General features: G+C 57.9%; 4 protein-coding genes across 20 annotated transcripts; 3 read left to right on the top strand and 1 right to left on the bottom strand.

Annotated features, from left to right (window-relative positions):
• The first annotated feature begins 6,650 nt into the window (after positions 1 to 6,650).
• DDR1 (discoidin domain receptor tyrosine kinase 1) lies at positions 6,651 to 23,430 on the top strand. Of its 14 annotated transcripts, XR_013960461.1 has the most exons (19): positions 8,611 to 8,698; positions 12,924 to 13,053; positions 13,144 to 13,246; positions 13,447 to 13,675; positions 15,335 to 15,482; positions 15,677 to 15,785; positions 16,191 to 16,377; positions 16,480 to 16,726; positions 17,169 to 17,264; positions 17,378 to 17,529; positions 18,349 to 18,514; positions 19,176 to 19,286; positions 19,589 to 19,664; positions 20,273 to 20,517; positions 20,685 to 20,812; positions 21,024 to 21,242; positions 21,630 to 21,864; positions 22,253 to 22,402; positions 22,550 to 23,430. XR_013960461.1 is itself a non-coding variant. In XM_080665825.1 (18 exons), exons 2-18 carry the CDS (start codon positions 12,966 to 12,968, stop codon positions 22,688 to 22,690), a joined length of 2,754 nt encoding a protein of 917 aa, XP_080521951.1. In that variant the 5' UTR covers positions 6,651 to 6,788; positions 12,924 to 12,965; the 3' UTR covers positions 22,691 to 23,430. The 14 variants fall into 14 exon arrangements, 13 of the variants coding, with proteins under 13 accessions (XP_080521951.1, XP_080521950.1, XP_080521948.1 ...); XM_080665825.1 differs by lacking the exons at positions 8,611 to 8,698; positions 19,589 to 19,664 and adding an exon at positions 6,651 to 6,788; XM_080665822.1 differs by lacking the exons at positions 8,611 to 8,698; positions 19,589 to 19,664 and adding an exon at positions 7,704 to 7,724.
• A 6,148-nt stretch (positions 23,431 to 29,578) lies between these two features.
• GTF2H4 (general transcription factor IIH subunit 4) lies at positions 29,579 to 34,881 on the top strand. Of its 2 annotated transcripts, none has more exons than XM_080666917.1 (14): positions 29,579 to 29,796; positions 30,382 to 30,524; positions 30,759 to 30,863; positions 31,192 to 31,323; positions 31,571 to 31,667; positions 31,751 to 31,839; positions 32,037 to 32,148; positions 32,267 to 32,335; positions 32,539 to 32,622; positions 32,853 to 32,985; positions 33,181 to 33,311; positions 33,916 to 33,963; positions 34,104 to 34,182; positions 34,524 to 34,881. In XM_080666917.1, the coding sequence occupies exons 2-14, from the start codon at positions 30,385 to 30,387 to the stop codon at positions 34,694 to 34,696; spliced, it is 1,392 nt and encodes a 463-aa protein (XP_080523043.1). In that variant the 5' UTR covers positions 29,579 to 29,796; positions 30,382 to 30,384; the 3' UTR covers positions 34,697 to 34,881. The 2 variants fall into 2 exon arrangements, with proteins under 2 accessions (XP_080523043.1, XP_080523044.1); XM_080666918.1 differs by having other exon boundaries at positions 29,584 to 29,796; positions 31,192 to 31,319.
• Positions 34,882 to 34,969: 88 nt separating this feature from the next.
• VARS2 (valyl-tRNA synthetase 2, mitochondrial) lies at positions 34,970 to 45,225 on the top strand. Of its 3 annotated transcripts, none has more exons than XM_080666915.1 (30): positions 34,970 to 35,081; positions 35,456 to 35,671; positions 35,797 to 35,878; positions 35,997 to 36,097; positions 36,352 to 36,473; positions 36,577 to 36,643; positions 36,731 to 36,828; positions 37,599 to 37,680; positions 37,838 to 37,957; positions 38,360 to 38,471; positions 38,997 to 39,085; positions 39,500 to 39,590; positions 39,793 to 39,920; positions 40,021 to 40,124; positions 40,309 to 40,390; positions 40,575 to 40,651; positions 40,738 to 40,813; positions 41,021 to 41,126; positions 41,215 to 41,285; positions 41,395 to 41,520; positions 41,694 to 41,798; positions 41,910 to 41,978; positions 42,101 to 42,179; positions 42,284 to 42,411; positions 42,517 to 42,669; positions 43,375 to 43,581; positions 44,175 to 44,286; positions 44,391 to 44,566; positions 44,695 to 44,826; positions 44,923 to 45,225. In XM_080666915.1, the coding sequence occupies exons 2-30, from the start codon at positions 35,477 to 35,479 to the stop codon at positions 45,016 to 45,018; spliced, it is 3,186 nt and encodes a 1,061-aa protein (XP_080523041.1). In that variant the 5' UTR covers positions 34,970 to 35,081; positions 35,456 to 35,476; the 3' UTR covers positions 45,019 to 45,225. The 3 variants fall into 3 exon arrangements, with proteins under 3 accessions (XP_080523041.1, XP_080523040.1, XP_080523042.1); XM_080666914.1 differs by having other exon boundaries at positions 40,738 to 40,816; XM_080666916.1 differs by lacking the exon at positions 34,970 to 35,081 and adding an exon at positions 35,092 to 35,274.
• A 3,489-nt stretch (positions 45,226 to 48,714) lies between these two features.
• On the bottom strand, positions 48,715 to 51,283 carry SFTA2 (surfactant associated 2). Its single transcript, XM_080664032.1, has 3 exons — positions 49,294 to 51,283; positions 48,996 to 49,084; positions 48,715 to 48,882 (listed from the first exon to the last, which is right to left on the bottom strand). Exons 1-3 carry the CDS (start codon positions 49,352 to 49,354, stop codon positions 48,799 to 48,801), a joined length of 234 nt encoding a protein of 77 aa, XP_080520158.1. The 5' UTR covers positions 49,355 to 51,283; the 3' UTR covers positions 48,715 to 48,798.
• Between the last annotated feature and the right edge of the window lie 15,104 nt (positions 51,284 to 66,387).

The raw sequence follows: 66,387 nt of genomic DNA, 5'->3' as shown, positions 1-66,387 counted from the left end.
AGTCTCCAGAAATTAGATAAGAAAATGTTTGCAGGGTAACCCACCAGGCTGTGGTATTTTGCACAGCAATCTAAATGACTGAGGTGGTGGCTAGTAACTTCTCCATGCAGAATGCTCCTTAAACACAGAGCCGTTCTTCACAGCTCCTTAGACGGGCTCCACAGGCACCCACTACCAACACACACTTTGCTGTTTCTTTTCCTTCCCCCTCTCATTCCTACCAGCCCTTCACTTGTGCTTCCTGGGCTCTCTGACCAAATAAGCTACTTTTATAAATTCCTTGTGCCAAGGTATATTATTGGAGAAACCTAAACTAACACACAATAATTTTCATGGCTATTCACTTCCATTAATGAACATTTAACTGTCTTCCTTTTCTTTCTCTTCTTCTTCCCCTTCCTTCCTTCCTTCCTTTTTAAACAAGGTAATGGAAACTTTGTACACATCTTTGCACACCTGTACAAATACACCTGTTAGGGTTACTGAAGGAGGAATGCACGAGGCCAAGGGGGGTAAAGAATTATAAATTACTAGAGGTCTGGTGCATGAATTCATGCACATTGAAAAGAAATTAATTAGAAGAAATATTTTAGAGGCCCAGGAGGGACTGCAGAACATTGGCTCCAGGGTGTGTCCAGCCCATCTCGCCCAGTACCAATAGGCCAGACCCCAGCAGCAAACTAACCTACTGGTCAGAGCATCTGCCCCTGGTGATCAGTGTGTATTATAGTGACTGGTTGAATGGTCAAAAGGTCAGACGGGCATTTAGCATATTAGGTTTATATATATATAAATTATTACATCTGCTAGCAGAAGGGCTGAGACCAAAATGGCATCAGCGGGGCAAAATAGGGGTGGTGGGATATATATGTCCCTTGTAAGGGTCAGTCAGAATAACTGGCGGGACCAGGTGCAGGTGGGGCCAGGTGTGGGGGTCACTGGAAACTGGGTGAGGTGGTTTACTGGAAGCCAAAGACTGTTAATCATGAAACCTACAAAGAGAACAACAGAGAAATCGCAGGGAGGGGCGAGAGCCCCCAGCAGGGCATAATGGAATTCAAAGAATGTGCCTTACAATACCCATCTGTAGGATCAATTCCTAGGGGTAAGAACTGTTGGTAAAATTATTATGCACATTTGCCAAAACCGGTTTGGCTCAGTGGATAGAGTGTCGGCCTGCGGACTGAAGGGTCCCGGGTTCGATTCCGGTCAAGGGCATGTACCTTGGTTGCGGGCACATCCCCAGTAGGAGGTGTGCAGGAGGCAGCTGATCGATGTTTCTCTCTCATCGATGTTTCTAGCTCTCTATCACTCTCCCTTCCTCTCTGTAAAAAATCAATAAAATATATTAAAAAAAATTATTATGCACATTTAATATTTTCATAAACACTGCCATTTTCTTCAAAATTGTGTATACTTATTTGGGAAAAATTCTACACGTCCCCAGGTGCCTGTCTTGTGCCCTCCTGACTTTGTGAACATCCCCTCCCCTTCTGCCACCACACACACACACACACACACACACACACACACACAGCAGCCCAGAGCCCCAGGCTAGCTCCTTGCACTGGTCTCGAGGTTGGGAGACTTTGATCTCTAACAGGATTCAATCACACACAGGTTGTGGTGGAGACTCCGGAAGGCCCAGGCTTAATTTAGCTGGGACCTTTTTGGAAGAAATTTAACTCTTATGGACTTAAGTTATTATTATTTTAACATATATTTTTATTGATTTCAGAGAGGAAGGAAGAGGGACAGAGAGATAGAAACATCAATAATGAGAGAGAATCATTGATCGGCTGCCTCCCGCATCACTCCCCCCTCCCCCCTCCAGGGAATCAAGCTCACAACCAGGGCATGTGCCCTGACCGGAATCCAACCATGACCTCCTGGTTCATAGGTCCACGCTCAACCCCTGAGCCATGCCGGCCGGGCTCAAATTATTTTTATTACTTAATGTGTGCAAACCATGTGCAACCACAGCTAACTATGAACTCCTGTGCTTCATAACTTAAGCAGTTAGAAAGCCAAAACGGAGTAACAATAAATCAAACAAAAGTACGACAGTAATTTAAACGAACAGTAATTTTGTAACTGGAACGAGGACCTGGCCCTGAGCGGGTCTGCCAGGGCCGCGGCAGAGTATGGGTTCTTGACTTCATGCAGGAAGAGTTCACAACAATGTCCAGGTGATTTTGAGAGGACGTTTAATAAGCTGAAGACAGTGAAACAGAACAAGAAAGGGCCTAGGATAGCAGCAGCAGGAGAGCCCAGGCTGGGCTGCCCTAGCTCTCCGGGAGTCAGAGAAAAGGGGGCTTTGGAGACAGGTTCAGGGATTAGCCTGGGAGGAGCTGCCGCTGCCCATTGCTCCCTGGTTGCAAGTCCCATGGGGTCCCTTGGAGCTTAGGAGACGCACGCCTGTGGGGAAGAAGAGGGGAAAGGAAAGGTATGGTGCACTCTACAGAGGGAGAGCACCGGCTGGGACTTTTGTTTTGAGAGGTTTTCAAAGATGGAGTTTAAGGGAGGTCTTAGGGGAGCATCTCAATAGAATATTCATCAGCTTTATGCTGATGCGCCAACAGGAGATTTAGTCCCTTAACTTCATCCATCCTCCCGTGTGGTTGGCAAATGGAATGAATTGGATTTCTGCTAACTGCCTCCCTGAGTGGGGAGATTTAAGCTATTTACCCTCTGGTTGGGGAGGAGAAATGCAAACCATTTACTTTGAAGTGTCCTTGGTTTAGGAAAGATAGGCTTTTGTGATTTACTAGATGGCTGCGAACTGCTTGGCTGGTTAACTGTCTCTGCTCCCAGGCCGATGTCCTGGCTGCCTGGCTGCCTCACTGGATGTGATGAAGAGCCGTTTTTCTGAAATGCCATTGCTGCTGGGACATGACACACTAAAGTACTGCCTGCTGCAGGCTCTTCTGAAACTGACAGCATTCCACTGGGTGCCTGCTGATGACTTAGCTCCCCCCACCATTTGTCTCTTCAAATTACTAAGAAATCTTTGTCCGTACATGTCTGCTGGACTTCATCTGGTACAAATGCAACCCAGTCCGTTAAGAAGTGCTAACTTGACCTTGAGAAGGTGACAGAACCGAATGCAGGCCCTCCCGTGCAGCCAAGGTCAGTTACATATGAGCCAGAGCATGCTTATGATGCTTTTTAAAAATTACCAATGAAATGAAATAATTTTCACAGGGCACTCATGGGTCCTAAGGAGTCCAGCGACCTCAGTTTGAGAAACACTATCGTAGCACTGACCTTGACTTCCAGGGTGACCTTGAGCTGATCTTTTGCCATTGTTGGGTCTCTGTACATGCCTCGTACACAAACAAGAATGATTTGGGCCACTGCTATTCCTGGGAGATGAGGAAAGTTAGAGGACCTTCAAGGACTATAAAGGAAGGGATAGGATTTATTACAGACCCCTCGAGTTGGAAAAATAATTGTTAGGCACAACCCCCTCCTGGCGATTGTCCTATTCGGCTTCCAGTAAACCGCCTCACCCAGTTTCCGATGATCCCCTACATCTGGCCCCCACCTGCACCTGGTCCCACCGGTTACTCTTACAAGGGACATAAATACCGCACTCCCCCTACTCTGCCCTGCTGATGTCAACTTGGTCTTGGCCCTTCTGCTGGCAGATGTAACAATACATTTATATTCTTTACGCCTTTTGGCTTCACACGTTCCTCCTTTGGTGACCCTAACAATAATGACGGCTGAGGCTCTCCAGTCTAGTTTCGGCTTTGGAGTCAAAAGGACTCAGGTTTGAATTCTAGATCTGCATGTTGCTGTGTGTGTCTGTGGGCAAGTGACTTGACTTCTCTACCCTTAGTTTCTGCCCCTGTAAAGTGGGCATTTTTTAAAATGCCACTTTACAGAGCCAAACAGGAAAGTGCCAAGGGCAGAGCCTGGCAGCTAGCAAGGCCAGTGATCATCACAGGAAGTGGCCAGGGGCTGCTGAGAATGCCACAGGCACTTGGCCCACGACAATAGAAGAGAAAGTGAAGGTTCTAAAGTGCTGTTTATAAACCACATGTCAGGCGTTTCACTCTGAGGAGCCCTGCAGCTGCCCTGAGGTCCCACAGCAGCTCAGCTGTGCCCTCCCTCAGCCTCCCAGCAGCTCTGCCCCACAGCCTGACCTCCTTCCCTCCAGCGGTGTAGGTCACCTGTGCAGCGAGCGCCCCCAGTCTCTCCTGTTCATTGCAGGGACCTTGAGGCCAACAAAAGACGGAGGGGCGGGGGTGGGGAGGGAGAGGAGGGATGACCTGAGAGGCTCAGGTGAGCACCCAGCCCCACAGCGGCCCCCCCCCCCCCCCCCCCCCGCCCCAGCTCCGGAAGAGTAAGGTGGAGCATCCAGGCCAAGTGCTGCGTGGGAAGCAGCAATTTGCCACAGATCCAGGCAAGGTACAGCCTCTCTGGACGTGGTTCCCCTCTTCCGAAGAGCCTTGCCCGCCCACCTCAGAGGCTCCAACGAGGCGATTAGATGATCAGAGAAAACACCCGGAAAATGCCTGGCATTTCCACAGGGCACTCCGGGTCCTAAGGAGTCCAGGGACCTCTGTTTGAGAAACACTATCTTAGCACTGACCTTGACTTCCAGGGTCAAGAGGAGCTCACCACTTCCTCCTGGCATTCGGGATGGGGGTGGGGCTGGGGCAGCACTAGGCGTGTGGAGGGACTGAGTTGGGTAAGCCTCCCTCCCCGGCAGCCTTGTTCTGCACTGTGCACCCAGCACTTGGCCCACAGAAACCGCTTTAAAAATAACACAAACCTAATCACGCGATTTCCGGCTCAAACCGCCAGGCTCTTCCTCCCACCTGCAGAATAAGCTCACCTTGCCTCTCGGTTTCCTCACCTGGACAGACCCTGTCTCCCAGTCACACACCCTGTCCACCCTCATCTCTGCACTCTCCAGCCTTCCTCTCCTCTCAGGAGGACGGCGTTGCAGCCCCGAGGACAGCACGGGTCACGCTGCATTCTGTGATCATGGATGTATTCACACACACCTGTGCACACACACACACAAATGATGACTGAAAATAATGCCAATTAGTGTTCCATCACCAGAAAGAATTTATTCAGGAAATGAACCGGCTGCCACTCAGTGATGCCGACATGGCAGCCACAGGCGCCTGCGTGCCAAGATGGAGGGCTGTTTACAAAGGGAAAGGAAGCTAAGGGGGGAATTAGAAGCAGAGAGCTTTATTGCTAACACAGAGTTCTTCCCAAGGGCTCTCCTGCAGGGTCTCACGATTACTTAGGGGGGAGCACTTCCATGAGTCCTTGCTCTTCCCAGAGGCCCTCCAGACTGCTGAAAGCTCCAGTGAGTCTTTATCTACTCACACACACACACATAACACACATACATACTAGTATATACATACAGGCATGCATACACACATACACACGTACCTGCCTGGCTCCCCCTCTGGACCGTAAATCCCGGAGGACGGGGAGTGCATGCTTCACAGCTCTTTGCTGTCAGACCCCTGCGAGGCTGACAACCCTCACTAACCAAGGAATGAAGTGGGAGATGGAACTCAGACCCAAGTGACACATGAGAGACCACAGCGGGAGGCCCTCACACTGGTGGGGTTTGGGTTGTGCTGCCATCAGAGGGCCTGCCCCTTGCAGCTGCCTCGCACAAGTCCATAGCAGCAGGCTCCTGGGGCAGGGCCAGCATTCCCTCTCCATCCTGAGGGCCAGGGGTCTGGGATGCAGATGTGAGTGGCAAGCTCACTGCTGGCCTCTCAGACAGGGCCATGCTCACTCAGTCCCCCCGCGCTCCCCCCCCCCCCCCCCGTGGTGCTGTGAGAGCATGGGTGCTTCCTCCTCCCTCCCTGCCCCTCCAAGTCCAATCAGCCACCTTTGGCTTTGGGGACCTGGTTTCTAAACCAAGAATTGGACAACATTGTCTGACAAGGACATTTGTACTTTAGAGGGGACAGGCCAGACCATGTTTAAAATTGGGGTTATTCTTGAAAACTAAGGGTGACTTATGGACACTGTACAACTGGGGGCAAACCAGCTAGGAAACTGGTACTCTTGCCCAGCAGTATGGTCCAGTGGTTGAGCGCCGACCTTTGAACCAGGAGGTCACTGAGCGATTCCGAGTCAAGACACATGCCTGGGTTGCCGGCTCTGCATCCCCAGTGTGGGACCTGCAGGAGGCAGCTGATTCATGATTCTCATCATTGATGTTTCTGTCTCTCCCCCTTCTCTCTTCTTCTCTGAAATCAATAAAAATATGTTTGAAAAGGGAAAAAAGAAACTGCAACTCTGGTTCTCCCCAGGGTGCAAAAACTGAGAGAAGAATGTGAATTGTGGGGGACTCAGGAGACCTCCAAAGGACTCGCCAATCAATTCCAGCCTCCCTTCTCCCACCTCCTGGCGGTCAGTCCCTCCCGCCTGGACCCGCCCCCTCAGCAGGACCCAGCGCCCGCCGCGACGCAGCTCAGCTCGGCGAGCCCGTGAGCTTTCTCCCGACCAGCCTCTCCCCATCTCCCTTTGTTTGGGGGCTCTTTGTCTGTGGTCTCCCTTTGGTTCAGTTTCTCAGTGCTGGCCTCTCCCTCCCTTTCTCCAGGGCCAGGCTGCTCCCTCCCCCTCTGCGGGGGCCGCCGGCTGGGTTGCCATGGTCACGTTGAAGCCGAGGCAGCTGGCTGGGGCAGCTGCTCCCGCCCCGAAGGGCGGACAAAGCCCGGCAGCATTGGTAGCTTCAGACCTGGGACCCCAAAGGCCTGAGATTGGGGGGACTGGGACCCAGGACTGAACTGGAGGTGAGAGGAAGCCAGAGCTGGACTGGGGGGCTGGAATGGGACTGAGCGGGGCCCTCCCCTCGAGGGAGGGACCAGCGGTCCAGGCTGGAGACTGGAGGCTGGAGGCTGGAGGCGGGGTGGAGGGAGCTCGCCTGCCTAGGGGAGGAGGGGAGGATGGAGACTGTGGGCTAGGGGCTGGGCGCCCCCAGGGGAGTCTGCGGCCTCTGGGTCCTGAGCCCAGAACCAGGTGCGATGCCGGTGTTCGCGTCTCCCCTGGCCTGTCCCCAGCGCCCGCCCCTTCCAGCCTCTGACTCTCCTCGTCGCTCCACATCCCTGAGTTTCAGCCCCTGTGCCGCAGTCTCCCTTCTCTTCCCCCAGCTTTTGGTCTCACTCCAGCCCTTCCTTCTCTCTTTGTCTTTGTTCCCTGTCCCCTCGGTCTGACGCTCGCTCGGGCCTGACTTCCTGCCCTCTCCCGCCCCACACAGGGCGCCCACTCCGTCCACGCGTCCTCCCCAGACCGCAGGCTCCCCGCCTTCCCTGCGTGTGCGTGCCCTCTCTCCACCCTTTGCTCTCAGGCCCCAGCGCCCCTCACCCCTGGCTTCCGTGTATCTTCTGCCTGTCCGTCTCCACCACCAGGACCGCCTCTCTTCATGCTCCGGGCTATCCACGCGGAGCTGGCCCCCTCCCCCTCCCTCCTCGCTGCACCCTCCGCCTCCTCCACTCCGGAGCCTCGGTTTCCCACTTGTACCCAATGGTGTCAGGGCCTGACTCACGCCCAGGGCCTCGTCTGCCCTCACCCCGCCCCCACCAGCCACTCTCCCTCGCCCCTGCCCACCCAGCTTGCTTGTCCCAGGAAGAGGACTGCAGCCGTGGGGCCAGCTGCTCCTCCCTGCACCGGACCTGCTGGGCCTCCCCTCCGCGCCCGGGGTCTGCGGTCCTGAAGCGACTGTTTCCTCGGTGCTTCTCCCCACGTTCTCCCAGCTGTTTCCCCTCCTCTCCCGGGCAGCCAGGGGCCCTTGGTTTGAAGGAAAGGGAGGGCCTGGTGGGGGAGGGGAGAGACCTTTGGGGGACAAAGGGCCTCTGGAGTGGGGGTGCGGCAGGAGACGTGGGGTGGGGTCCGGATAGGTAGTGGAAGCTCAGTCTTGGCCCCGCTCTGGGGCCCCGGGATGACTGGGGTTTCCCTCGCGGCCCCTGGGAATCTGGGCTCCGAGCCCCGCATTCCAGCCGGCTCCAGCCCGCTTCTGCTGTCACTTGACTCCGCGGGGCCCCAGCCCTGCGTCCCGCCGCTCCTCTAGCCTGGGCTGGGGCGAGGTGGGCATCACCAGTTAGGAATTTCTCCGGGGGGAGGGGGGAGAGGGCAAGGGTCTCAGGATTTTATGGTTAACTCTGCTCTCCGCAGCGGACCCCCATGTCTGGCCCCGCCATGCCACCTGGCCCGGGTTAGCGCGGCCGGGGTGTGGAATGTCCCACCAGAGTGTGAGGGGCCGCGCCTCTCCTGAGGCGTGGGGCGCCGCTCGCCCGCTGGGCGAGTCTTCCCCGGCCCCGCCTGGAAGCAGAGGCTGAGCGCCGCCAGGTGAGGTTCTTGGGACACCCTGGCCCCTCCCGGCCTGACTCCACCCTCGGCCCGCCTCTCCCGGCCCAGATTCCCCCGAGACCGTCTCCCGAGGGGTAGGTGCTGGGCACTCCGGGTTTGGGTCGGAGCGGACCATGGGGAGAGGCCAGTCTCTCGGCCCCTGGCTGTGGGCTAGTGAGTCCCTTAGCAGGTGGGGCGCTGCGGGTTTGCGTGGCCTGGGGGCTGGAGCGCGTGCCCCTCTGCGCCTCCCCCCCCCCCCCCCCCCCCGCAAGGGCCAGCCTCTTCCTAGTAGTGCTTTTGTGTAGTTGTCGGGTTGGGATTTCTGTTTCCTGGGCTGGCGTCGGGGATGGCACGTCGGGTGAGTGAGGCGCCTGGGGTGGGAGTCGGCAAGGCGGAGACCTAACCGCTGGCGACAGAGTGGGGTGGGCGGGAGCACCCGCTGTCCACCTCGCCCACAGCTCGCTGTCCCTGCGTGTGTGCCAAGCTCCTTGGGGCTGGTTTCTCTCTGCCTCTGCCCCCCTCGTCCAGGCCTGTCCTTGCCAGCGGCCAGACCCTCCAGCCCCGCCGGCCCAGAGCTGGTGGGCGAGGCCTGCCCCGGGAGAACCCCAGGGCTGGAGTCTGGACCCGAGTCAGGGAGGAACTAGAGGGGCCAGGAGAGAGGGGCCGGCGCCAGGCTTGGGGCAGTGGAGGTTGGTGCAGCGTGGGGAGGCACAGAAGGTGGTGCGAAGAGTGGCTCTGGGGCTGGTGGTCAGGTGAGCCTGCTTCCTTCTCCCAGCAGACGCCTGCTGCTGCCCGGCCGGCCTGTGGGAACCTGCTCCCGCCTCGCCTGGAGCTGCCCCTCGCCACCTCCCTCTCCGGGAACTGAGCCCGGAAAGGGGAGCAGGGAGGCGCCGGGTGCGCGGGAGGCCCTGAGCGGGGCCTCGGCTCGGCGGTTCTCTCCGGTGGGGAACCTGGGGGTACGGTGTGTGAAGGGCGACGCGGACGGCGAGCGGAGGTGGGCGGTGACGCTGGGGACCGCGGGGGCTCGCGGGAGGCGGCGGGCGCGGCGCGGCGCGGCGCGGCGCGGCGCGGCGCCTGGTCGAGCGGAGGCCCTGGCTTCGGGCCCCGCAGGCCCCCGACAGCTGCTCCGAGCCGCCGCTCCGGAGCCCCGCCGGCGCCTCCACTCAGCCAGGCGCCGCCCCTCCCCTCGCCCGGCCGCCGCTCCCGAGGCCCCGCTCCGCCAGCCGCCGGGCCGGGCAGCGTGAGGAGAGGTAGGGGCGGCGGGGACCTGGCGGGGGCGGCGGCCGGGCGAGGGGCGGGGGCCACGTGCGGAGCTGCACTTGCTGACCCGGCCCCGCGGTCTGCCATGCCCGCCTCTGGGCTGGCGGTGGGCGCGGGAGCCCGGCCTCGGGCAAGGGCTCCGGCTGCGGCTGGGACCCTCACCCAGCAGGCAGGCAGGCCCCCGGGAGGTGGGCGCCCTCCTGCCTGGCCAGTCCCTGGGCCTCCGCCGGCCAGCTCCCAGTCGGGCGCCCTGGCCTCAGCCCTGCCAAGGGACTGGCGTCCTGACCTGCCCGAGGCAGCCGCCACCCCCGCTGGGCCGGCAGTTGGTTCTGCCCGGAGAGAAAGCACCAGCCTCAGCGCCCGCCCCGCCCCGCCCGCAGGTCCCCCGAAAGCTGCACACGCCTGCCCGAATCTCCGCCCAGCCCAGTCGGGCCGGCTGGGCAGAGCTCTCCCTCCGGCTGGGCAGAGCTCTCCCTCTGCCGCCGGCTGTCCGGGTTCCCACGCCCGGGACTCCCCCCTCCCTGGCCCGGTGGGGTAGGTGGTGGCCTGCGCCCCATTTCTCTGGGGATCCTGCCCAGGGCCTGGGTGTGTGTCTAGCGCTGCCCTATGAGGACGGGCGCGCATGTGGGCAGGGGCCTGGGCCTGGGCCCATTTCATGCCCACAGGTGTCTGAAGCTAGCTCTTCCTAGTGATGGGCTTGCGCTGCAAAGAAGGCCGAGGTGTGGATGTGGTTGTGTGAGCGGCTGTGTTTGCCCTGCTGGGAGTCTGTGCAACTAGTGTATTAGTATGTGCAACCAGTGTACTAGTATGTGGATGTCACGTGTCCGTCATTGAGTCTGACGGTTGCTGTGCGGCACAGAGGTGTGTGTTGAGCTAATCCAACCTTGACACAGCAGGCTCCAGGTGCGGTGTCTGTGTGTGTCTGTGTGTCAGTGTGTGTGTCTGTGTGAGTGTGTGAGAGTCTGTGTGTGTCTGTGTGAGAGTGTGTGTGTGTCTGTGTGAGAGTGTGTGTGTGAGTCTGAGAGTGTGTGTGTGTCTGTGTGAGAGTGTGTGTGTGAGTCTGAGAGTGTGTGTGTGTCTGTGTGAGAGTGTGTGTGTGTCTGTGTGAGAGTGTGTGTCTGTGAGAGTGTGTCTGTGAGAGTGTCTGTGAGAGTGTGTGTCTGTGTGAGAATGTCTGTGTGTGTGTGTTTGTGTGTGTGAGTGTGTGTGTGAGAGTGTGCGTGTCTGTGTGAGAGTGTGAGAGTGTGTGTGTCTGTGTGAGTGTCTGTGTGTGAGTGTGTGTTTGTGTGTGTGAGTGTGTCTGTGTGAGAGTGAGTGTGTCTGTGTGAGAATGTCTGTACACACACAACGGTGTGGGTGATGTCTGGCATGGAGGGGGGGAGGGTGCCCAGCTTCCAGGTTGTCATTGGCTGTGATGGGCAGGGCGGGTGGGGTTGGCTAGGTTTGTGGGTCTGCCTCCCTGGGTCTGGCCCAGTGGAGAGAATGGGGGATGGGAGGCGGAGAAGGATGGCCCTGGCACCTGTGTTTCTTGTGCCTGCCCTATTTACCTCTTGCTTTGTGTTTCTCGCCTGCCTCCCTGCCCCCTGCCTCCCATCCCCTGCCAGTCTGTGTCTCTGCCCGGCTCCTCTTGCCCATCTGGCTCTGATGACTCATCTGGGGTTGGCAGGAAGGTTACTCAGGGAACAAGGGCCTGCTGTTCTGACAGTGGGGGGGAGGGGGTTGTGGTGGAGAGCGGCACCCAGGGTTCCAGGCCCCTATGGGTGGCTCCTGGACCCCTGGAGACTAGGTATGATGCCTCTGGTTCTAGCTCTGACTGGATGCAGGGTGCCCCTTGTAACTCAGCCCTCAGCTGCTGCTTCAGGGCTGTGGGGTCTCAGCTGCCTCTTACATTCCTGCCTAGAGCATTGTGGGAGCAGCTGGAGGAGGACAAAAGGATGGGGGTGTGTGCCCCACTCCTACACCCTGGGGTGACCTCAGCCTGGGCCCTTCCCCCTTCAGAAAGTGGGGACTGGGGGCACAGGTGGTGTGGGCTCAGGAGGGAAGGCACAGCAGGAAGAGCTGCGGTGTGAAGGGTGGTCCTGGGGGTCCCTCAGGGTTCCAGGGCTGGGGAGTTCAGTGCAGACCTGGGAGAGGACAGGCCAGGCTGCTCTTCCTGCATGGACTGGAGAGAGTCCCACCTGCCTGGGCTGGAGGGGTAGTCCCACCTGCCTGGGCTGGAGGGGTAGTCCCACCTGCCTGGGCTGGAGGGGTAGTCCAACCTGCATGGGCTGGAGAGAATCCCACTTGCCTGGGCTGGAGTGGTAGTCCCACCTGCCTGGGCTGGAGGTAGTCCCACCTGCCTGGGCTGGAGGGGTAGTCCCACCTGCCTGGGCTGGAAGAGTCCCACCTGCCTGGGCTGGAGGTAGTCCCACCTGCCTGGGCTGGAGGGGAGTCCCACCTGCCTGGGCTGGAGGGGGAGTCCCACCTGCCTGGGCTGGAGGGGGAGTCCCACCTGCCTGGGCTGGAGGGGGAGTCCCACCTGCCTGGGCTGGAGGGGGAGTCCCACCTGCCTGGGCTGGAGGTAGTCCCACCTGCCTGGGCTGGAAGAGTCCCACCTGCCTGGGCTGGAGGTAGTCCCACCTGCCTGGGCTGGAGGGGAGTCCCACCTGCCTGGGCTGGAGGGGGAGTCCCACCTGCCTGGGCTGGAGGGGGAGTCCCACCTACCTGGGCTGGAGGGGGAGTCCCACCTGCCTGGGCTGGAGGGGTAGTCCTACCTGCATGGGCTGGAGAGAGTTTCACCTGCATGGGCTGGAGAGAGTCCTACCTGCATGGGCTGGAAGAGTCCCACCTGCCTGGGCTGGAGGGGGAGTCCCAGGGTTCATTAGGAGGCAGCATTGGAATGGGTTCCATTGGGACGAGCTGCCTGGACCCCAGTGGGGAAGAGCAGGGTTCTCAGACGTTCCTGGCACAGATCCCTGGAGGGCCCAGGGTGAGGCCGGAGGCCTGCACTTCTCCCACGTTTCCCAATGTTGCCGAGGCCTGGTCCCAGGATCACACTGGAACTCGTAGGCTACAGGGGGCTGTGAGATTGGAAGGGGCGGGGGTCCCCCACTTGTCTAAAAAATTTGGGCTCCTAGGTGGGGAGGGGACCAGAGATTAGCCCAGTGTCTGGTTCACAGGAAGCATTCTAAAAATATAGTGGATGCTGTCAAACAACCCCGGTGTCCTCTTACTGCCATTATCCCCAAAGCTGCCCATTCTGCCTCTTTGTCTGCTGTTGCTGGCTGCAACCCTGTCTCCTTGGTTGCCCTTTAACTTACCCTCCCCCATTTTGTTCCCTGCAGAGATGCTGCCCCCACCCCCTTAGGCCCAAGGGATCAGGAGCTATGGGACCGGGGGCCCTCTCATCTCTGCTGCTGCTGCTGTTCTCTGTGGCAACTGGAGGTGCCGACATGACAGGACATTTCAACCCTGGTGAGGAGGCTGGCTCTTTGGTCCCTGAGGGTGGGACTTGGGAGACAGAGAATCAGAGGCAGGGACCCTCACCTGCCTGTCCTCACCCAGCCAAGTGCCGCTATGCCCTGGGCATGCAGGACCGGACCATCCCGGATGGGGACATCTCTGCCTCTAGCTCCTGGTCAGACTCCACGGCTGCTCGCCACAGCAGGTACCTGGCATACCGGACAGGGCGGCCCTGGAGGTTAGCTCCTGGGGTCTCTATTTGCCCCTCCAACCCCTCTGCACAAGCCAAGAGGCTTCTGAGAGGGCCAGTGCCAATGAAACCCCACAGTCCTGGGGGCTTTAAATACTAGAGCCAAAGGCAGACCCAGGGCCAGACATTCCCTGTGACCTCCTGCCCCCTCCCAGGCTGGAGAGCAGCGATGGGGACGGGGCCTGGTGCCCAGCAGGGCCGGTCTTTCCCAAGGAGGAGGAGTACCTGCAGGTGGATCTTCGGCGGCTGCACCTGGTGGCTCTGGTGGGCACCCAGGGGCGGCACGCTGGAGGCCTGGGCAAGGAGTTCTCCCCTAGCTACCGGCTGCGCTACTCCCGGGACGGCCACCGCTGGATGGACTGGAGGGACCGTTGGGGTCAGGAGGTGAGGCTGGCAGGGTGACAGCCAGGAGGGTGGCTCTCTTCTCTCCTCCACTGCACTTTAAATGCCACCTGTCCACTGACCATCCTCCGGTCCACACCCTCTCCAACCCAAATCTCTTACCCGAGCTCCATCAAGCACTGTTCAACCTGGACGTCTAAGGGGGTCTCGAACTTACCATCAGCTTCCCAAGCTGAGCTTGAGTCCCACACCCACCCCAGCCCATCCCCCACCCTCTCCCCGTGTTCTCCAGCTCAGGAAATGGCACCACCATGTGCCCAGCGGCTCAGGCCAAGAGCTAAGATGATACCCTGACTCTGTTCTCTCACTTCCTGCTTCCAACGCATCAGCAAGAACAGTCTGTGCTGCCTCCTGCTGTTTCCTGCCTCCACCACTCCCCACCACCCTCTTCCACCTGCCCTGGGCGAGCCCCACCATCCCCACCCCATCCCGCTCAGGTGTGGGCCTGAGGGATCTCCTAACTGTTCTCCCTGCTCCTGCCCGTCCTGCCTGAGTCAGATCTCGCCTTCGAGGTGACATCAGTGTCCTTCAGACGAGGCGGTCAGGCCTGCACAGGCATGCCTCTCCTCGACCTTAAGGGACCCTCAAGACTGGCGACCAGGGGACCACCGGGCAGCGGCAGCTCATCCTGGGCTAACCCCTGACCCTGTCCCCAAGGCCTCCTTTTCTCTGACTTCATTCATTCATTCATTCATTTAATCAATCCTTGCCCAAGGAGTGAGGATATTTTTTCCATCTATTTTTAGTGAGAGTGGAAGGGGAGAGAGTGAGATATGCTGTGAGAGACACATTGACTGGTTGCCTCCTACACGAAGTCCACCTGGCCCTGGGGTGGGGATCAAACCCGCAACCAAGGCATGCACCCTTGACCAGGAATCGAACCTGTGGCTCTCTGCTGCCCAGGCGGAATCTCTCACCACTGAGCACTGGCCAGGGCTTCTCTGACTTCTTAGTGAGCCAGCAGCCCAGCCCTGCTCCCTTCCCCACCTCGCCCCTCCCTGTTGCACCTTCTGTCCTAGGCTCTCCTGTGTCTCACTGTTTCCAGCTTTAATAAACTCAAAACAAAAAAAAATTAAAAAGGAGATGCATGTCTGATGGGGCACAGTGGCTGCAGGCTGCGGTTGGCTCCCACTCGCCAGAAACAACACTTGGCCCCCCGGCCCTGGCTGCAGCCATTACCCATCCTTGCCTGCTGGCCACCCTGGTTTTCTGGCCATTTGTGAACCAGCTAGGGCTCATCCTACACCTTCAGCATTTTCACTGGCTCTTCTCTGCCTGGAAAGCTCCTCCTGCCCCATGTCCACCCCCTTGTCCAAGGCTCGCCCTCCCCCCCCCCTCTCTCCCCCAGATGTTACCTCAGCCAGCCTTTTCTGGCCACCGGCCCCCCTCACCACCACCACTGCTCCGGCCCCTCTGCTGCCTCATTCTTCACAGCTGTCTCCCTGTGGGCTCTGTCCTGCAGGGGAGGGACTGGCGCTCACCATCGAGGGTTTTTGCTGGCCCATGGTGGGCCCTGGGGCCCATGGTGGGCGCTGGGCACCTGCAGAGTGAGCAGAGGGGCTGGGGGGCTAGGGCGGGGAGCAGGTGATGGGATGGCAGATCTGCCTTTCCCACCCATCCACCCTGTTCCCCGGCCTGCAGGTGATCTTGGGAAATGAGGACCCAGGAGGAGTGGTGCTGAAGGACCTTGGGCCCCCCATGGTGGCCCGATTGGTTCGCTTCTACCCCCGTGCTGACCGGGTCATGAGCGTCTGTCTGCGGGTGGAGCTCTACGGCTGCCTCTGGAAAGGTGAGTTGTTCAGGGGCTCTTTCCCACCCCCCCCCCCCCCCCGCAACTGGTTCCCTATCCTGGGGGTAGGGTGGGGGCTAGGGGGAGGGGCATCCAGGGCCTCTCCCTTGGGGAGCTGCATTCTGAGTGAAGAGGGGACTGGCCAGCATGGCCTCCTCCAAGCCTGCCCTCATGCCCCCTCCCACCCTGCCCAGATGGACTGCTGTCTTACACGGCCCCTGTGGGGCAGACGATGAACTTGGCTGAGGCCGTGCACCTCAATGATTCCACCTACGATGGACACACCACGCGCACCATTGGCGGGTGAAGAAGCAGGCCCTGCAGGACGGGCCTGGGGAGGGAGGGAGGTAAAGTGGGTGGGGGTGGGGGTGGTAAGTAGTCATGCAGTGAAATAGAAGAATGGGGAGGGGGATGGGTTAGGTGGGCAAAAGGGACAGGACCAGGATTGAAGGTCAGCAAGGTGACCAGTAGCTCATGTGACACTGTGCGAATTAGAAAAAGGCACCCCTTTGCTAACACCTCTTTCGGGAATTGTCACAATAAACACATACATTGTAGGGTGCTTTTCGCAGCACATGGCTCTGAAGACCTGTCCTAGTCCTGGTGGTGGGAGAGAGCGGGTGAGGCTGGGGTCAGGGGCTGGGGTTGCCAAACACCTGGCTAGGACACTTTCTTCTCTTCCAACCTGGTCCCCGGCCCTGCTCCCAGGCTGCAGTATGGAGGGCTGGGCCAGCTGGCGGATGGTGTGCTGGGGCTGGATGACTTTCGGGAGAGCCAGGAGCTGCGGGTCTGGCCGGGCTATGATTATGTGGGATGGAGCAACCATAGCTTCCCCAGCGGCTATGTGGAAATGGAGTTTGAGTTTGACCGGCTCAGGGCCTTCCAGGCCATGCAAGTGAGTGTGTCCAGCTCTGAGGGAGGGCGCTAGGGCCAGGCGGTGCCCCTGGGAGCTCGCGAGTCCCCGGCCTTGGCTCCACATCTCTTTCACTTCCCCCAGGCTCACTGCAACAACATGCACACCCTGGGAGCCCGCCTGCCTGGCGGGGTGGAGTGTCGCTTCAAGCGAGGCCCAGCCATGGCCTGGGAGGGGGAGCCTGTGCGGCACGTCCTGGGGGGCAGCCTGGGGGACCCCAGAGCCCGGGCTGTGTCGGTGCCCCTGGGCGGCCGCGTGGCCCGCTTTTTGCAGTGTCGCTTCCTCTTTGCTGGGCCTTGGCTACTCTTCAGTGAGATCTCCTTCATCTCTGGTAAGCCCTGATGTCGGCCTAATCCCCCATACCCACCCCTGGTACCCATCCAGGACACTTCCCAAGCAGGGGGTCTCGCCAGTGATTGCAGCCCCTCCCACCTGTCTCTGTCCGTTGGGGTGAAACCCCAGGACTGATGTTGAGCCAGTGTGACGCTGGCTGCTAAACACTGAAACACTCTGCTGGCTGGGAATTAGCCTCATCTCCGAGCCCCTGGTGCTCCCCGGAGCCCTGCATCTTCCCACAGCCCAGCAGCTAAAAGTTTAACGTCCAGCACAGCCAGGCCTCCAGGCCCGGGCCCCATCCCTCCTCCCGTTCTGATTGGTTGGAACTTGTGTCGAGTGTCAGCCCTGTTCCCACTGGCCTCCTCCCTGGTTCTGCAGTCCCTGCCCTGCCCTGGGCTGCCCTGTCTGCCTCCCTTTCTTGTCTTCCTTCTCCCCAGATGTTGTGAATGAGTCCTCCCTGGGTCTGGGGGGCACCTTCCCACCAGCCCCCTGGTGGCCACCTGGCCCACCTCCCACCAACTTCAGCGGCTTGGGTGAGCAGCCTGGGCCTCCTCGGGGTGGGTCCTGTGCACCGGTCCCCCAGCTTGGGTGGGGAGACCCCTGCCGTTCTGATCCTCCGCCCCCCTTCTCCCCCCCCCCCCGCCAGAGCTGGAGCCCCGGGGCCAGCAGCCCGTGGCCAAGGCAGAGGGCAGCCCGACGGCCATCCTTATCGGCTGCCTGGTGGCCATCATCCTGCTGCTGCTGCTCATCATCGCCCTTATGCTCTGGCGGCTGCACTGGCGTCGGCTCCTCAGCAAGGTGGGCGGGGCCCCAGCTCCTCAGCTAGGTGGGTGGGGCCCCGGCTCAGCTAGGTGGGCGGGGCCCCGGCTCCTCAGCTAGGTGGGCGGGGCTCTGGCTCCTCAGCTAGGTGGGCGGGGCTCTGGCTCCTCAGCTAGGTGGGCGGGGCCCCGGCTCAGCTAGGTGGGCGGGGCCCCGGCTCCTCAGCTAGGTGGGCGGGGCTCTGGCTCCTCAGCTAGGTGGGCGGGGCCCCGGCTCAGCTAGGTGGGCGGGGCTCCGGGCCTGGGCCCCGCATCTGCCAGTCAGGGTCCCTGAGGGACACTTCCGCAGTATAACTAGAATAGAGAGGGGTCGGTAAAGAGACACTTACAGAAGTGTGGGTGGGGTGCATGGAAATCAAGGAGTGGTGGGGCCTGCGGGCCAGTCGCCACAGTGTCCTGGCTGCTTGCTGAGAGGAGGGCAAGCCGGAGGGCAGCGACCTGCGCCCGCCCCAGGGAAGGCTGGGAGGAAAAGCTGTGACCACGCTGTCCAGGGCCTCCGGACTCCTGGGCACAGCGGTGGGAAAGGGTGGAGCTGCAGGGGCCCCGGGAGAAGTGTGCAAACCCCACACCCATATCTTCTGGGGAGAGTCAGTGGCGGCTCACGTTAAAGTTGATAATGGTGGACTGGTCAGACTTGCGGGGGACCCATCTGCGGACTCAAATGCTCTCGAGCTGGGTTCGTCGCCTGCGGATGGAGTTCATTGCAGCCACGCCGGACAGTGTGAGGACGGGAGGAGGGAGCGTGGGTGCAGCGCACAGCGGAGCAGCAGCGCAGTTCACACCTCGCCTTCTCGCCAAGGCCGAGCGGAGGGTCTTAGAAGAGGAGCTGACGGTGCATCTCTCTGTCCCTGGCGACACCATCCTCATCAACAACCGCCCGAGCCCTCGAGAGCCACCCCCTTACCAGGAGCCCCGGCCTCGTGGGAACCCAGCCCATCCTGCCCCCAGTGTCCCCAGCGGCTCTGGTAAGATCTCCTGGTTCCGGGTCTGCCTCCGTCCTCTCCGCCTGTTTTCTTATTGTGCTCCTTTCCCATTCCCTTGCTTTTATGTCGCCCTCAGTTTCAACTCCTTTTCTTATTTCGGTGTCTCTGGTCACAACCCACTTTAGCAGGCCAGGTCCCTACCTTATGCTCTCACTCAGGAGCTTCCCACATGCCTGCCACCCACGGCCCCAGCGGTCTCCTGTCCCTGTGTCCATATGCCTCCCCTCTTCTCTGCTGTGCCCTCTCATTGTCTCTTCTTGCCCCTCCTTTCTCCTAGACTCACCCCGTTCCTTCCACCCGTCCATTATCCGTCATCCACCCCTCTACCTGTATGCATACATCATTCATCCATTCATCATGTACCTATCATTCTCTCCATCCATCCAACCATTTGTGCATCACCCACCCACCCGTCCAGTCATCCATCCATGCATTCATCCAACCATCCATCTCTTTGTCCATCCATGCAGCCAGCTCTCTGTTCATCCATTCATTATCCTCCCAGCTAGCCAGCACACTCCGCATCTTGGTTTTATCCTCTCTCTCTTAGTGCATTGGTCTTGCCCTATTCCGGGTCTCCTTGTCTGTCTAGCCTTGAGTCTCACTCCTACCCCGTGTCCCCCACCCCTCCTTCTCCCGACAGCGTTGCTGCTCTCCAATCCGGCCTACCGCCTCCTTCTGGCCACTTACGCCCGTCCCCCTCGAGGCCCGGGCCCCCCCACACCCGCCTGGGCCAAACCCACCAACACCCAGGGTAAGCCCCTCTGCCCTGGATTATGCCAGGCTCCCCGCGCCTTTACGGGGACAGGGAAAGGTCCTCACACCTCGCACTGCCCTCGCCTCACTGGCCTCTGCTCCCAAGTTCCCATGGCAGCCTCTCTTGTGCCCTAACTCTCCTCTGCTCGCTCCTCAGGCCTCCCCTGGAGCTGAGGAGTGGGAAGCCCCTGGCCCTCAGCTCTCCACTCCTCCCCACCTCATCTCTTCAGCTCTCCAGAGCAGAGAGGAGGCTGTGGGACGCCAGGCTCTCCTGTGACTCCTCTGTTCTCCCCTCTCCAGAGCTTCGAGGAGGAGGGCCTCTCTCCCTGGGTGCTGGCCCTGTCCCCCCATGTGTCCTCTCTCCGCAGTCCCCGAGGTGAAGGCTCGCCCCTCCTTCTGTCTGCCCTCCTCTCCTGGTGTCACCTTCTCATTGTTGCCCCTCCTCCAGGGCTGAGGGGTGGCTCTGCCCCCCTCCTGTCTGTGGACCCTGTTGTGCGGGCCTGAGGGACATCCCTCCCCTCTGTGTGCCCCTGTCTCTGCTTGTCTTTGAGCTCGGTGTGTGGGTCAGGGGGGTGGGGTGATGGGAGCAGGGAGGAGCCAAGGCTGAAGGTGGCTGGGGGTCGGGGGAAGCTGGGAACAGTTAAGTGAGAGTGAGGAGCGGGTGGTGGGGAAAGGTTGGAAAGTGGAGGGTGATCAGATGGCTGGCACCATCCTCTTGTGAGGGTGTGGAGAGGAGTCCCTCTTCCAGGGGGGCTCACGGAGCTCTGGGCTGTGCTGCGACTCCGGGAGAACACGACACACGCCATCGCCGGTGCCTTGAAAGCTCTGGCCCACTAGCTCTCATCCCCGCCAGCACCAGCAGCTTCTCTGTTTGAGGACGTTGAGGGAGGGCAGACCGAGTCACTAACCCAATAGGACTGGGGAGGCTGGGGTGTGGGGCGTGGCTCCTGATGCCTCGCTGGTCTTCTCTCCTTTACCCTCCAGCTTGCAGTGGGGACTACATGGAGCCTGAGAAGCCAGGTGCCCCGCTTCTGCCCCCACCTCCTCAGAACAGCGTCCCCCACTATGCCGAGGCTGACATCGTCACTCTGCAGGGCGTCACGGGGGGCAACACCTATGCCGTGCCCGCGCTGCCCCCCGGGGGGACTGGGGACGGGCCCCCCAGAGTGGATTTCCCTCGGTCACGGCTCTGCTTCAAGGAGAAGCTTGGCGAGGGCCAGTTTGGGGAGGTAAGGAGGACCCTGCCAGCCATCAGGAATGCCTGACTGTCCGGGGCCTGGCACCGTGCGCACAGAGCACCCTGGAGCAGGAACCTGTCATCTGTGACTGTTGTCCCAGTGGCCTCTGTGACCTTGATGACCCTTTGACCATCTGACACGTGACCCTGTTTCTGCAGGTGCACCTGTGTGAGGTGGAGCGCCCTCAGGAGCTGGTCAATCTCGATTTCCCCCTTAGTGTGCGCAAGGGGCACCCCCTGCTGGTAGCTGTCAAGATCCTGCGGCCGGATGCCACCAAGAATGCCAGGTGAGCACCAGGATGGCAGCTGGGAGTGGAGGCGAGGACACATAGAGCGATCTAGAGAGAAGTATGGTAGAGACAGCAGAGGGGTGTCTGGGGAAGGTGCCCACGTCCCCTGTGGGTCAGCGTGTGTCACGGGGCAGGCTGGCCCGTGGAGCAGGGGCTGCGCATGTGCAGGTCAGCCAACATGCCCTCTCCGCCTTCCCCACCGCTCCAGAAACGACTTTCTGAAGGAGGTGAAGATCATGGCAAGGCTGAAGGACCCAAACATCATCCGGCTGCTGGGTGTGTGCGTGCAGGATGACCCTCTCTGCATGATCACTGACTACATGGAGAATGGCGACCTGAACCAGTTCCTTAGTGCGCACCAGCTGGAGGACAAGGCGGCCACGGGGGGCCCTGAGGGTGGGGAGCCCACCCGGGGGCCCACTATCAGGTCAGCAGCTGCCCAGGCAGTCCCCGCCCTGAGAGCGCCAGCCTGTGGGCGGGCAGAGAGCTCGGGGTGGGAGGAGCACAGGCTAAAGAGGGCCCGGGACAAGGACCACGAGGGGCAGGGAGGCTGGGCCTGCCTGCCTTGAGGGCCGAAGGGACTTGGACCTGTCGGAGTGCCCTATGCCCGCTTCACCCTCACTGCCCGAGCCTAGGTCGCAGAGCATAAGAAAAGCAGCGGCTCCCTGGGGTCGGATGACCAAAGAAGGGTTGGGTGGGCACTTACCATACCTCTGCCTGGTACTTCCATCTTGGCATTGCAGCTGCCCTGGGGATCTGTGAGGGGGGAGCGCTGTGGCTACCCAGTGACCCTCTGTCCGTGCTCCCCTCTTAGCTACCCGATGCTGTTGCACGTGGCAACCCAGATCGCCTCGGGCATGCGCTACCTGGCCACACTCAACTTTGTGCACCGGGACCTGGCCACAAGGAACTGCCTGGTTGGGGAAAATTTCACCATCAAAATCGCCGACTTCGGCATGAGCAGGAACCTCTACGCTGGGGACTACTACCGGGTGCAGGGCCGGGCGGTGCTGCCCATCCGTTGGATGGCCTGGGAGTGCATCCTCATGGTGAGAAGCCTGCAAGGGGCGGGCGGGGTGCTCCGCTGCCACCCGGAGCTCATCTATAAAGTGAGGGTGTGGCTCAGGGACTGGAGCAAGCACGGAGGAGGGAGGTAGGGCATGATGGGGAGGGCCCAGGAGACAAGAGTGGGCCTGACAGATGGAGTCGGCAGAGAGCAAGAGAGACCAAGTGACAGGGGGCAGGGGGCTAGAGCTAGAAGAAGGTGAGTTGGGAGTTAGTCGAGACCAGAAAATGGGGGCAGGAGGGTAGAAAAAGGAAGCACAGAGGGAAAGGACAAGCCAGAGAAGCAAGGACGAGAGGGGCAGGCCCCGTGGCCAAGGTGGGGGCGGGGGGAGAGGGAGGTCTGCTGCCTGATGCCTTATCCACACGCACCAGGGCAAGTTCACCACGGCCAGCGATGTGTGGGCCTTCGGGGTGACCCTGTGGGAGGTGTTGATGCTCTGCCGGGCCCAGCCCTTCGGGCAGCTGACAGATGAGCAGGTCATCGAGAATGCAGGGGAGTTCTTCCGGGACCAGGGCCGCCAGGTGAGAGCGGCACCCGGACGGGGGGGGGGGGTGGGGGGGGGGTGGGGGGGGTGGGGGGGGGTGGGGTGCGCGGGAGGCGGGGCCTGCTGTCAGGGGAACTAATGAACATCTGCCCCTCGCCTTCCTCCACCTGCTCCCACAATGTAGGTGTACCTGTCCCGGCCACCTGCCTGCCCCCTGGGCCTGTATGAGCTGATGCTTCAGTGCTGGAGCCGGGAGCCGGAGCAGCGACCACCCTTTTCCCAGCTGCACCGGTTCCTGGCAGAAGATGCACTCAACACAGCGTGAACCCTGCTGCCCAGCCACCCCCTCAGGGCTCAGGGGAGCCAGGCACCAACCAGAGGAGCCAATGGCCCCGCCCCCGCCCTTGACCTCTGAGAGGCAGTGTGACCACAGGGCGAGCCTGCGGGGAGCTGACCCCTCGCTGCTCCCCTCCTAGCAGCCCCCCCGCCCACCCAGCGGGCCTGTGGCCAGACCCTCTCAGGCCTCTTCTGGCTGTCCCTTGGGGAGGCCTGGGGCAGACACAGGGCAGACACTGTACTTGGCCCCTGGAGCCCCTGGGCCCCTGGACAACACTGGTTCTTGGAGGGAAGGTGTGGCCCCCCCAGCCTTCTCTCTCCATCACACACTGGACCCCACTGGCTGAGGAATTGGGAAGTGAGGAGGACGCAAAAGGAATTGTCCTCAGCTTGGCTTCTTCCCGACCCATCCTCAGAAACACTGGACCTGGGTGACCCCTGCCTGGCCCCAGTCACGCCCACCTCCTCCTGCCTGTTAGAGCTAGCACTCCTCGAAGCTGGATGTTTCTCTGGAATAAATATTGGAATTAGGGGACAGGGGGAAACGCCCGTGGCCCTGGGGTCAGGCATCTCTGTTGTAGCTGCCACATTGGTTTTTCTATGATCACTTGGGGTTTGTACATTTTTGGCGGAAGAGACACAGATTTTTACACTAATATATGGATCAAGCTCAGTGTAATTTTAATCCCCTGCACTAGGCAGGTACCAATAAAGGTTGAGTTTTCCACAGCTGTGAGCAGGTTTCTTGGGGTTTTGGTAAAATCTCCTATTGCCGTTCCGTTTTCTTTCTTCCTCCTCCTTGTCCTCCTCCCGATTCCCTCCCTGCTGTGCTCCGCCCAGCACAGTGCTTGTGTCCATAAGCCAGGCCCTTGCTGCGGGACCAGGAGTGTCTGAGCCTCAGCAAGAGCTCTGCTGGAGGCTGCGTCTGGACTTGTTTGACCCGCGGCTCGCAGCCGGGTAGGCTCTGGTCCCCCCACAGAACTACGCGGTAAAACCCACTTACAGTGGGTGTGTATACATAGGGTGATACAGAGTTTGTAAAAATGTTAAAGATTATGCTATGCCCGTGTTTTTTAAATATATTTAATAACATCTAGCAGCAGTCGTAATAAGTACTAACATGTTCAAACAATAACCGGTACCTGACATTTCTGTGACTGGAGGGATGTGAAAACAGCTGTGGTGTCTGTTAGTGACAGTCATATGCTGGGGTTTTGCTCACACTCACACTTGGAAGAAATGCTACATTTCAGCTAGAGGTTAATAAAAATAGACCTGTCCTTTTTTCTAGCCCATATTCTAGCACCACCCCCCCCCCACCCCCCAGCCCAAGGGTCTGAAAGTCCCAGCTGGAGAACACTTGGATTAGGCTGGTCAAGTGTGCAAGTCACCCAGTGGGAGTCTTGCTGGAGCCAGAAATAAGAGCCTAAATAGTTTCAGGCTTGGAAGGATGATCAATCACCACCAAGAGAACATTTAAGAGAAAGTTCAAATTTGGTTGGAAAGGGGAAAATCAGTTGCAAGTACTAGCAAGGCAGACCCACCTTGATGGCAGTTCTTGTGAATGAAGACCCCGGGGACATGGTCGCTGTTCACACAGTGAGCCAGCCGGGCGAGGACAGCAGTAGAGACCACGTCAGCTTCGGTTGGACTCATGGGCCCTCGGGGTCCAGGACGCGGCAGAGGAGCCTGCTGAGCCGCAGGTCCGCGCATGCGAGGCAGCGATGGCAGGGCCAGGGCTTAGGAGCCAGAGCCCAGGTGGTGAGGGATGGAGGCCATGCAGCGAGCAAGGGGGTGGGTGGGGGGGGCGGGCAGCCTCTGCGCTCAGAACCTGAAGCTGTAGACCAGCCATTTTCTACTTTTTCATCTCGTGGCACACAAACTAATTGCTAAAATTCGGTGGCACACTAAAGAAATTATATTTTTTGCTAATCTGACCAAAATAGGTGTAATTTTGACTCACACTGGACGGCTATTGTGTTGGATGTCATGTTATTTATTATTTTTGAGAGAGAGAGAGAGAGAGACTGATTGTGGTTCCACTTATCTGCATTCATTGGTTGGTTCTTGCATGTGCCCTGACCCGGGGTTGAATCTGCAACCTCCACGTAACGGACGAAGCTCTAAGCAGCGAGCTACCAGGCCAGGGCCTGATGTTGCCACTCTGTAATCTAAGGGAAAGAGGCCAGTGCCCCTGACTAAGTAGTCAGGTGTCCCATGTCTTAACAATTCTCGCGGCACACGGAGGAAACCGCTGCCCAGACACAACCACAGGAGTTCAGGTGCATGTGTGTCCTCACCCCTTGTTCCCTGACTCAATGGCAGTGGCATCCACTCAGCGCCCAAGCCAGAAATCTGGGCTCACTTACTCTCCCTCACAAACCCAGCCGATCACAAAGCTCTGTTGACATTGCTTCCCAAATTCCCCTTCAACCCGTCCTTCCTCTCCGTCACCCGGCACACACTAAGTCCCTCCTGCCTGGACGCGGACAGAGTCTCACGGGATCCGTGCCTGCTCCTCTCAGGGTTGTTTTCCCCACTGCAGCCAGACTGAACTTGAAAACACATGAATCTGCTCCTTTGTTTCAAACCCTTTAATGCTTCCCATGGACTTTAGAATAAGAACAAAAATCTTCCTGGCCAATGTTGCCCCCCCACCCACCCAGGCTGGGCCCTTCCCCACCCTCTCCCTTGAGCACCGGCCTCTCAGCTCCCCCTGGGCCTCGCACCCTCCTATTGCGTGGCCTTTGTAGCACGCTGTCCCCCACCTGGGACACAGCTCCCCTCTGTCTGCCTGGTAGCGTCTGCTTGTCCCTCAGCAGGTGCCCTGACCTGCCAGAGGTCACGTTCCCTCTTGATGCACAAAGCTACACCACGCTCTTCTTTGTAGCACTTACTACAGGTGTGATTTTAAATGTGTGGTTTTTAAAAAGAATGTATTCATCTCCTATGTGCCATGTACCATATTTTTTACATATTATATCTGATTTAACACTCCCAACAGATGAACTAGCTAAAACTACTGCATTTCACAGGGAAGAAAACGCTGCCAGGTGAAGCCACTTGCCCAAGGTGGCACAGCTGCAAAGGGGGACACAGCTGCAGAGAGCGGTGCTGCTGAGAAGCAGCCTGTGGGCTCCTGGATCTCTGCTCGTTCTTCAGGACACTGCCTGAGGCGACACCGCTCACTCTACATCACAGTGATATGGGATTTCTGGACTGGAACACATGGTGTTCCCCTGGGCAGGATGGCTTCCCCGGATTCTTTGTCCGTCAGAGTCAAAGAATGAATCCACAGACAGAAGGTGGTATAACAAAGGTGGAAATTTATTGAAGAACAAGCACAGACTCCCACGTGGGGAGGGGGAAAGTGTCCCACCGAGTTCCTTTTTCCCCGGTTTATAAAGGGTGCAGTTTTTGTGCCTTGATATCCCCTCTGATTGGCCACTATTCCCCTTTGATTTGGTCACTATAGCAACTCCTGAGCTCAAAGGTTAAACCTCACATGGGACATGTGAGGCCCTCCTTTATTTTGTAAATATAGACCTTTGGCTAGTCCCAGTTCCCTTGTCTTATGGAAATGTAACTTCTGCTGGCTCCCTGCTCCCTTGTCTTATAGAAATGTACTCTTTTGCAGCTCTGTAGCCCTGTGTTTCTTCCACAGGACCCCTTAATTTAAAAAATTCCCTGCACCTGCCTTCTTCACCCCCCCAAATTCCTATTTCAACAGTAAGTTTGGAGCACAGGCTGGATAGCCCTAAATCAGGGAGCTTTCTACAAATCAGCTCCTAGGAGCCCAGGCTGATTTCTTCCTGAAGGCCAGTTCCAGGAACTCAGCCTGCTCAGTTCCTGCCAGGAACATGTGCCCTCGCCCACTGCATCCCTTCGAGCAGGAAACTCCGAGAGAACTGCGATGAGGAGATGGTTATAACACTGGTCAATAGGTAACCACTGCTGAGTACTTGAAACGGGCAAGTGTGACTGAGAACTAAATTTTAAATGTTTTAATTTGAATGGAAACAGCTACAGGTGGCTAGCAGCTCTGTAGCCTCAGAGCTTTCCTTACATGTGACCTGGTCTGCCCAGCTCCACCTTCTCTCTCAAATTAACATGAAGCACATGCCCTAGTTGAGTTTTACTCACACGTGACAGCTTTTACAAAGATGGCATAGGGTGGGCGTGCCATTTTGTAATCTGCTTTTCTCTCCCTCGTGACGGGTTGTGCGGAGCTCCAGGTCACCACTGTGCCTCCTCTCCTAAGTGCTGCCCAGTGTTCTTCATGCTGCAAAGACCCAATCTTACCAGCCAACTCCCAGTGATGGACGCTCGGGCTGTTCCCATTGTTTTCATAACACGACAAACACACTTCCAGAAATATCTTTGCATGTATAACTCTGTACCCAGGTGGTAGAATTTTAGTATGAAACATTCTTAAAGGGGAAGTTGCTAAATTGCCCTTAAAAAAGCATGCCTATATCAACCTTCAATGAAAGTGTATGAGTATGCTCATGCGCTCATGTACCAAGGCTAAACTAACATCGAGGTGGACAATTCTTAATTCTTTTAAATCGGATGTTATTGTTTCTTTGGTTTACTTTTTTTTCTGAATTACAAGTGAAGTTGAGAGGTTTGCCCTTGTATTTCTTCTGTTTCTGCCTGTTATTTCTCTTGTCAATCTTTCCGCTATGTTGTTTCTTTTTCTTATTGCTTTAGAAGAGCTCTTTATTTTTTTGTCCATTTTATCAAATACTTCTTCCCAGACTGTAATTTGTCTTTTAACTTTACTTGGCATTTGCATAAAGAAGCTTTGTTAATTTTGTGGCCTTCTTTGAGGACTTTAAACATTAATTGCTAAAGAAGAAACAACAAAGCAGACATGATGAAGTTACACAGTCAGCCCCTGGTCCTGGGCAAATGCCCTTCAGGTCCCTGCTCCAGTACTTTCCAGCTGCCTGGTCGTGGGCGAATACCAGGTGTACTGGTTAATAATGCGGATTTTTTCCAATAGCTGGAGTTACACATATGTTGATATATATGCGATTTGATATGTATGCTATTTTGTTGTATTGACAGCAAGCTTCAAAACTTCATATGTCAAATTTGCTGAAGGTGTTAACATCATAGATATTTTTACACTTAAGAATGTTGAATTTCGTGTCAAAAAAAGAACATTTGCGGGAAGTTTTAATTCATTATTTTGAAGAAAAAGTTATCTAATACTTTGGGAAGCATATGGTGAACATGCTCCATCTCAAGATACTTGTGAACGCAGTTTAAATGCTTTAAAAGTGATGATTTCGATGTGAAAGACAAAGAATGTCCAGGTCAACTGAAAAAGTTTGAAGACCAACAATTACAAGCATTATTGGATGAAGATGCGTGTCAAACTCAAAAACAACTTGCAGAAAAATTAAACGTTGCTCAGCAAACAATTTCCGATCATTTACAAGCAATGGGAAAAATTTTAAAGAAAGGAAAATGGGTGCCACATCAACTGAACGAAAGACAAATGGAAAACCGAAAAGTCATCAGTAAAATGTTGCTTCAATGGCACGAAAGAAAGTCTTTTTTTGCATCGAATTGTGACTGGCGATGAAAAGTGGATTTATTTTGAGAATCCCAAACGCACAAAATCATGGGTTGATCCAGGTCAACCATCAATATCGACTGCAAGGCCAAATTGCTTCGGAAAGAAGACAATGCTCTGCGTTTGGTGGGATCAGGAAGGAGTGGTGTATTATGAGCGTCTAAAACCAGGTGAAATCATTAATATTAATCATTACCGACAACAAATAATCAATTTGAACCACACTTTGATTGTGAAATGACCAGAATGTGCCAGAAGACATGGCAAAATAATTTTGCTTCATGATGATGCACCATCGCACACTTCAAAACCAGTAAAGTCACATTAAAAGATCTTGCCTGGGAAGTATTAACCCACCGGCTGTATTCACCAGACCTTGCTCCTTCAGATTACCACTTGCTCTGATCAATGGCACATGCACTTTCTGAGCAGCACTTCAAAACGTACGAAGAAGTGGAAAATTGGGTCTCTGAATGGTTTGCCTCAAAACAAGAAAAATTCTATTGGGACGGTATCCACAAATTATCTGAAAGATGGGGAAATGTGTAGCTAGCGATGGACATTACTTTGAATAAAGCACTTTTGATGTTTCTCTTGAAATTATCGTGTTCTCTTCGATTACAAAATCCGCATTATTAACCGGTACACCTAGTAGATCTCACTAGTCTATAAAACGGGAATAATAAAACTGGCCTTATACGAATTTAGGGAAGTGTGTAGTTTTCATCTTGGCTGAAGACGGTCCGTTCCCTTTTCCTGAAGTAGGTTCATAAATCAAATCAGAGGGAGCAATTGAGTTAAACACTGTATTTACTAGAATCTTCTAACTTCACAGGGGCAGGGCGGGGCGGGGGGGTGGGGGAGCGGGAAGCATGGTGGATGTGGCAATTAAGATCTATTACTTAACGTGCCCAGTAAGCGCACTGGATCGTGTTAACAACTCCTAACGCGCGCAAACGCTCTGGAGAACGCAGTATCCCAATTTTACCGGGAGCAACTGAGTCCACGGAACCCAGATTCCTGGATTTTTAAAACTAAGTACCTCACCACCAAGCTGTCTGCGCGCCTCCGCCAGGAAGTCCTCGGGTCGCCTCCCCTACCGGTGGGTTAGACCTGCCCGAGGGGCGGCGAGAGTGGAGAGCGACGCGGAACTAAGTGTCCCTGGCTCGGGTGTCCCGGGCTCTCTTTCCTTGCTGTTTCCCCGCGGTGCCTTTTGGGAGTTGTAGTCAGACGCGCTTCAGCCAGTTTGTTGGGTGGACAAGGGCAAAACTCCAAATCCCAGTACGCCCCGCGGCGGGCGGGTGCAGCGCCTGTTCTTATCGTCCCTACTTTTCCACTCTTTCCCTTCTCTTCTGAATCCTCCACACGGAACCCCTGTCTGTGAAATCCTTCGTCGCTCTCCTTACCCTTTTCTCTAATTTTTAACCGTCCTTCCCCCTATTTCCTGAAGCCAATGCGAGACATTGACTCCGACTAAGCGACGTGCACTAGTTGAGGTCGACAGAGCGGTAAGGGGGCCGGGAGAGGGGATGGCGGAGTGTAGGAGCGTTGAGTGAGAGGGAGGAGTGGGAGAAAAGTGGGAAGTTAGATCGGACGTTGTGGATCAGGTTGAATGGGGTGAAGTAGTCTTGGGGAGGGGGAGGAAAAGGAAAGAGGTAGAATTAGATTTGGGAGACATGGAGGGGAGAGATAGCTTATTGCCATGCCCAGCAAGAGTCGTGGGGCCAAGAAGTAGATGGGAAGGTCTGACAAATGTGGAGCTTATGGCTGCTCTGACCAGGAGAGGTCACTGCTTAGTAAAGACGAGACAAATTACCGAAATACAAAATAATTTTGAAAATATGGGACAATTAACAGTTCTGTTGCTTGGAAATTGAGAGAAGACTGGAGTTGAGGCCAGAAGTGAGGTGAGGAGGCAGGAGAGGAAGAAGTCAGTCAGGTTTGGGAGAAACAAGAGATGAATGACATGGAAAGGGAAATCGGAGAAAAGATGGGTAACGGTGGGGGCCAGTGGATCTGGGACCTGAATGAGAACGGTGAGGGTGACATGGGCACGCACTGTGGGTTGCGTTTCTAACACTTGCATCTCTCAGGTGATGGAGAGCACCCCCTCGAGGGGTGGACTGAACCGAGCACACCTGCAATGCAGGAATCTGCAGGAGTTCCTCGGGGGCCTGAGCCCTGGGGTGTTGGACCGACTGTACGGGCACCCTGCCACCTGTTTAGCTGTCTTCAGGTGAGGAGGTCCTTCATGACAGGGACCATGGTGGGAGATGTAATGGGCCTGCAGACTGGGGTAAGTCATCATGGATAGAAGCTTAATTCTAAGGGGCTTGGAGATTAAAGTGTATCAGGTCAAAACAGATGGTGTTTGTGGGACAGCAAGACTGGTCAGGTTGTGGGGGTGAGAGGCTGAGATGCAGGTGGAGAGCAGTTGCTGATATTAACATTTTGTCTCTGCCCCTTGCAGGGAGCTCCCGTCTTTGGCTAAGAACTGGGTGATGCGGATGCTCTTTCTGGAGCAGCCTTTGCCACAAGCTGCTGTGGCCCTGTGGGTGAAGAAGGAATTCAGCAAGTGAGTTTGCTGCATTTTCAACAGCTAGATTTCCCAAACTGCTGTTCCTTGGAACATTTTCAGGAAATATTAATGGGTACAGCACAAAACTTGTAACTAAATAAATTTGGGAAACTCAGCATGCAGTATTTCCTCTGGGAGAGTTGTGATGTCTATAGCGAGGCTCTGGTAAGTGCTGCAGTACAGAAATTTGCCTTAAGAAGTCTCTGATTTCACCCAGAAACAGTGCTCCAAGGATCACCAGTTCAGAAAAGGTAGGAATGGAGGCCATCCTGGGCCTCCTTTTTTTGTTCTCCATACACCCCCTCACTCTCTGTTTCTGTGTCAGAGCTCAGGAGGAAAGTACAGGGCTACTGAGCGGCCTCCGGATCTGGCACACACAGCTGCTTCCTGGTGGTCTCCAGGGCCTCATCCTGAACCCCGTCTTCCGCCAGAACCTCCGCACTGCCCTTCTGGGTGGGTATGTCCTTCCTGATCTTCCTGAGCCGGGCCAGGGACTCAGATGGTGGAGGCAGAGCTCCTGAGGGCCTCTGGCCCTGAGGGCGCCTCCTTTGGGAGTCCCTTTAGGAATAAGTCGGACCGGATGTGGCTGCACAGCGTGGGGAAGATCTCCCACTCATGGCCCATGGGGACGAGGGTGGAAGGAGGGCAGAGGGTGGGCATGGAACACAGGCAGGGCTCCTTACTCTCGGCCTATCCGGGCATAGGGGCAAGGCCTGGTCTGATGACACAAGTCAGCTGGGACCAGACAAGCATGCCCGAGATGTCCCCTCACTGGATAAGTACGCCGAGGAGCGATGGGAGGTGAGGCCTCGGGACTCTGTGTGTCTCTGCTTGTGCTCCTACTTCCTGCGGGCCCTAGAGGCATCTGCTCTCGCATCCCCCAGGTGGTCCTGCACTTCATGGTGGGCTCCCCCAGTGCAGCTGTCAGCCAGGACTTGGCTCAGCTCCTCAGCCAGGCGGGCCTTATGAAGAGGTGAGGAAGCCAAAGCACAACTGCCCGCTGCGCCTGCCTTTCCTCTGAACTGAGTGTCTGGGGGTTAGGAGTGGAGGGGCTTGACTGAAAGAGTGAGCAGAGTGCGGCCAGAGATAAACCAGAAGACGTGAGAGGACCAGTGGGGATTGTGGCCCTTCTCTGCACGCCTCTCCCATTGTCCCTCTCCCCGTCCCCAGTGCTGAGCCTGGAGAGCCGCCCTGCATCACCTCTGCTGGCTTTCAGTTCCTGTTGCTGGACACCCCCGCCCAGCTCTGGTACTTCATGCTGCAGTACCTGCAGACGGCCCAGGTGAGGGGCGGCTCTTCCCAAGGCCCCCTCCGAGGCTGCTGCCAACAGACTGCTCCCTGACCCTCCTCTCCGTGTCTCCCTCCTGCTCCTCTCTTTGTCTCTGCCCACCCCTCCTTAGAGTCGGGGCATGGACCTGGTGGAGATCCTCTCCTTCCTCTTCCAGCTCAGCTTCTCTACTCTGGGCAAGGTACGCAGGGGCTGGAGCTGGGGGTCTGGGTGGGCGAACTGAAGGGGGAGATGGGAAGGGGAAGTGCGGCTGTGCGGCAGTAGAGTGGAAGATGAGAAGGAACAGAGCACAGCCAGAGGTGGGAAAAGAGAGCGAGTGGGCGGGCGTGGCAGGGGGAGAATGGGAGGTGTTTCGGACCCCAGCTGGCTACCTCTCTTCCCCAGGATTACTCTGTGGAAGGTATGAGTGATTCTCTGTTGAACTTCCTGCAGCATCTGCGTGAATTTGGGCTTGTTTTCCAGAGGAAGGTATGAGCACCCAAATACACGGCTTCTAGGGAAGAGGTGGGTCCATATTGCTGTGGCCTTTAGAAAGGAGTGGGCCTTCGGGAGGCAGCAGGAAGCAGTTGCCAGGACAATACTTGGGTCCCTTGTGAGAGAAGTTGGGGTGGGGCTCTGTGCACTGGGAGGGCTCAGGTGTCTCAGGAAGGAAGGCATGACAGCTGAGGGCCCTTTGCCTTGCCCTCCACCCTTCCCAGAGGAAGTCCCGGCGGTACTACCCCACACGCCTGGCCATCAATCTCTCATCGGGTGTTTCTGGGGCTGGGGGCACTGCACATCAGCCAGGCTTCATTGTCATGGAAACCAATTACCGGTTGTACGCCTACACAGGTGAGGCGACAGGGGCCCTGGGAGAGCAGGTTGGGATGGGAGTGGAGAGGGAAGGAGGCCGGAGGAAGTGTCAGTTTTTTTCAGTTTACCTGACAGTGTACAGTTTTCCGACACTTCCAATTACACATGAGGGCAGGGGGGAGGGAGACTGGGTGTAGGGCAGCCTCCTCATCCTCTCTTCCCATCCCCGGTCAGAGTCGGAGCTGCAGATCGCCCTCATTGCCCTCTTCTCTGAGATGCTCTATCGCTTCCCCAACATGGTGGTGGCGCAGGTCACCCGGGAGAGCGTGCAGCAGGCCATCGCCAGCGGCATTACAGCCCAGCAGGTAGCCCCCCTTGGGGGTGTGGCGGGAAGACGGGGTGCACTGGGCTGTGTGGACTCCTTAGAGAAGGCCAGCACCAGGTCTGTTGCAGCAGGTGGTGTGACTTGCTGCTTGAGCATAGAGCAGGCACGTGAGGAGAAGGTGAGGCTCTAGGCGTGGGAGAGACTGGAGGGATGAGGGCTAGCTCTGGATTTGTGTCTTGGCACCACTACTTCCTAGCTGCATGAACAGGCAAGGTGCTTCGTTTCTGAGCCTCAGTTTCCTTATGTGGGAAATGGGAACCATGAGTTTTCACCTCACTGGGTTGAGGGGAGGAGTCAGTGAGAGAGCAGCAGTAAAACATTGAGCTCAGAGCCTGCCACACATTAAGTGCTGCTATTTTAAAGAAAAACAAAATAAGACTGCAAACGGCAGATGGGATGGCAGACATGACCAGTGGGAACAGCAACTTGGGACAACAGCTGAGCAGGGCATGGGCTGCTGACAGCCATGTGGCCAAGAGTTTGTAAGCAGTAAGTTGGCGTTCCTTTGACATTAGGTGATGGCCTAGGTAGTACTCCTGCCCTCTTATTCAAGCCCTTGATTTCATTCTTCTCTGTTGTTTTAGATCATCCATTTCCTAAGGACAAGGGCCCACCCAGTGATGCTTAAACAGGTACAGACAGGTACCAAGCTGCTGGAGGCTGACAGCCCTGGCACTGGTGATGAAGCGCTGGAAAATCTGGGGGATGCATGGCGGGCTGGGTCCTCTGGAGCAGTGTTCTGGAATCTTACAGCCATCCCCTGGCCCTGCAGACACCTGTGCTGCCGCCCACCATCACAGACCAGATTCGGCTGTGGGAGCTGGAAAGGGACAGACTCCGCTTCACCGAGGGTGAGTGGCTTTGTGGGTTGATTCTTAGCCATTGGCCAGAGGAAGGACAATTCCGTCTTGATGAGCTGAAAAAGCTATCGATGCATTTTATTTTTTTGTCTTGCTGACAAGACACTTTATTTTCAGGTGAGTCTCAAATCTGTGCAATTTGGATTTAGTTAGAAGAGGGAAATTGGGAGGGGTAACCTCTCTGGTTTGGGAAGCGTTATGGGTGTTCTTATTGCACTGTGTTGCCCTCCTGAATATGGTTGGATGAGCCATGGAAGAGACGTGGAGGGCGAGATGGAAATGGTGGGTGGCCTGTGGCCGAGGGGCTCACGGCCTCGCCTCCTCTCCCGCAGGCGTCCTGTATAACCAGTTCCTGTCGCAAGTGGACTTTGAGCTGCTGCTGGCCCATGCGCGGGAGCTGGGCGTGCTGGTGTTCGAGAACGCGGCCAAGCGGCTCATGGTGGTGACGCCTGCGGGGCACGGCGACGTCAAGCGCTTTTGGAAGCGGCAGAAGCACAGCTCCTGAGCGCTGGCGCAGGGCGAGCGCCCCGGGGACTTGGCGGGTGGGGGGTAGAGCGGGGGAGGGGGTTGCACCTGGGGACACCCGCCCCCGCCCCCGCCCCCGCCCCCGCCCCCGCCCCCGCCCCCGCCCCCGCCCCCGCGCGCCCATTGGCCCCTCCCTCTCCGTCAATAAAGTCGTGGAAGTGTTCCTCGCGGCCCGGGCCCTCCCTCTCTGTCGTTCCGCCCCCCCCCCCCCGCACGCCCATTGGCCGGGAGGGACGGGCGGGGCCGCGGCTTCCGCGCATGCGCCCGCCGAGCTCTGACCCCTGCGTAGCGCGGGTCCGGTTCCGGTAGCCCAGTCCTCGGCGTCGCTGCTGCGGGGCGCCCTGGGGTCGCGGCTGGCCCGCCGGGTGAGCACGCGGGGGGCGGGGGGCCTCCGGGCTGGGACGCACGGGGCCGGGACGTGCGGGCGGCGCTGGGCAGGCCGAGGTCGTGGTGACTGGCCGGACTCTTGCTGGCTCTCGGCGCGCCGGTGTCGGCCATCTCCCCGAATCCCCGAGCCCTTCACTTTCCCGCGTGTCAACGGTCACCCCCTCTTCGCACGTGCGTAGGTTGGGGGCCAGAAACTGACCCTCGCCCGGGAGAGCGCTCCTCCTGGCTCTGGGTCTGGTGCTCAGGGCGGGGGCTGTGCGGGGTGGGATGGAGTAACCGCAGTGCTAGTAGGAGGCGGGAGTAAGGCGTGACTTGAGGGGTGTGACCGGCCCGCACCCTGTGTCCTCCTCAGGTGCCTGCCCAAGCCCTCCTGATGCCGCATTTGCCTCTGGCCTCTTTTCGACCATGGGGGCTGAGGCCCTCACGGGCCCTCCACAGGTCCCATCCCCTTTCTACCCAGTCAGAGCCCTATGGGACCCCCACCTCCCGGAGGAACCGCGAAGCCAAACAGAAGCGCCTGCGAGAGAAGCAGGCGGCGCTGGAGGCCGGGTTAGCCGGGGAGAGCAAGGTGGGGTCGCACCGCTTGTCCTTGGGTCCCTGAGAAGACTTGGGAGGGGCTGGCGGGGAGACTGGATCCCAGGTGCCTGGGGTACTTTGGGAACTGCAGCCCCTCCCTCCGGCCCCTCCCCCCAGTCACCCGCAGAATCCAGTAAGGCCTGGACTCCTAAAGAAATAGTGTTGTATGAAATCCCCACGGAACCCGGTGAGAAGAAAGGTAACGAAACGTTCTCTCCCGTTGTCGCCCATAGGGCTGCTGAAATGCAGCCGGAGCTTTGGGAGTTAGGAGCTCTGCTCGCCTCCACTGATGTCTCTCATCTGCCCCACCTCCACAGATGTCTCCCAGCCCCTGCCTGCTGCTTACAGCCCCCGCTACGTGGAGGCGGCCTGGTACCCTTGGTGGGTGCGAGAGGGCTTCTTCAAACCCGAGTATCAGGTCTGTACTGGCGGGGAGTGAACCCCAGGTGCCCGTGAGGTGGGCAGGCTGAGTCTCTGAGGTGGAGCCCACAGCCAATCATTGGAGAGCTTGTCTCTTGCTCCAGGGTCCCCTCGCATCCTCTGGGCAGGTCCCCCACCCTGTAACTTGCAGGACCCTTCCTTCCCGCGATTCTTTATGCCTTGGGGACAGCAGAGGGAGCTGTTCACCCGGGTAAGTTCCAGCCCTCTCTTGCCCTTTGCCTTGGCTCCTAGACCAGGCTGCCCCAGAGCACGGGGGAGACCTTCTCCATGTGCATCCCCCCTCCCAACGTCACCGGGTCCCTGCACATCGGGCATGCACTGACGGTGGCCATCCAGGACGCTCTTGTGCGCTGGTGAGGGGAAGGGGGCCGCTGGAGTTTCTGGAGGAGAAGGGAGGGGGAGGGGGAGGATGAATGTGTAAGCTCAGGGCTTCCTGTGTGCATGTTCCTGTTGCAGGCACCGGATGCGTGGGGATTGCGTGCTGTGGGTCCCTGGCTCAGATCATGCAGGGATTGCTACCCAAGTATGTCTTTTGCCACTGTTTCCTTTTCTCGGGTGCAAGAGAGCTCTCCCCCGAAGACCCCGATTCACTGTCTGCCTCATCTCCTAGACTGTGGTGGAGAAGCAGCTGTGGAAGGAGCGGGGGGTGAGGAGACACGAGCTGGGCCGGGAAGACTTCCTCCTGGAGGTGTGGAAGTGGAAGGAGGAGTGAGTGCCAGGCGCGGACATCGAGATCATGGGTTTGGGACCTTGCTTCCCAGCCTCTCTCCCAGCTTGTGGTTGCTCTTCCCATCCCCCTCACTTCCCTAACTTCCAGAGACTTGAGCGCTGGAGCCTTTTAGCATTTGGTGGGGTCTCCAAGCTGTGTGTCTGTGTGTGACACAGTAAGATGTGTTTATTGATGTATGTGTATGTGTGTACACTCACACTCGCCCCTTGGCCCCATTTTCCTGCCTAGATTTTATCATCCCTCCTCACCCACAGCCACCTTCCCTCTGCTTGACCCTGCCCTCGTTTCCCCAGGTCGGCTAGCACATGCCATCTTTTCTGCAAAGCTACTCTGGGTTTCCCACAAGTTGGCTGCCCTGTTATAGAACTTCGAGCTTTTAAAGTATATATGTATTTTTATTAATTTCAGAAAGGAAGAGAGAGAGGGGTAAAAACATAAATGAAGAGAGAGAACCATTGGTCGGCTGCCTCTTGCACACCCCACACTGAGGATCAAGCCTGCAACCTGGGCATGTGCCCTGACTGGGGATCGAACCGTGACCTCCTGGTTCATAGGTCAACACTCAACCGCTGAGCCACGCTGGCCAGGCTCTGCTTTTTTTAATGTTATAGAAGGGTCCATACTGTCTACATTAGCTTCCAGAGGCTGGGCCATGCTCCCTCCTCCCAGCCCCCAGCGTGGCTGGGTGTCCCTGGGCCTGGTCGTTGGTGCTCGGGGCATGCTTGCTGACAAACCTCTCTGGACACAGGAAACGGGGAGAGATCTGCGGGCAGCTCCGAGCTCTGGGGGCCTCCCTGGACTGGGACCGGGAGTGCTTCACTATGGACGCAGTGAGTGTGCCCGGCCTGGTCCTGTGGGGTCGGGAGGGGTTTAGAAGTCGCGAGGAGGTGGGTGGTGGTGTATCGGTAGCAGGATGGGAGTGCCGGGCCCTGAACGGGGCGGCGGGCTGAGAAGGGGCTGTTGGGTGTGGACACTTGGTCATCCTAGGGCTCCTCGGTGGCTGTGACGGAAGCTTTTGTGCGACTCCACAAGGCAGGGTTGTTGTACCGCAGCCGGCAGCTTGTCAACTGGTCGTGCGCTTTGAGGTCAGCCATCTCGGATGTTGAGGTGAGGCAGGGGAAGAGAAGCGGCTGCGGGGGAGTGCATGACGGGTGAAAGCCCAGAGTCTGGAGCCAGACCGCCCGACTCAGTCCAAGTCCTGCCGCCGCCGGCTCTGAGCCTCGGTTTTTGCAATCTGAACATCAGGGCTGATGGGAAGCCCTGGGTGTTGTGAGGATGAAGGGAGGCCTCCTGGGGGAGGGGTCAGCACAGCACTTGTGTGGCTGTGCTCACTGTCCACTGCAGCTGCCCTGCGCAGCGCTAGGTGAGGGCACTGAAGGCGGCACCCTCCCTCTGAGGCTTCAGCAGGTGCGCTGCAGGGGGCTGGGCGGGTGGGGGAGTGGGGGTGGTAGGCCTGGGTGTGAGCCTTCCATGGGGCTGCTCTCAGACCCTGCTTCATCCACCCTCTAGGTGGAGCGCCGGTCCCTGCCTGGCCCCACAGAGCTCTGGCTGCCTGGCTGCCCCACCTCTGTGACTTTCGGCCTCCTCATCTCGGTGGCCTTCCCCGTGGATGGAGAGCCTGGTGAGGCCACCCACTCACCTCTGCTTCCCTGTTTCTCGAGCCCATGTGGGCCTGGTGCGGGGGGCGGGGGGTGAGGAACCTGGCAATGTTTGTGTTCTGTGGGCATTTAGCCTGGCTCCTGGGCCCTGGGAGCTCAGAGTAATTCTGCAGGAGGCTGTCCCCGGGGGAGACAGGTCAGTTCTGGAGTGGGGTGTGGACAGGAGGTGCTTTCGGTTCCAGGCGGGGCTGGTAGATAAGCTGGAGTGTCAGAGGGTGTTTGTGGTGGGATGCGTGCAGCGTTTGTGATTGGGGCCCGACTGTCCCCGGGTCCCCTGGGCCCCGTGCCTTCCCGAATGCCATCCCCGTTTCTGCCAGGGATTCCAGGCACCAGCCTCTGTCTCAGGCTCCTAGACCTGGTCCTCATGTCTCGTTATTTCAACCTTGACTGCTCCTGCCCCTCCCTTTCCCAGTCCTCCTGCCTTTAGCTATGTTTGGGGTGAGGGTGAGAATGACCACTAGCTGGACGTGCTTGAATTTTACCCTCAGACGCAGAGGTCGTGGTAGGGACCACGAGACCAGAGACATTGCCTGGAGACGTGGCAGTGGCTGTTCATCCCGATGATGCCCGATACACAGTAATGCCCTGCCTTGCCTGCCCCAGCCATCCTGCCCACAGCTTCCTTTCCCCTCCTTCCCCATGGCGGTGCCTGCTCTCCAGCTTCCCCCGGCTCAGCCCTCCAGGGGCTCTGAGGCTGCCGGTCTCTTCTCAATGTCGCGCTTTTCCTCTAGTTGGGGTTGACCAGGTCTGGCGGGGCAGATCCGCACTGCTTGTCCACGCGCCTACCTCGAGGGAGGTGGAGGAGCCAGAGGCTGTGTTGGCCCCTTGGCCGGCAGAGCCTCCAGTAGTCACCCCCCAGCCCCTTGAGGAAATGTTAGCTGACCCCTCTGGCTCTTTACTTGGTCCTCCCCCTCTTATCCTCAGGGCTCTCCCACTTGCCCAGGCCTTTTTGCCCACAGGCGCCTGTCCTTGCCCCTCTCCCTCCCTGCAGCATCTACATGGGCGACACCTTCGTCACCCCTTGACAGGGCAGCTTCTCCCCCTCATCACAGACTCTGCTGTCCAGCCGCACGTGGGCACGGGTGAGTGCTGTCGGGAGGAGGGAAGCCAGGTGTGGGGAGTGGGGACCGGAAGGAGGAGGAAAGGAGGGGAACCCGCATGGAGTAGTCTGGGTGGTGGGGTAACAAAGGGGAGGCACAGAGAGAAGGGAGGGCTGGGAGGCATGGGCCATGATGGAAGCCTACGTCTGGTCGGCCTCTGTGCTCACGGGCTCTCCTCCCCCAGGGGCAGTGAAGGTGACTCCAGCGCACAGCCCTGCTGACGCTGAGCTGGGGGCCCGCCATGGCCTGCGCCCCCTGAATGTCATTGCAGAGGATGGGACCATGGCCCCCGCCTGTGGGGACTGGCTGCAGGTGGGACCGGCCTACTGTTCCTCATCCTGTGGGGGCACCCCTGCCCCCCCCTTCTCCTTTCTTTGGAGGCCTTGAAGCTTTACTGCTGCACCTTTTCCAGGGTCTCCACCGCTTCGTGGCCCGGGAGAAGATCCTGTCCTCGCTGAGGGAGCGGGGCCTGTTCCGGGGCCTCCAGAGCCACCCCATGGTGCTGCCCCTTTGCAGGTGACCCACCCTAACGTCTTCACCTCAGGCTCCCCGGGAGGGCGTGGGGCTCTCGGGCTGGAATGCAGGTCGCGTCAGTGTCACTGGCTGCTATGACCTCAGGGCGCGGGCCTGGCACCTTGTGGGCCCCGGAGCCCAGGGGAGAGGCCAGGGGTGGGCCAGGGCTCAGCCATCTCCCTTTCAGCCGCTCCGGGGACGTGGTGGAGTACCTGCTGAAGAGCCAGTGGTTCGTCCGCTGCCAGGAGATGGCGGAGCGCGCGGTGCAGGTGAGGAAGGACGCCGGGCGATGCAGAATCAGGACGCTGTGGGCAGGGAGGCGACGTGGTCCAGAGGGCTGGCTCGTGTCCTCACTCAAGCCCAGAATCTTCTCAGGAGGTTTGGGAGGTCCTTTTGAGCTCGAGAAGCAGAGGGTGGGGCGGGGCAGGAGCACTGTTGAAACGTCTCCTGCAGGCTGTGGAGTCGGGGGCCCTGGAGCTGAGCCCATCCTTCCACCAGAAGACCTGGCAGCTCTGGTTCTCCCGCACTGAGTAAGAGGGGCTCTGGGGGGTGGGCGGTGGTGGGGGGGGTGGCACTGCTCCCGCTGAGAAGCCACTCTCCTCTGGCTCTGTGGCAGGGACTGGTGCGTCTCCCGGCAGCTGTGGTGGGGCCATCAGATTCCAGCCTACCTGCTCGTGGGGGAGCCCGGGAAGGTGGTAGGAGGCAGAGCGGGCGGGCGGTGCGGGGCTTAGCCCGGAGTCCCAGGCCTGCGGGTGCTCAGGCCATCTCTCCCATGGTCCAGCCTCAGTCCTGTGACCTCCCTGCGCTGGCTCCCGGCCTTCATCTCCCTGCGGAGGCCCTGGGAGACCCAGAGACAGGCTTCCCACCTGCGGCAGCTCCTCACGCGCCTCGTTCTGCAGGGCTACAGGGAGGACTGCTGGGTGGTCGGGCGGACAGAGGCTGAGGCCAGGGAGGCGGCTGCAGAGCTGACAGGGAGGCCATGTGCCGAGCTGACCCTGGAGCGCGGTGAGGGCTGGGCCTGCAGGGCTGGGGTGGAGGAAGCTGGCGGGGAGGCTGAGGGCCTGGAAGCTGAGGTTCTGGTTCTGTTTCGCAGACCCCGATGTCCTGGACACGTGGTTCTCTTCAGCTCTTTTCCCCTTTTCTTCCCTGGGCTGGCCGCAGCAGGTGAGGCCCTGGCGAGCCACAGGGGGAAGGTGGAGGTGAAGGACACGTGTGGGCCCGAGTCTTGAGGAGATGGCACCAGGGCCTCTTCCCGCTTGTCTTTTCCTCCCAGACCCCAGACCTCACTCGCTTCTACCCCCTGTCACTTCTGGAGACAGGCAGTGACCTCCTGCTGTTCTGGGTGGGCCGCATGGTCATGTTGGGGACCCAGCTCACGGGGCAGCTCCCCTTCAGCAAGGTAATGCCCTGTCGTGCCCTGTCCCTCGGTAGCTCGTGTCCCCAACCTTGTCCTCGCTCTAACCCCTGCCTTGGTGGTCTCCCCTCCCGATTCCCTCCCCATCCTCAACCCTAAAGCCCACGGGGCCTTGGGAAGGCTCTCCAGGCCGCCCTCTGCCACCCTCCCGCCCCCAGGTGCTTCTGCACTCCATGGTTCGGGACAGGCAGGGCCGGAAGATGAGCAAGTCCCTGGGGAATGTGCTGGACCCACGGGACATCATCCGAGGGGCGGAGCTGCAGGTAGTATGAGAGCTGGGCAGGGCTGGGGTTTGTGGGGGGAAGAGCCAGTTGGGTGGGACCCTTGTAGGGGTGGGTCTTGTACTGAGGCCAGCGAATACTCACCTGTCCCAGGTGCTGCAGGAGAAGCTGAGGGATGGGAACTTGGACCCCACAGAGCTGGCGATCGCAGCTGCAGCGCAGGTGTGTCCCCGGTGTCTGCCCCATCTGGCTTCTAGCTCACAGCCACTGGCTTTCTCTGTGACCCAGGATCCTGGCCCTGCAGCCTCAATAGCATCTGCCACCCCTTCTCCCTCTGGTTGCAGATTAAGGACTTCCCTCATGGGATCCCTGAGTGTGGGACAGATGCCCTGCGCTTCGCTCTTTGCTCCCATGGGGCCCTGGGTAAGCCGGGCAAGGTGTTGGGGTCACGAAGAGGGGCTGACAGGGCTGAGGACGCCCTGTGCCAGCGCTGCCTGCCTGCATGCGCTCTCCTCTCTCCCTCCCAGCGGGGGACCTGCACCTGTCTGTCTCTGAGATCCTGAGCTCCCGCCATTTCTGCAACAAGGTCTGGAACGCCCTGCGCTTTATCTTCAGCGTCCTAGGGGAGAACTTCACGCCGCAGCCTGCAGAGGAGGTAAGAGAGAGAGGTGCCAGGCAGTGGGGTTGTCTGCTGTCTGAGGAAAGGGAGGGGCATGAGAGTCAAGCCCTCCTGTGACCTGCAGCCCCCTTCTGCGTGCAGCTGTGCCCCGCGTCCCCCATGGACGCCTGGATCCTGAGCCGCCTGGCCCACACCACCCGGGAGTGCGAGCGCAGCTTCCTCACCTGGGAGCTGCCCCTCGCCACCCACGCCTTGCACCACTTCTGGCTCCACAGCCTCTGTGACGTCTACCTGGTGAGGGGCTGGCCGGGCGCGCGCTTTCCTGCAGGCGCCCCTCGTGCCCTGAGAGCGCGCGGCCCCTGGCAGAGCTCTCAGCTGGGGTCCCCATGGCCCCTTTTGTTAGGGCAGGAAGACGATGAGCCAGGGAACCCTGACTCCCTTCCCAGGGCTGGCTGAGCCCTGCCCTGCCTGTCACCTGGGCTCGAGAGGCACCAGACGGGGAGGCGGGGAGGCTTCTGAAGCAGCCCGACAGGCAGTCCCGGAGGTGGAGGAAGCTTCTTCCTCAGCCTCTGACTTGGTTCAGGCCGGGCAGCTGGGCACTGGGCTGGCCGGGGAGGAAACACCATGGTCTGCACCCAGGTTCTCACAGCTAATGCCGCGGGAGGGCCAGCAGGTGCCCCCGTGTCCCCTGCCCCAGCGTGGGCTCCCCAGGCGGTGGGTGGTAGAAATGGTCACTGCTTGTCCCCGGGATGCCGCTAGCTCAGGACTGCTGCTCGGGATGCTGCTTCTCAGTCTTTTAAAAAACACTGTGTCTCCTTGATGAGCAGAAAACTCAATACTTTTCTTTCTAAATTACACAACCTTCCTGCAGTTCGATTACCCACCTACCTCTGAGAATTCTGCCTGGGGTTCCCCTCCTTATGGGACAGCCAATGCTTTACCCGCAGTCCTGGCTATGGGCCGCCAGGGTGTGGCATGACCCGCAGGCTTCCTCCCTAGGAGGCCGTGAAGCCCCGGCTGTCGCACGGCCCCCGCCCGCCTGGGCCGCCTCAGGTGCTGTTCTGCTGTGCGGACGTCGGTCTCCGCCTGCTGGCCCCGTTCATGCCCTTCCTGGCTGAGGAGCTCTGGCAGAGGCTGCCCTCCGGGCCGGGCAGTCCCCGCGCCCCCAGCATCTCTGTTGCCCCCTATCCCAGTGCCCAAAGCCTGGTGAGTCACACATCCCTGGGGTGGCCTGCGGGGTGGGGGGTCTTCTGAAGGGGTTAGCTGTGGGTCACTAATAGCTGGCACTTCACTGCGGAGGCTTTGGAGTTCTGCAGTGCCTCGGGGAGCCCTGTTAGCACCGTGGGCAAGAGCAACCGTGCCTCAGTTTCCGTCGTTAAACCGGAACGGTAGCAGGCAGGGCCATGCTGTGATGAGGGTGGATGCTAGTAACAGGATGTCCCGAAGTCTCAGTGCAGTTTTAAGCTTTAATAACCTGCAAAGGATGAATGCCGCAAACTTACCCAAAAATCATTTTCATGCTTAACTGCGTTTTTAAATGATGTGTTTTGTGAATTACGTGGTTTTGTGAGTTTTGAATAATACGTTTTAAATGCCTTATTTTTGGTTGGTTGGTATCGTCAGTCAGAGCGACTGACAGACATCAGCCTCTGATCATCTAAGATCGTAGATGGCGCCCAGGTTTCGCGGGTGACATCCCTGAGGCGGTGCAGAGGCGGGGGCGGGCCAGCAAAGTATAGCCAGGAACGTTGGCAGGTCCCAGGAGCCTGCTGCTCAGCGCTGGTCTGTCCCGCCTGCAGGAGCGCTGGCACCGCCCCGAGCTGGAGCAGCGCTTTTCCCGGGTCCAGGAGGCCGTGCAGGCGCTGAGGGCTCTCCGGGCCACATACCAGCTCACCAAGGCCCGGCCCCGAGGTGAGGCGTGGCCTGGACTTCCAGTGCCTATGGGAGAAGCAGCGGCGGGCGGGGCAGGGGGTGCTTGGGGCAGGCCTTGACCCTTACTGGCCCCTTTTCCCCAGTGCTGCTGCAGAGCTCAGAGCCTGGAGAGTGGGGTGTCTTCGAGGCCTTCCTGGAGCCGCTGGGCACCCTGGGCCGCTGTGGGGCTGTGGGCCTCTTGCCTGCAGGTGCAGCCGCCCCCTCCGGCTGGGCCCAGGCCCCACTCAGTGACAGCGCTCAGGTCCACATGGAGCTGCAGGTGCCAGAGGAGCTGGGAGCTGGGAGGGTCAGAAGGGCTGTGGGGCAGCGGGCAGGGCGTGTTCTGAAGTGAGGAGGGTCTTCATGTGAGAGGCGCAGGGCAGCCACGATGCCTCTGTCCTCCCGCAGGGCCTGGTGGACCCGCAGGCCCATCTGCCTCTGCTGGCCGCCCGAAGGCACAAGTTGCAGAAGCAGCTGGACAGCCTCGTGGCCCGGACCCCGTCAGAGGGAGAGGCCGAGGCTCGGCGGCGGCAGCAGAGGGTGAGGCTAGGAGGCTGCCAGGGAGCCCGCCCCGCAAGGGAGGGTGGAGGGAGGGTGGGCCTCCTGCCAGATCCTTACTGCTTCTCGCCCGTCCAGCTTTCTTCCCTCCACCTGGAATTGTCGAAACTGGACCAGGCGGCCTCTCACCTCAGGCAGCTGTTGGCTGCGTCTCCCAGCCCCAGGGAACCGTGAGCCCTCGCACCTGGCGCTTCTCAGACCTGCCTGTGAGGACAGACTGATCCTGCAGCTGTTGGCCAGGGGACTCAGAAACCACACGGTGCCCCTCGCTCCCGGGAGCAGACCAGCGTGGCCGCTCAGTGCGCGCTCCTGCCCGCTGCCTGTGCAGCCCCTGGAAGCTCTGGCACGAGGAGGTGCAGATACACTCAGTCTCAAACGCGTCTGCCTGTGGTTCTTTGTCCCTCTTCCCCCAGTGATAACTCTAGCCTTTCACTTGTTCCCGAGATTCTTGCCTGGGAAAGGAGGGCTGCCTCTGCCTCGGGCCGCCGTGGGAGTGGGTGCTGGGGGGGGCCGCCGTGGGAGTGGGTGCTGGGGGGGTGGCTGCCGTGGGAGTGGGTGCTGGGGGGGCCGCTGTGGGAGTGGGTGCTGGGGGGGCTGTCGTGGGAGTGGGTGCTGGGGGGGGCCGCCGTGGGAGTGGGTGCTGGGGGGGCTGCTGTGGGAGTGGGTGCTGGGGGGGTGGCTGTCGTGGGAGTGGGTGCTGGGGGGGGCCGCCGTGGGAATGGGTGCTGGGGGGGCCGCCGTGGGAGTGGGTGCTGGGGGGGCTGCCTCGCTGAAGGAAAGCAGAGCTTTCTTGTGGCTGGCACAGTGACCCGGGTCACCTACTGCCCGGGCTTGCTGACAGTGCCTGGCTTCTCCTGGCCTGCCCTTCCCCACGTGCTTGCTCCTCTGGGTTGGGGATGAGAGGAGCAGGGACTTCTTCTAGGCCAGAGGGGCTGCCGGGAGTGCTCCCCACTCTGCTGAGATGCATGCAGGGACACTGCCCAGCCCTGACGGGCGCACAGGTGCGCAGATGCCCACCGCCCACCCAGTTGCTGTCTCGTCACAGTGGCATTCAGGGCCTGGCCCTTCCAGGCCCAGTTCCATGGTGGCCACTCGCAGCTGGGCCCACCCTGGTGCTGCTGAATCCTGAGACCTCAGAGGTGGGGGCATTCTCTCCATTTCTGAGATGAAGAAATGTGCTCAGAGAATAAAAGGAGCTTGTGAAACAAGTATCACCTGGGATTTAGCCCAATGACTTACATGCGAGTTCTTTCTGATGCTGTAACCAAGCTTCATGCACATGGTGGCTCTGCGCTGGTGAACGCTCCTCCTCCGCTCTACACTTGCTAACTAGATCTCACATCTGCCCAGTCCCACCAGCACATCCACATCCCACCCAGAGCGAGAGGAAGCAGTGGGCAGCTTCCTTTTCTCGTCCCCAAGTTCACCAGGTTTTGCTTCAGCACCTGCTCTGTACTGGGCCCTATTCTGGACCCTTAGATTCATCAGTGAATGAAAGAAACCAAGATCTCTGCCTGGTAGTACTTTGGTTCTAGCAGGGAAAGTCAGAAATAACACTAAGTATGTAATACGTAGTGTGCCTGAAGGTCATGAAAGCTGGGGGAAGGAAGGGTAGGGGTCTGGTGTGTGTGGGGAGAGCAGGTTGTGGTAATAAGATGGGTCAGGTGGGAGGACTTTGCAGGAGACGAGGACTTCCGGGAGTGGACGTCAGGGAGCCACGTCCGGGGGAGGGAGAGCGGTGGCACATGCCAGGGGAGCTCCGAGTGCCCGGGGTTGAGTGCAGGGCGGGAGCGGTGGGGAGGGGAGGAAGGCTCAGAAGGGTTATTTAGGGTGTGCGGTCCAAAATGGTCGCCATTTGGCTGTCTAAAGTAATTTTGAAAGTTCAACATTGAGTTCCTACTTCAAGGACCTGACAGCCACACGTGGCTGGTGGCTCCCATGCCGCTTGGCACAGCTCCCAAGCATTTCTATCATCTCGGCAAGCCCTGTTGCCCAGTGCTGGCCATCGTAAGGGCTTGTTGCCTTCCCTCGGAAGCGGCCGCTCCTTTCCTTTCCAGATTGTGCCAGGAAGTTGCCCACTTCCTTCCTGGGGGCATCCTATTGGGCCCTAACCACAGCCATTCCTAGCAGCGAGGGAGGTGGGCTGAGCCAGGTGCCCGCTGAAGTTCACATGGCTATCCAAAAGGAGGCGCATGCGTATCAGGGACGCTTACCACCCCAGGTCTAATGAACCCCAAAGCATTCTTTGCACTGCCCTGTCATGAGTTTGGAGAGAGAATTCTTAGAGAAAAGAATCTGGATGTCGCAGCCCAGTAATCTCAGGTCCTGAGATCTAAGAACCAGGCTCTGAAGCAGTCAGTCTGCTCCTCCAGACATTTGGGGATCCAGACTTCTAGTCCCCCAGCTTGTTTGGGCCGACACAGAGGTGTCACTTGCCCAGCGGTGCAGGCAGGCTGGGGGCAAGTCATGACATAGGGGGCCCTTCGGGGCCCTCAGCCACCTCTCCTCTGGGCTAACTCCCAGGACAGGTGCAGAGGGAATGGGGGATTTTGAATTTGTTTTCACTCTCCCACTTCCTATGCCCCCCTCGCGGCAGGGGTGCCCCTCCCCCGAGCAGCCAGCTCTCATTTCCCAGGTGGTGACGGTGTTGGGTGGGTGCACAGGGGGCAGGTGGGCACTGTGGAGAGCAGGCAGCAATCATATCCATACCCCCAAGTGGCCAGGTCTTGGCGGCATGCTTGCAGTTTGAGACAGCTGGTAAGAAGTCAAGACGGTCTTCTGCGGACCCAAGGGTCCTGGGGTCCATTCTAATCAAGGGCGCGTACCTTGGTTGCAGGCTCCTTCCCGGCCTGGGCCCTGGTCGGGACGTATGCAGGAGGCAACCAATAGATGTGTTTCTCTCACATAGATATTTCTGTCTTGCTCTCTCTTCCACTCTAAAAATTAATCGAAAAATATCCTCGGGCGAGGATTAAAAAAAAAGTCAAGACTGTCTCGAGTGGGGAGTCAGATGAGGAAACCGGGAGGACACCCTGCAGCCCGATGGGACCGGCTTTCCACCCTGATAACCATCCCTCCTGCTGGGCCCTTCCTGGAAGGCACGAGGCACGTGCCCAGGTGGCTGGTCCGTGGATCCTTGATAATCCTACAAAGCAGGTGCTGTCTGAGTCCCATTTTGCAGGTGAAGCCTGGCAGGCTCCATGCGGGTGAGAAACACCCAGGACTCAAGTGTGGGTCTGTGTGGCCGGCCACCCCGGGCCAGCGGCCACCCTGTCATCAGTGGAACCCTCGCCTCTCACCTGAGCTGCCTCCCCCCACCTTCCACCTGATTGGCCTGTGTGGATCCCTGGGTCGGGAGCTCATGTCCTGGGGGTGTCTGTCCACGTCCCTGTCAGGTTCTGAGCCCCCAGCCTCAAAGCTAAAGCAAAGGGAGAGGAGATGAAAGTCCTCGGGAACCCAGGCATCTGCCGAGGCCTCGCCACCGCTGATGGGCCTCAGGGGTGGGGCTGAGCCTAAGCCTCAACGTTCTGTCAGTGAGGTCGGCTAAGGAAGCCGCTGCGGCTGCAGGCACTGACCCGGGGCGCATGCCTGGGACCAGACAAACTTCAAACGGACTCAGTCGCCCCCTCATCCCCGTGTTCTGAAGACCTCACCGGAAGTGTGTGCTCACGTGAGGGTGTGCCCCCAGTTCACTCCTCTGATTCATTCTAGGCCCATGACACGGCACTGAGGGAGCGCATGTCCTTCCAGGACCCTCTGCCTCCCAGGGCCCAAGTCCTTTTCCTGCCTCCCTCTACTCAGAACCCACAGCCGCCCTCTACTCAGAACCCAGAGCCGCCCCATAGCCGCCCTCTACTCAGAACCCACAGCCGGGATTCAGCATATTTACTGCCACGCAGCAGGGGGCCTGCTGAAGCTGCCCCCCCCCCCCCGCCCCCGCAGCTCCGACTGCTCTCAGCCTGCGCAGGTGACCTGGTGGGATCCTGCCTGACGGGGGGTCATGCGGGTCCCTGGCGGGAGGTGGAGCAGGAGGCAGAGCTGCAGAGAGAAGGGTTAATGGCTCTCACACAGGTGCCAGCAGAGAGCCCCAAACCCACTCAGAAACACACTGGAGTTCACACAGCCCCACCCCTTCCCTCCGGAAGAGCTACCTTCTGGAGCAGCTCCAGGAAGCTCGAGTCATAGGACGAATTTGCCAGAAAGGAATCCTTCAGCTTCAGCCGCAAAGTCATGCCTGGCCCTGGGGACCCAGAAGTACAGCTTAGGACCCAGCCCCCAGGGCCGAGGAGTGGGCACCCTGCTCCCTCTCCCTCGGCACCAGGCCCTTCCAGACCCCTCTGGGCAGCGGTTCACCCTGAACTCAGGCTCAGGACCCGGTGCCTCTGTCTCTCCAGCTCCCCTTCTCGGCCTCTTGCCATGAGGACCCTGTGTCCAGCCCTGAGCCCTCACCTGCTCCTTGTGAGCTGCCCAGGAGGGTCAGGAGGAGAAAGAGGGGCAGTCTGGCCCCCATGGTGGCCACAGCACTCCTCGGATGGATAGCAGAGGCGCCTGAGCCCGCTGGCCTCTCCTGCTGGCCTGCCTCCTACAGTCAATCCTTAGCACAGGTGTGTGGGGGGTGGGGGTGGGGGAGCCTGGAGGGGAAAGGTGGGTAACTGGATTTTCCAGTTCTCTCAACATGGTTTTGAGGACCCAGGAGAGAGCCATTCAATGGGCTGCTGGGGAAGAGTGGGTGGTCCCTCCTCACCCTCCTTCATGGATGCCGGTCCTGCAGGTTGTCTGGGCCTCACCCAGGCCTGGGCCACTCATTGCTCTTTAGGGATTAATTATTAACTACAGTTAATGTCCATCATTCATGCCACGAAGGGCTCAGGAATGTGGGTCCAAAAGGGAGGGGTGGATTAGCCAAATTTCTTTCCAAACCAGGTACCCACTCTGCAGCCGCCGCGACTTTACAGGTGAGAAGTCTAGGCCATGGCAGCTTCCTCTTGGAGTGTTTCAGTTGCTCCAAAACATCCCAGATCCTCAGGTGGAGGCATGGCTTTCATCAAACCCCCTCCCCGATTTCGGTCCAGGCAGAAGGGACACCCTCATCCCCCAAGGCACAGGCACTCGGCATGGCAGACACCAGCTCAGATGTGTAGAGGGGGGTTTGGAGCCCATCCAGTTTATCATCTTTCTTTAAAAACCAGGAAATAAGGCCCAGAGGGGGTGAATAACTTACTCACGTCAACAGCAAGTCAGCAGCAGAGGGCTTAGAACTCATCCCTCATTATGACTGACAAGATTGACACACCAGTCAGGAAGCCTCTTTGTCTTCCTGTTTGGCTCTGTATGTAACACCTCCCCCCCCCAAAAAAAAAAAACAAAAAAAACCAGAGGGCCCAGCACAGGAGATGGAGGGGACACTCTCAACAGCGGGACCCCAGACGTGCGCTAGAAGAATACATGGCAGGAAGGTCAGCAGGCTCAGCGGGTAGCAGGCAGGCGCCTAGAGAGACGCTTGGGGCGGCTGAGCTTCCTAGAGGAGCGGGAGCACCTGTGTCTCCGTCACAGGCGGACATTCCCTGGAACGTCCTCCAGGGCCCTTTAAACGGCTAGAGCACCTCCTCTGAGGAGTGAAGATACATCTCGTGACGAGATGTGTCCGAGCACACAGCTGGGAGGCCATGGGTTCGGGGCAGTCGGGCCGGAGCTGGCCCTGAACCTGCAGTGCACTCGCCATCAGCATGGTGGGGTCCTCCCTGCTGCTCCTCCACCGGGGAACGGACCGCTCTGGGCTGCAGCCGATGGGTGCGGGAGGACTCCGGTGTCCACCCTGCTCTGCCCTGGGTCTACTGAGGGTCAGATGTGATCCCCAGGCTAGGACGTCCTTCACCCACCAGTTCCCAATTCCTGCTTCTCCCAGAGACCCAAGTGTCCTCACCCCCATGGTTGTGCTTCTAGCAGCAAGAGGAGGCCTGGGGGCAGGGCACCAGCCCCTTCCTCCAGGAGGGTCTGGGTGGAGGTTGACTCAGGCTGGGGGGTAGGTCCCTGGTCTGGGAGCCCAAGGGCCAGGTAGGGGAGTCCTCAGGCTCTTACTCACATTCCCCCTCGCCCAGTGCTTCCTGGGATCAAGCTGCGATGGGTTAATCCTCTGGGGACAGCTTGGTGACCTCTCCCTGGGGACGGAGATCCTGGTGTTGATGGAGGTCCTGGCACACCTGGTTCTCCAGAAGCACAAATAGGTCCCAGGGCTTTTAAAAGCTGGGGCCGTGGACCTGCAAAGGCACCAAGCTGGCACCATGGACGCCATGCGGGTGCTGCTCCTGGGCCTGCAGGTCTTCGCCACACTCGGTGAGCAGGCTCGAAAGTGGTGCTGGGTGTTGGGGCGAAGACCCAGGGACGTGGTCTCCTCTTCTTACCAATGCTGTTCTTTTCAACAGCTCAGCTGAACCCATGGCGGACCACAGCATCTGCAGGCCTCCCCACTGTCTTTGACAGTCTCTTTCTCCCCGGGGACGTCCCAGGGGGCCTCCCCTCTATCTCAGGGGGTCTCCCTCCTGCCTCTGGGGGCCTCCCCTCTGTCCCTGGGGGCCTCCCCTCTGTCCCTGAGGGTCTCCCCTCTATGTCTGGGGGTCTCCCTACTCTCCCAGAGGGCCTCCCCACTGTCTCTGGGGGTCTCCCTACTCTCCCAGAGGGCCTTCCCTCTATCTCTGGGGGTCTCCCCTCTGTCCCTGAGGGTCTCCCCTCTATCTCTGGGGGTCTCCCTACTCTCCCAGAGGGTCTCCCCACTGTCTCTGGGGGTCTCCCTACTCTCCCAGAGGGCCTCCCCACTGTCCCTGGGGGCCTCCCCTCTATCTCTGGGGGCCTCCCCTCTGTCCCTGGGGGTTTCCCCTCTATCTCTGGGGGTCTCCCTACTCTCCCAGAGGGCCTCCCCACTGTCCCTGGGGGCCTCCCCACTGTCCCAGAGGGCCTCCCCACTGTCCCTGGGGGCCTCCCCACTGTCCCTGGGGGCCTCCCCACTGTCCCTGGGGGTCTCCCCACTGTCCCTGGGGGCCTCCCCACTGTCCCTGGGGGCCTCCCCACTGTCCCTGGGGGTCTCCCCACTGTCCCAGAGGGCCTCCCCACTGTCCCTGGGGGCCTCCCCACTGTCCCTGGGGGCCTCCCCACTGTCGCTGGGGGTCTCCCTACTCTCCCAGAGGGCCTCCCCACTGTCCCTGGGGGCCTCCCCATTGTCCCTGGGGGCCTCCCCACTGTCCCAGAGGGCCTCCCCACTGTCCCTGGGGGCCTCCCCACTGTCCCTGGGGGCCTCCCCACTGTCCCTGGGGGCCTCCCCACTGTCCCTGGGGGTCTCCCCACTGTCCCTGGCAGTGTGTCTGCGATTGTCCCCACTGTCTCCGTGTCTTCAACCTTTGAGAATCTCCCTAGTCGCCCTCCGACTTCCACGCTGACCATGTCTGTGAGCGCTTCAGGCCCCGGCTCAGCGTTGCCAGGTTATATTTCTGCTGCTCAATCCATCTGGGCCCGGAGGTCTGGGTGGGGGCTTCCTGTGCGCGGCTGTGTAAGCGGGCAGTTCCCAGAACCTCATGAGGTGGAGCCCTTTCTGCTTTTCAGTTTCTTAACCTTTCCCCTTGTGGTTGGTGCCTTTTGTAGCTTCCTAAGACATCCTCTTGCCTACTTCAAGGTCATGAAAATATTCTTGACCATGTTCTTCCAGAAGCTTTATTATTAGTTTTCAAACTTAACCCTATGAGCCATCTCGGATTAATTCCTGGATATGGAGGGGGGTCAAGTTCAAGTTTTCCCCTCACTGGTAGCCCGTTGCCCCAGAACCATTGATTTCCCGGACCCTCGGCCGCCCCCACCACTGTGCTGTGCGGGTGCCTCTATCGAAGGCCAGGTGACCATCTATCTATGTCTACCAGAGCTTGTGTTGAGGCCCTCTCCACCCCCACCCCCCACCGAGGTTCTGTTCCCAAGAGGATAGGAGGGAACTCCACCAAGAAATGTGGGCTTAGGGTCACAGCGGGAGGCAAGGCTTGAGGCCCACTGGCCTCGGTCACTGACCGGCTCTGCTCCTCAGGCCCTGCGCTTCCAGACTGGGCCATCGTGCTGATCACGGTCACCGTGGTGGCAGCGATCGGCAGCTCACTGTACGGTATCAAGAAGGTGAGTGATGCTGTGGTCCGAATGCAGCAGGGCTGGGACCTGGTGCCCAGGACCTGTCAAGAGCAAGGGCTTCGGAGAGAAGGGTGACAGTTGGCCGCACACAGGGAGGAGCAAGGAGGGAGGAGTAAGGAGAGAGGAGTGAGGAGGGGGGAGGGAGGAGGGAGGAGGGAGGTAAGATGAGGGAGAAGCAAGGAGGGGGGCAAAGCAAGGAGAAAAGGGAGCCTGGGCTGGTGCTGGGAGGGAACACTGGCCAGGCAGGCAGGGGCTGGGGACCACTGACAGGAGGCGGGGAGTGCTAGAGGCTGACCAGCTCACAAAGGCACTGAACTCAGCTCTTGGCCATGAAGAATCAGTTCTGTGGAGCCACAGTTTGAATCCTGCTCTGACATTATAGCTGGGTGACCTTGTGCAAGTTACTTTCCTCTCTATGCTCCAGATTCACATCACTACTGCCAAGTAATACTTAGGCTTCAACAAAGGCTGTGGCAGGTGAAGGAGCTCCTGCACACAGCACCAGGTGCTGGGCACACAGTACGGCTCAGCATGTGCTTCTGCTTCGTTAGCATTCCTGTTTTTGCTGGAAGAGGAGCGCTGAGGACCAGAGCTGGGGAGGGGCCCTCGGCTAACCCACCCTATCCCTTCACCTCACAGGCCTGCCAGTTCCGGAAGGAGATGAGTGTGGGGTGTGGCTGTGGCTCCGTGACCCCTTACGGCTGCCACCATGAGGTCACCGGCCAGCGCTTCTCGGTCAAGTGAAGGGATGCGGCTGGGATAGCAAGCACCCCTCCCCTTGGCCTTCATTCTTCCTCTCCGAAACAGATTCATAAAGAAAACAACCAAAAACAAGTGAACAAACAGATAAAACAGAAACAACCTCCTAGAGGCAGACAACAGATTGGCGGTTTCCAGAGGGGTGGGGTGGGTGGGGGCGTAACGGGAAAGGAGTCAGCTCTCTGGTGGAGGATGGAAACTAGACTTCTGGTGGAGGTGATGCAGTGTTAACGGAAGTCGAGTTGTGATGTTGTCCAACTGAAACTAGTATAATGTTATAAACCTATGTATTCTCAATAAAAAAGACGTTTGGGGTAATTGAGAAAATATTTGTGAACAGCACCTAGCTTCCATGCACGCTAAGTGGGCCTGTTCCTGCGGGTGAACTGCTGTGGCCGTGGGCTCCCAGGTCCCCAACCTGCCCGCCTGCCTCCAACGCAGTGTTCTCACGGAGGGAAGGACCAGCGCTCCATGGTCTCACTGAATTGTTGTAGCGCCGTTCTCCCCAGCCCCACCCTTCTCTCCAACTACCAGAGCTGCTGCAGCTGAGGACACCTCTCGTGGGTCCCCAAGACACAGGAGAGGGTTTCCCTTCACATCTTCCATATGGAGCCCCTGGGACCGGCTCCTGGCTGTCCCAAGCCCCCGATTCTCATCTCTGGGCAGTGAGGGTCCCTCCTCTGTGATGACCCCTGGACGCGTGGGGTGGGTGCTAGACGCATTCTTGCTGAGGGAAACCGTCCCTCCGGCAGTCCCAGCCTCTGGACATTTGCCCGAGTACGTGGGCTTTGCCAAGTACGTGGGCTTTGCAGCTTTGGCAAGTCTGAGGGTGTTTCTTCTCATCTGTAAAATGGGCTGGCCTTGCTGACCTACTAGGTGCTCAGCGCCTCACTTGGTGCACAGAACGCTCTGGGGCTGGCAGGGCTGTTTGGGACCAGCCCCTCAGCCTGTAGCTCAGACACAGCCCCTCCGTCCTGGTTCCTCTGCCCCAGTGCCTGGGTCCTCTGGGGAGGTTGTGGTTAAAAAGAGGGGGGACGCGGGGACTGGGGAGTTGTTTGGTGTGGAGAATGGGGGCGCATTATGGGATGTTTAGCAGCATCTGACTCTGCCCACTCACGGCTGGCAGCAGCCCCTGCAGGCATGACCAGGATGCCTAATGTCCCTGGTGGGGGCCAAGCTGCCCTTCCTGGGCCCCCGGGGAAGGCTGGTTCAGGGCAGTGGAGCACAGGGCCCTGTGTCTGCCCAGGCCCCCGTCCTGCTGCGGGCATGGCTGGTTCTGAGGAGTCAGTCTTGGCCTGATGCCATGGAGCCTCATTAATCTCCCATTAATCACATTAATGAGCAATTGGCCTGCTCTCCTCTTCCCACCCATTCCAGCCCTGCCCAGGCTTAGGGACTAGTCATGCCACGTAATGGGAGGAATTCACATGGTCGACCCTCGGCCCCGTGAGCCAGCCACGCTGCCAGGCCCTGCCTCTTGCCCTCAGTCCTGGTCCTCTCTGCTCCATGTGCCTGTGCCCTTCCCAACAAGGGCAGTGCCCCCTGGCTTCTGCTCCATGTGGCCGCTGACACTTACCGATGGTCTGCTGTGAGCCAGGCACCGTGCTGCTTCCGAGAGGAGACCCACAGGGAGCGCAGGGAGTGCCCTGGGAGCAGCGCTGAGATCCCCCGCCCTCCGCCTCTCTTCCACCCCCACCCCAGCCCGGCCCTGCCACTTGGGGGCCAGTGGATGAGTTTGGACAGTCTCTGAGCTAATGCTTGCTTCAGGCACGGATCAGGAGGGAGGGAAGGGGAACCCTGGGGGATCCTCGCATGAGGGTCTGCATTTCTGTGGGTGGATGAGGTGGGAGAGGGGCCTCTGGGTGGCCTGACCCTGTCCTGGTCCCAGTTCGTGCCTGCTCTTCCCTGTGACCGCCCCGCTGTCTCCACGTGCTGTCCTCTTAGGGCACCTGCAGGCACCGAGCCCCACACTGGCCTGTGCGGGGCGCCCCGCCTTTGCTCTTTTCCCTGACCCCTCGGCAGCTCCACCCAGGCCGAGAGTGGCCCTGTGTAAGCAAGGGGCGTGGGGAGCAGGGCTGGCGCCCGCCGGGAAAGAAGGTGAAGGTGGCAAAGAACCAGAATTTGAATCTCCTCTAAACAGGGCACCCGGCCCACCCTCCCCGTCCCGCCCAGCCAGAATCCAGTCCTGGAACCTGCCACCTGCTCCCCCTCCCCAGAACCCTGCAGGGGGCGAGGCCAGCGTCTCCCTCCCAGTTCCTTTTCCTTCCCCAGATCCAGACCCAGGGCAGGCGCCCAGGCTCCTGGCTCCCTCATCAGCAGTTGCGGTCTCCTTATCGGGCAGCCCTGTGGGGTGGGGCGGCTCCGTTTGTTTAAGGTTTAGGCCTGAGGGGCCCCTACCCCCATGACGTCAAACCTGGCCTGGTATAAGGTGAGGGGATTGCAGTCCTCAGCCTCAAGCAGCCCACCCTCTGCGACATGGCGGGCCCGGCCCACTGTGTCCGCTCTGGCTTTGGCCTCCGCTCTGGCTTTGGACTCCGCTGCTGCGTCCTCTTCCTCCTAGTTGCTCAGGAAGCAGGTAAGATGCCCTCAGAGGCAAAGGCACCACCACTGCACAGGGGACAGAGGCAGAGACGGGTTTCTTACGTTTTGGGGGCTGAATGAGCAATCATAGAAATGAGCAGCAGGTGAACGTGCGGTGGGCAGGGCTGGGCCACGGCCTCCAGTCGTCCAGGCTGCGTGCCCTGGTGGCCGAGGGTGAGCTGGCCATGAACCCGCCTGCACTCTGCTCCCCGCAGCCACCGGAGGTCTTTCTGCCAGTCTGTGGGGCTGCGGGCACCTGGCATGCCCCGCGCTGTGCAAGGAGCTCACAGGCGCCCAGGGAGCTTCATCTCCCCGAAACCCGGAGGTGGTTGATGGCATCCCGTCGCACAGTGAGGAGGGTGAGGGGCTGCGGCACTGCCCGCCACCTGGGCACAGGCTGCACTTGTTCCGAGAGTTCTGTTCTGTGCTGACCCGGTTCCGCCCCAACCCGGTGCACGTCCTCAGCCTCACACCCTGGGGAGCAGCTGCCTGGCCGGCATCATGGAGTTCACGGCATCGGCAGGGGGTTGGGCTTTGTCCCCCTTTACCGCTGGGAAACACCTAGGGCTTCCATGAGGACATGAGCGTGGCCGAACTAAGCAGACCCTGCAAGACAGAGTGGCCCCCAATCATTTCCTGGAGCTGGGAAACAGCTCTGAGACTGAACCCAGGGAGGGCTGCCAGACGCGGGGTGGCTGGGCGGGGGCGGGTTGGGCCCTGGGGCCTCCACAGGCAGATGTGCCCAAATCACGGAGACTCCCCTTAGCAGAGGGGGTGGTCCTGCGCCCTCCCTCCCTCCCTGGCCGGGGAAGCAAGTCCGGCTGCTGGGGCAGGATCTGGGCAGAGCAGGCAGCAACTTCTTCCCAGAGTGACTCAGGTGACATTAGGGGAAGCTGCTCCTTCCCTGAGCTCATTGTCCTGCTGGGGGTGGGAGGCCAGGGCAGGGGTGGGGACGGTGCCGAGCGGTGCTGAGGAATCTTGGGCCACCTCTGCCAGGTCTCAGCAGTGCCTTCGCCTGTGTCCTGGCTTGATGGCTTCCTCCTGCTCCGAGGGTCAGGGACAGAGCCACAGTCAGCCCTAATCTCAGTGTCCCTGTCCCTTTCCCTCAGGGCTGCCATCTGCTCTGCTCCCCCTCCTGCTGTGCCTGGAGGGGCAGAAGGGCATGAATCGGGAATCAACTCCAGTACGGTCACTTCTGAGGGACATTTACTCTGGGGCACAGGACAAGCACAGGACAGACTCACAATCGCGGGACACTCGTTGGGTGGTGGGCCTGGGCGATGGCTGGCGGGTGGGCAAGGCAAGGGCGGCTGGAGCGCAGACCTGCAGACAGAGCGAGGGCGGTGAGCAGCGGGGGCTCGAGGCCTGGCCAGGTGAAATGCATGTGAGCAGTGATGTCCAGCAGAGAGGGAGGGAAGGGTGGCAGCTGGAGCCATTTATCCATGGGACCAGCCTCTACCCACACAGGTAACTGGACCCCAGGGCCCAAGACTGCGTGGTGCAGGCACAGGCCTGCCATGCGAGTGGAGAGGTACCATCTCTGAGGGGAGACTGCGGGGCTGGCGTCCTGGGGTCCTGGGAGACTCCAACAGGAATGCTATTCGATTTAAGTTCTGCGACGAAAACAATATATGCATCTAGAAACCAAAAAATTGAAAAAATTAGAGAGAAAACTCTCCTAATACTTTCTAGTCACCAAAAATACACGGGGCAACCATTTGGGTGTATTTCCCTTCAGTCTGTTGTTACTGTGTCACATAGTTGGGCCATGTAGACATCTGAACAAGCACTCCCCACAGGACTGCCAAGGAGAGGCCTGTTCGAGGGCAGGGCAGCAAGCAGCCACGGAAACGTTGCCTGGGTGGGTGCCCTCGGGCGCCGCCCACATTCCTGTCAAATACGTGAACAGCCCTAGCTGGTTTGGCTCAGTGGATAGAGTCAGCCTGCAGACTGAAGGGTCCCAGGTTTGATTCCGGCCAAGGGCACATGCCTGGGTTGTGGGCTCGATTCCCAATGTGGGGTGTGCAGGAGACAGCTGATGAATGATTCTCTCTCAGCATTGATGTTTCTAGCTCTCTCTCCCTCTCCCTTCCTCTCTGATCAATAAAAATATTAAAAAACAAAAACCACGTGAACGGAGCAGCCCTCTCCGGCCTCTGTGCTGCCAGTGAAACGCCCTGAGAGCTTCCTAGGGAAACAGTTGCTGCAATGGTAGGTCTTCTGGGGTGAAGAGATGGTCAGCTTGTCCGGGGTTCAGTCTGATTTGCCTATGGTGGGCCCAGGGCAAAGGAGTTCGGGGCTTCCACTCGTAAATGGAGCAGCCGTTTTGAGGGTCCGAGTGTCCAGCGCTGGTTCCACTGCTGTGGGACATGGACCCGAGGTCCAAGATGTGGTTGCCTGAGGCCAGTCCCTGACTGCGGCGCCCGTGGCTCCGTGGCAGCGGCGTCCCAGGCCCGTGGAGGCCTCCACCAGCTCCGCTGGGCTCAGCGCCACGCTGCACAGGCTGCCGCGGGCCCTCCAACCACTGGGGCCCGCAGGTGTTTGCTTTTCGCTCCGTGTGCACAATGAAAGGCTTCTGACAGGCTGTGGGAGCCCACCAGGCTCAGAATAGTCTCTCGGTCATCCATCCAACAAGTACTTATGAAGGGACGCTGATGAGTCAGCCATTGTTCTAGGCTGGGGACCCCGATGAACAGACAAACAAAACTTCTGCCACTGTGGGAATTACATGACGTGCCGTCTGTTAGGAAGTGGTGAACGCCATCTTGATCAAACCTGGGGCAGCGGCCTAGCACCGGCTCAGAGGCGCACAGAACAGTGGGTCCGGAGCGGCCCAGGGTGCAGGGCTGAGGGCCTGGCCCCACGCCAGGCGGGAAACAGTGTGAGACGATTTCAAAGACTGAAATTCAGACTCAACAAACTGTAAAGAGCTGCTGCGCTGCACGCCCTTGGTCCTCACAGCTGCAGCGGCCCCATCACGTTACAGGCGGCTGGGGACACGGCGCTTCAGAGCATCCGGTGACCTGAGCAAGGACACCAAGCTGGTGCAGGGCCGGGACCCTGAGCCTGGGCTCCGGCGTGGGGGGTGGCGGTGGGGTTGCCGCGCCGTGCCACGCCCACTTGTTCACCCACTGCACGGGCCTTTATCCACCCTCATCTCCTTTGGAAGCACCTGGGGTGTAGCGAGCAGCCTGCCTTTGCCAATTACTTAATCTCTTTGAACCTCCTTCCTGCACTATCAGACTACAGGTCACGTGCTTGCCTCACAGGTATGCGGTAAAGATGAAATAAGCAAATAGACGCACAGCATCCTTCAGGGTTCACTCTGAGGGCTGCACTGCCCCACGGGACTAGGCTGACCTACAGGTGCGAGCGTGGCCTGGGCACCAGGAGCCCGGAATGGATTCCATTCTGGCTCAACCTCTTACTTGCTGAGGGTTCTTGGGGAGATTACTTAACCCCGTTGTTTGCTCATATATAAAAAGGGGAGTGTAACAAAGGGCTGTGATGAAAAGTAAATGAGTTAGTACATGTCCTCATTTGTAGGGCCTGCCTGCTTCACAGTCGATGGTCAAGAAAGGTTGGTGCCCGGCCAGGTGGCTCAGTTGGTTGTGCGACACCAAAAGGTTGTGGGTCTCATTCCTGGTCAAGGCACATACCTAGGTTGTGGGTTTGCTCTCAAGTTGGGGTACGTATGGGAGGCAGCAGATCGATGTTTCTCTCTCTCTCTCTCTCTCTCTCTCTCTCTCTCTCTCTCTCTCTCTCTCTCTCCTTTTCTCTCCCTCTCAAATCAATGAAAATATATCCTTAGGTGAGGATTAAAAAAAACAAAGGCTGGCCATTGCTGTTGTTGGAGATTGTGTAGAAGTCACCATTTCTCCATGAAATTCAAGTTTCTTGGCTGTAAAATAAGGAAGTAGACAGCTTCTAAGGTGCCTTGAGGGGACCTGGGAAATCGGAGGAGAATCCAGAAAGAGAATGTCTGTGAGGCAAGCGCGGAGCGCCGGGCCCAGAGAAGGTGCCCAGTGAATAAGAGCTATGGAAGCCAAGGGAGTGGGAGAATGGGGTTGGCACAGTGAAGGGATGGCCTGACTGTCTAGCCCTCCTCTCTCGCCCCAGCCTCCACTCCCTTCAGGGACTTGGGCTTCTCTACTACCTCCCCCTTCTCCTCCCACCCACATTTCTTTCAAGGACTGCGTTCCCCAGCACCCATTGTCCTTGTCAGCTGGGTGGACTGTGGCTCCCCATGATTGGGAACGGGTCCAGGCTCTGGTCGCCACCTTGAGCTAACAGAGCTAGAAATCTCAGTTATGTAACAACACTATCTCTCATTCCTTGGCGATTGCCTGGCTCTCACTCAGAGACATCTCCTCTGTCCCCATGTTGCTTTTCATGGAATTAAGGCCCATATCTGTTCATTGATAGGGTGTTTTCCCTCACACCCTGTCCTTAAACATAGTCAGCTTCTCCCAGAATCCAGCCGCCTCCTTCACTCCTCTCAGGACCCTGAGCAGATCTCTTTTCCTTTAAAGAGTGCTACCGTCATCTTCCCAGAGGCTTCAGCTGTGAGCTTCTAAAAAGAGCATCCAGGGAAGGAACTAGAGGGTTGAGCCATCTCTTCTACTTCCCTTCACCCAGACCAAACTCCACCATCAAAATGAAAGTTTCCTCCATTCCTTTTTTAAAGCTTCTCTCACTCATCACCTGTGCTTACTTACTAATCCTTGTGGGAAGTTCTGCCAGAGTCTGACCTCAGCCTCTCACGCTGTTACATTTGGGATGGACCTGGAATGTTAGGGCAAAACAAAGATTCTGATACTTATTACCTTTCTTCTCAGCGCGGCCATGGAAAGGGAGCTCCATTCCATAAACACCGTATAAACCCTCAAGGAGCATGTGTGCAGCAAAATGCCCATCAGTATCTGTTCTCAAATGTATGGTTTGATAGGCAGGGCAGTGGGAGAGGTACACTCAACTAGCATGTCAAGTTGAGTAATTCACAACAATTTTTTGAGCACTGAGGTGAAGCTATATCTTATCTGCTTGAAAGGACCAGGAAAAATGTTATAAAGCGAGAAAGATCTAAACTTCAGAATTGGGGAGTAGAGGTGGAGAAGGGGGAGGTAACATTCTTGCTGAAGGCACAGCCTGAAAACAGGTTCAGAGACTGGAGGTGAGGATGAGGATTAGATATCATAGTTTTCTGAGGTGACTAGATGGGGAGCTATATCTGAGGTCATAAAGGGACCGCTAGAGATGGAGGTGGGCTGGGGAGCAGGGAAGAATATGGAGGAAGTTTCTTACTTGCCTCTCTCCCTTTATAGGTGCTACCACACTTCAAGAACTTCAGAACACTGGTGAATCCCCAACATCTGATCATTTATCCCCTCCTACTCCAAACCTTGTTTATAGTATTCCCTCACACGACACTTCTCTTCATTTAGGAGATAGTAGTCCAGACCATCCTAAATCTACAGAAACCCATCAGCCCAAACACCATTGCAATGCTACACACAATTTCAGACCGATTCACAAACCAATAGATAACTCCAAAAACTCTACAATGCAACATGAAGCTCCTCCCACTTCTGAACAAAACCCTAGCAATCAAGGAAAAGACCCAATTATCCGGAATGGACGCTCTGCTGAATCCGGTATCACACATAAAAAATTGTCCAATGCAAAATATCCAACCCCAAAACCCAAGAGCAAAACAACATGTCCTACCTCCAAAAGAAGCACAACAACAGGAACGAGAAATCACCCCCAAACTACACCTTTGGAAAATAGCATCATTACATTAGACAGTAAAAATACCATAACTCTTTCCTACCATTCCGTCACTTTAGATATCGACAAAAAACCCACATCTTCATCAGAAAAAAGCACAACATATAAGGCATCATTTAAAGCAACAGATACCACAGAAGCAAAAGAAAGAGTTGAGGATCATACAGTAGCTAATAATTACACAACTACAGTTGCCTCAGAGAAGACTCTGATAAAGACTACAGAGCAAGCAAAAGACACAATTTCAACCCAGGTAAAGACTACAAGAGCCCTACTGATGCCTACAGACCACGGACAATACAGCACATCGGCCCATGGGAAGATCACAAGAGCCTCACCAATGCCTACAAAACATCAACAACACAGCACATCGGCCCATGTTCAACACAGCACATCAGCTCATGTTCAACACAGCATATCGGCCCATGAGAAGACCACAAGAGCCCCCACAATGCCTACAGACCATGTTCAACACAGCACATCAGCTCATGAGAAGACCACAAGAGCCCCGGCAATGCCTACAGACCATGTTCAACACAGCACATCAGCTCATGTTCAACACAGCACATCAGCTCATGAGAAGACCACAAGAGCCCCGGCAATGCCTACAGACCATGTTCAACACAGCACATCGGCCCATGTTCAACACAGCACATCAGCTCATGTTCAACACAGCACATCAGCCCATGTTCAACACAGCATATCGGCCCATGAGAAGACCACAAGAGCCCCCACAATGCCTACAGACCATGTTCAACACAGCACATCAGCTCATGAGAAGACCACAAGAGCCCCGGCAATGCCTACAGACCATGTTCAACACAGCACATCAGCTCATGTTCAACACAGCACATCAGCTCATGAGAAGACCACAAGAGCCCCGGCAATGCCTACAGACCATGTTCAACACAGCACATCGGCCCATGTTCAACACAGCACATCAGCTCATGTTCAACACAGCACATCAGCCCATGTTCAACACAGCATATCGGCCCATGAGAAGACCACAAGAGCCCCCACAATGCCTACAGACCATGTTCAACACAGCACATCAGCTCATTTTCAACACAGCACATCGGCCCATGTTCAACACAGCACATCGGCCCATGTTCAACACAGCACATCAGCTCATGTTCAACACAGCACATCAGCTCATGAGAAGACCACAAGAGCCCCGGCAATGCCTACAGACCATGTTCAACACAGCACATCAGCTCATGTTCAACACAGCACATCAGCTCATGAGAAGACCACAAGAGCCCCGGCAATGCCTACAGACCATGTTCAACACAACACATCGGCCCATGTTCAACACAGCACATCAGCCCATGAGAAGACCACAAGAACCCTGGCAATGCCTACAGACCATGTTCAACACAGCACATCATCTCATGTTCAACACAGCACATCGGCCCATGTTCAACACAGCACATCGGCCCATGTTCAACACAGCACATTTGCTCATGTTCAACACAGCACATTTTTCCATGTTCAACACAGCACATTGGCCACAGAGCCAAGCACAGGAGCCTCAGGACAGGCTATAGTGCACACAGAGAAGACCACATCTACCAAAGGGAGAGCCACATCAATCCCAGTAGAGTCTACAGAAAACCCAGGAAGAACCACAGCTGCCACAGAGACTATAAGGCCTCCAGTCAAGGTCACAGGAGACAAATCTATCAGTTATTTCACTCCTGGTCCAAATAAAACCGGTCAGGTGCCCACTGGCTTGTCTACCCTCCCCACTTCCAGCATGAAGCTGAGTTCTATCATGTCAGAAGCCCCAGTCAACCAGAGCCAAGCATACCAGAACAAAGATGGTTCCCAGGGAGGTCTCCATGTGGGAGAGATGTGGGACAGTGCTTCATTCCCTGCATGGGCCATAGTTATAGTGGTCCTGGTGGCTGTGATTCTCCTCTTGGTGTTCCTTGGCTTGATCTTTCTGGTAAGGAACAGGGATGCTCCAGTGGGATGGACCCATGGGCGAGGGAGCTGAGGAGAGGTTATGGATCAGAACGAGAGGGAGTAACGAGTCTAGCAGAAGAATCCATGGTTGGGGAGGATGGCAATAGAGGGGCAGTGGTGGTGAAAATTATGAGGAAAGACAATAGATGCATGGGACATAAAATATAGAATTGGGGGGAAGGCTGTGGATGAGGAAAAAGGGTGTAGAGGAGGCAAAATTTCTTAGAACAAGGGAAATAGGACAGAAAAAGGAATTAGAGAAGAGATCTGGGATTCTGTATTGGATCAGAGGCTGCAATAAGGATCAAGTTTGGATGGAATCTTGGAAAAGAAATAAGCAGAAGGTCAGGATTAGGAAATAGAAAAGGGCCGAGTAGGGGTGTTGAGGAAGCAAATGGCATGGCAGGTGATACTCATTCCTCCTTTCTCCTCCCAATCCCAGGTCTCCTATATGACTCGAACACGCAGTGCACTGGTCCACAACCATGAGGACAATGACCCAGAGGAGGATGGGGGCCCCAATTCTTACCCAGTCTACCTGATGGAGCAGCAGACACTTGGTGTGGGCCAGATCCCTTCCCCACGATGATCTTTTAGAAAGTGCCCACCCCCAGTTCTTCCATGCCCTACCCTCTCCTGGACGAGGAATTGGACTCACAGTTCCTATTTCCTGGGCTCCAGAAGGGCAAAGTCCTGACAGTGAACAGCATCAGCCCTCCATCTGCCATCTTCTTACTGAAACTGGTCAGGGGAGTAGGTGATAAGCAAGAAGGATGTGAGTTTGGGAGACAGAAAAGAAAGAACCAGTAATAGCAGCAAGTGTTCTCTGTGGAAGATGATGGTCCGAGAAAGAAAGTTGTTTGATGGACTCTTGGGGTGGGAACCAATACAGGACATTGGGCGCTGGGAAGGGCAGGGCAGGTAAGGAAGTTTGGGAGCCTCAGAGGGCAATGCCCAGATCTGTCTTGTCAGGTGAGAAGGGGAGACTGAGACAGAGCTTGGGTTTCAGGACAGATCTCTTATTTCCACTTATTGTCACTTGGAGTGTGTGTAACAGGCTTGTCTCTGTTTCCAGGGTCTTACCCCTTTCTTTTTTTTTAAATGAAGAAATAAAAAAGGATCTGAGAGGAAAAGATGATTTATTTCCTTCTCCACTCTCTCCATTCCCAGCAGAAATAAAAATTACCAAAAAAATCATAAACATATCTCACTGAGATGGTTCTTCCCTCTTCCTCCCAAACCCCTTGGTTTTTCTCAATGTCTGTGTGGGCGCCCTGCAGGCCTGGCTTGCTGGGCTGTGGTGGGTGCAGGGCTTGACTTGGGCCTGCACTCTCATTCATCGACACCATCCCAGACCTCTTCGGTGGTGTTCTCCACCCAGCGTTCAGTTTCCTGTCTCTTCCACTGAAAGCCACTAGCTCATCTTCTCTACTGCCCCCCTCATCCCAGATCCTGACCCTCTCCCCCATGAGTATTTCATCTGTACGTTTTCTGGATTTTTTTCTCCAATTTATTAAAGCCCTTTCACCTATTACTGATTGAGCAGAGGCGGGAAGGGAGAGTAGATAGATGACAGATAATGTCCTTGTAGCTCTGGTCTCTTTATAATAAAGTGTAAAATATTTACAAAGTAAGCATATCATACTTATTAGACTACCAGTTGGGAGAAAGTCCTGACTGGTGTTCGTGGCTCTGGCTGTGACCTTGCAGATGACCTTGAGCAGGACTGGCTAGAGCAGCCGTGGGCAAACTACGGCCCGGCCCGCGGGCCGGATCCGGCTGTTCTATCCGGTTCTCTTGCTCTCCCCTCCTCTCCTTTACTTTGAATTTATATTAGTTCACACAAACACTCCATCCATGCTTTTGTTCCGGCCCTCCGGTCCAGTTTAAGAACCCATTGTGGCCCTCGAGTCAAAAAGTTTGCCCACCCCTGGAGAGGGTAGGACTGAAGATCTTTGGAGGCTGAATTTTTACTGCTCCTGAAATGGCTGGCTCCTGGTTAGAAAGGAGCGGCCCGAGTTCACGCTGAGCTCAATTACAAGGTGACAAAATGAGGAGAAAGCTTGTTATTTAATAAGCAAGTATTTCTAAGCATCCATTATACATTCTATTGAGGATTATAAAGAACTTTGAGGCAGAATTCCCACCTGAGACACAAATACAGGAAAATTCAAATTAATTCAGTAAGAGTTATAAATAACAAGGCAGCACTACAGAGGATGAAACAAGACTAATGCATGAAACCCATTTATGAGCACCTGCCCTGTCCCACATCTCTGCTAGCCC

Source organism: Plecotus auritus (assembly GCF_963455305.1).
Source record: "Plecotus auritus genome assembly, chromosome: 4".
NCBI classification, from domain to species: domain Eukaryota; kingdom Metazoa; phylum Chordata; class Mammalia; order Chiroptera; family Vespertilionidae; genus Plecotus; species Plecotus auritus.
The sequence above is the reverse complement of the archived record's forward strand: the minus strand, read 5'-3'. Positions and strand labels throughout refer to the sequence as shown.

Bases quoted from the DNA above. Each gene is read 5' to 3' on its own strand.
- DDR1 (XM_080665820.1), top strand. The intron at 13,676-15,334 runs GTGAGGCTGGCA...CCCGGCCTGCAG, and splicing joins GGGACCGTTGGGGTCAGGAG to GTGATCTTGGGAAATGAGGA. The intron at 21,865-22,252 runs GTGAGAAGCCTG...CACACGCACCAG, and splicing joins CCTGGGAGTGCATCCTCATG to GGCAAGTTCACCACGGCCAG.
- GTF2H4 (XM_080666917.1), top strand. From the start codon at position 30,385: ATGGAGAGCACCCCCTCGAGGGGTGGACTGAACCGAGCACACCTGCAA. The intron at 31,668-31,750 runs GTGAGGCCTCGG...CGCATCCCCCAG, and splicing joins ACGCCGAGGAGCGATGGGAG to GTGGTCCTGCACTTCATGGT. The intron at 32,336-32,538 runs GTACGCAGGGGC...TCTCTTCCCCAG, and splicing joins GCTTCTCTACTCTGGGCAAG to GATTACTCTGTGGAAGGTAT.
- VARS2 (XM_080666914.1), top strand. From the start codon at position 35,477: ATGCCGCATTTGCCTCTGGCCTCTTTTCGACCATGGGGGCTGAGGCCC. The intron at 42,670-43,374 runs GTGAGGGGCTGG...CTTCCTCCCTAG, and splicing joins GCCTCTGTGACGTCTACCTG to GAGGCCGTGAAGCCCCGGCT. The intron at 44,827-44,922 runs GTGAGGCTAGGA...TCGCCCGTCCAG, and splicing joins CTCGGCGGCGGCAGCAGAGG to CTTTCTTCCCTCCACCTGGA.
- SFTA2 (XM_080664032.1), bottom strand. From the start codon at position 49,354: ATGGGGGCCAGACTGCCCCTCTTTCTCCTCCTGACCCTCCTGGGCAGC. The intron at 49,085-49,293 runs GTGAGGGCTCAG...CTGGGTCCCCAG, and splicing joins GGGCAGCTCACAAGGAGCAG to GGCCAGGCATGACTTTGCGG. The intron at 48,883-48,995 runs GTAGCTCTTCCG...TTCTCTCTGCAG, and splicing joins TCCTGGAGCTGCTCCAGAAG to CTCTGCCTCCTGCTCCACCT.